At 37.6% G+C, this 66,794-nt stretch overlaps 3 protein-coding genes and 2 long non-coding RNA genes across 5 annotated transcripts; 3 read left to right on the top strand and 2 right to left on the bottom strand.

Moving 5' to 3' along the window:
• The first annotated feature begins 2,908 nt into the window (after positions 1-2,908).
• On the top strand, positions 2,909-4,018 carry LOC131020909 (uncharacterized). Its single transcript, XR_009100806.1, has 2 exons — positions 2,909-3,569; positions 3,758-4,018. It is a non-coding gene; the product is annotated as an uncharacterized LOC131020909 (long non-coding RNA).
• A 12,380-nt stretch (positions 4,019-16,398) lies between these two features.
• Positions 16,399-18,618, bottom strand: LOC131020437 (uncharacterized). Its single transcript, XM_057949235.1, has 2 exons — positions 17,719-18,618; positions 16,399-17,630 (listed from the first exon to the last, which is right to left on the bottom strand). Exons 1-2 carry the CDS (start codon positions 18,457-18,459, stop codon positions 16,992-16,994), a joined length of 1,380 nt encoding a protein of 459 aa, XP_057805218.1. The 5' UTR covers positions 18,460-18,618; the 3' UTR covers positions 16,399-16,991.
• A 7,847-nt stretch (positions 18,619-26,465) lies between these two features.
• On the top strand, positions 26,466-28,076 carry LOC131020876 (uncharacterized). The gene is made up of 2 exons (XR_009100792.1): positions 26,466-26,896; positions 27,857-28,076. It is a non-coding gene; the product is annotated as an uncharacterized LOC131020876 (long non-coding RNA).
• Positions 28,077-31,605: 3,529 nt separating this feature from the next.
• LOC131020358 (glucomannan 4-beta-mannosyltransferase 2-like) lies at positions 31,606-36,704 on the bottom strand. The gene is made up of 9 exons (XM_057949124.1): positions 36,023-36,704; positions 35,826-35,924; positions 35,070-35,322; positions 33,643-33,753; positions 33,139-33,275; positions 32,941-33,054; positions 32,627-32,826; positions 32,341-32,544; positions 31,606-32,246 (listed from the first exon to the last, which is right to left on the bottom strand). The coding sequence occupies exons 1-9, from the start codon at positions 36,350-36,352 to the stop codon at positions 32,093-32,095; spliced, it is 1,602 nt and encodes a 533-aa protein (XP_057805107.1). The 5' UTR covers positions 36,353-36,704; the 3' UTR covers positions 31,606-32,092.
• Positions 36,705-57,515: 20,811 nt separating this feature from the next.
• LOC131020699 (uncharacterized) lies at positions 57,516-59,831 on the top strand. The gene is made up of 3 exons (XM_057949690.1): positions 57,516-58,125; positions 58,195-58,252; positions 58,943-59,831. Exon 3 carries the CDS (start codon positions 58,954-58,956, stop codon positions 59,623-59,625), a length of 672 nt encoding a protein of 223 aa, XP_057805673.1. The 5' UTR covers positions 57,516-58,125; positions 58,195-58,252; positions 58,943-58,953; the 3' UTR covers positions 59,626-59,831.
• The last annotated feature ends 6,963 nt before the right edge of the window (positions 59,832-66,794 follow it).

The following is a 66,794-nucleotide window of genomic DNA, read 5'->3' as shown; positions in this document are numbered from 1 at the left end:
CCCTCCGACTTAACGGGGAGTTAACTCTGTTAACTATTTTATTTTTTTATTTTATTGGTTGTGGGACCCACACCTTCTTCTTCCTCAAGCTCACCGGATACTCGCTGGAAAATACGCCGCTCTGCCCCTGAGCTCGACGGCATCCCAATCTCCTCCGCCTACAACTAACAACACATCCCTCACCACCGCCCCTGAATGCTCTCCCCGGTGAGGCAAAACAGTAAAACATTCCCACACTAGAGCTGGTCGCCATCTCAAATATGGCTGCCGCAGCGGCTTTCACCACTCCTTTCAAATGCAGCTTTTCCAGTTCCTATAATGTTTTCGGGTCGACGCGGGGCCTCCAATGCCGGAAGAATGAGGTGGGTGCTTCCTTACTTTGCAATTTGAAGCTGATGGCTTAAACGCGGACCAGGTGTTTGATTAAATGACACAATGGGGTTGTGGCAAACTAGCTTCTCTTTTAACTACTTTATTGTGCTGAATTGATGTTGCTTGATTTCCTCGGTGTAGAGAAGCGTCAAGAGTGCTTATCGTGGTGTCATAACGGAGTGGATTGGGATGTCTCTGTTTCATTCAAACTGGATCAATGTATATTCAACATTAACCATAATGCTCCGATCAATTCTCTCATCTCCCTGCCACCGGAATCTCTCTACTGTCCGCCGCATTTCTACCACGCCGCATCTCAGCTTCTCATGGATGAACAAGGTCAAAGGAGTTCTTCTTTATCTACAGGATTTGCGGAGGAGATCTCACCTTTTACTTTGACCTATATTTGCATGTGAATGTACTAAGGGAGATAGGGTTACTTTCGGTTTTGAAGTGATGAAAAACATGCTCACTTAGTGGAAAATTGATTCTAACATCTATGATTCTTGCATGAGATGTAATTACCTGCTTCTATTGTGTAGTTGTGGCCTTGTGTGGCATCTGCTTGTTACCTTGTGTTGCTTATGTTTGCTGCCAGTTGTGCCTTATATTTGTGGCCCTGTGTGGCTTCTGATTGCTGCCTTGCGTTGCTTCTGCTTGCTGCCTAGTTGTGCCTTATATTATGGCCCTGTGTGGCTTCTATTTGTGGCCCTGTGTGGCTTGTGATTGCTGCCTTGTATTGCTTCTGCTTGCTTCCTAGTTGTGATAGTTTATTTATCTTTATTTTTCATCTTTTCATGCTTCTCAATCGTAGGAAGTTATTTGAAAGATAGAAACGGATTAGAGCATCCACATCAACTTATTCGATGAGTGACTCGAGTCAATCAAGTGGATGAGTCGACCGATGCGGGCTGCCTTGACTCGAGGCTTGACTCGATGAAATGAGTCAAGCTCGTTTTCACTTATAAATGACATGTAGCACGCGCTCATTAAAAAAAATGTTTAAAGTCGAATTGCAATTGCAATTTTAGTCGATTATTTTTTTCTTCTCCTCTCAATGGCTACTTCATTTTTTATTTTATTTTTTCTCTTTTCCTTCTATCTATCTATTCCTACATTATTTTCACACAAAAATCATCTGAAAAAAGACGCAAAAGCTATACACATCGGACAACAATGACGTTCCATTCAAGTGATGGAACGCGTGGAGAATTCTCCGAGCAAACCAGAAGTTCAAGTCCTTGTACCTCAAAGGCGACGTTCATTCTTCTAAGAGAACAAAGACGTTGGAGGGCGACAATTTCACTACCTCTACCTCAGGCAAAGAAATTTCTTCTTCCCGGCCAATAGATAACAAGGCGGCGAAGGTGAAGGCAAAGAGCAAAACATCAGAAGGCTCGATCCCTCCTCCCGAGTACGTGGAATTCATGGGCGAGTCGCGCACAAATCTCGCCAAACTCATACAAGACAAGGAATTGGCTCAAGCTAGAGATATAAGGCGACAAAATTTTATTCATGGATACGTCGAGAATGACACACGAGCAACGGGTGGCTGCGATCCTAGCGAGACAAAGAGTCAGGGATGTTTGATTTTCTTTTTTTAATTTCATGTATTTTAAATTTATGTAATTTAAATTTTCGTATTTTAATAATGTAATTTTAATTTTAAGAATTATGTTATTTAAATTTGTCATTTAAATTTATGTCATTTAAATTAAATGAAAAGGTCAAATATCAAAACTAATTCTATTGAGTCACGAGGATGAGTCAAGTCAATGCAACACTTGCTGATAAGTGGTCCCAAATCATGGATGAGTCAATGCTTGAGGCAACCAATGTGGATGCTCTTAGATATGACTTAATTTATGATATGGTGTTTATTTGGATCGATTTGATTTGATATATAATCTCCATATAATGTTGCATTGGATTAGTCTTGTCTAAGTCTTGACTTCTCATATGATAAAATAATTGAGTTAATTTAATTTAAAATAATCTCGTGTCTATTTAATCACGATGAACTGTACGCCCTACAAGAATATATCGTTCACCTTCTAAAACGTATTTCGTGAGCGTCAATCATGTTCAGTTTCACGTTAGCATTTTTTTTAGCATTTGCACCGTACAATGCATGATATATATATATATATATATATATATATATATATATATATAAATAAATTGATACCAACTTAATTGTTATATAAAAAGTTATAAATATAATAAAAACATGGTATAATTTATCTTAATATATTTCAGCTGAATATAAATAAATAATAAAAAGAAAAGAATATTTCACAATAATAAAAACTGATGTTATGAAAAAACAAAAAGAAAAAGTTAAAATAAAAGATAATTGAAAAATAGATTTATTCGGAAAAAAATAAAGAGATGACAATGAATTTGTTTAAGTTTTAATCTTTGAATAACTATAACTTTTAGAGTAAATATATAAAACTATCCACTTTCATATTGTAAAGATAAAAATTGTCCACTAAGATAAAAATAATAAAAACTGTCCACTTGTTAATTGAAAAGACGGAAATACCCTTAACATTAAAAACATAAAAATTAACAATTTTTCTCTCATTCTCTCTCTCCTTTTTCTCTCCCTACGTATTCTCTCCCTGCTTTCACATTCTCTTCTCTCTTTCATCTCTCTCTCCACTCTCAATTTCACCAGTCAACCGAGCGACGATCCGGCGCGGCGGCGGTTGTGGGAGGCTTCCGGGAGGGTCAGGCGGTGGTGATTATTAGTCAAGGGGTTGAAGAAGACGCGGCGATTGGAGGTTCCCCACGCTTCAATCGGAGATCCGACGATGAAGCATCGCGGGATCGCCGGAGAATTCTCGGACCCTGCCTTCCTCACTGATATATCGGAGCCGAGGAGTCCATCGCCGAACTGTTAGAAGACGAGAGAGATCTAGCTGGCGGCGGCGTACGCAGCGAATTTGTTAGAGGGCGTGAAGGCGGAGCTTGGCCTGGACGACGGTGGCAATGATTCCTCAATGATGAATGATAAGAAGGTAAATAAATGGTCGAACAGTTGGTGGACGCAGTTCTCAGTCTGTTGGTGAGAGGGATGAAGGAGCGACGACACGAGCATTTCCACCTTCCAAATAGCGCAGGTCGTCATCGTCGCCATCGTCGGCGGACACCTCTGGTGGAACACCAATATCACTCGCTTGCAAGACCAGGTTAATTACATATATATCTCATCCAAAACTAACATTTTATACTCAAAACATTTCAAATTAGTACACATATTACTATCGTTGTTAATAATTTTTCTCCACCGCTAAAAAGTAGTATACTTTCTTTTCTTGTCGCATCAAATTTGATTGATCAGTTGATTACTAGTTGTTGAAATTGATACCACGAGCAGAGCTCTGATACAAGCTTCAACGCCGACTTCTTCGCCGAAAAAAATGGATCCTCTCTTACATACTGAGATTTGGGCGAAATAGAAGTTGATCTACTGAGATTTGGGCGAATTGGGTGAATTGGTGATTTTAGTGAGGAGTTTTGTTGATTTGATGGATCCTCTTAGTGAGAAGCCATTGGGCGAATTGTTTGAAGCTGAACTATAAGTGTAATTGTTTAGTTAATTTGTTTGATTTTTTAAATGATTTTTTCATACTGTGAAGGAAGCGTATTTACATTCATATGTTGATGTTAATGTGTTGATTTTCTGAATAACTCCGATTTATTGGCAATTTCTTAAATTCACGACTAAATGTATGAATTCACATCTTGATGTTTTTGAATTCACAACTTGATGTTCTTAAATTCATAATCAGATTTATAAATTCATAACTTAATGTTCTTGAGTTCACGATCACATCTATTAATTCACAACTTAATATTCTTGAATTCACAACCAGATTTATGAATTCACAACTAAAATTCGAATTCACAACCAAAATAAATTCTAATTTTAGTTGTGAATTCAAATTTTAAAAACTCAAATTCACAACTACTTGAATTCACAACTAAAATAAATTCTGGTTGTGAATTCGACTGGTTGTTAATTCACATCCAAAATTTTTTGATTGTGAATTAAATTTTAGGGTTTAGGGTTCACAACTAGGGTTTAATGTTTCGGTTCAATTGTGAATTTACTGTTTCAGTTCAGTTGTGAATTCACAATCGTAATAATTCACAACTAGGGTTTAGGTTTAGGTTTAGGGTTTCAGTTCATTTCAGTTGTGAATTTACTGTTTCAGTTCAGTTTGTGAATTCACAATTGTAATAATTCACAATTAGGGTTTAGGTTTAGAGTTTAGTGTTTCAGTTCAGTTCAGTTGTGAATTCACAATCGTAATAATTCACAACTAGGGTTTATGGTTTAGGGTTTAGAGTTTAGGGTTTCAGTTCAGTTCAGTTGTGAATTTACTGATTAAGTTCATTGTGAATTTACTGTTTCAGTTCAGTTGTGAATTCACAACTAGGGTTTAGGTTTAGGGTTTCAGTTCAGTTCAGTTGTGAATTTACTATTTCAGTTCAGTTGTGAATTCACAATCGTAATAATTCACAACTAGGGTTTAGGGTTTCAGTTCAGTTCAATTGTGAATTTACTGTTTCAGTTCAGTTGTGAATTCACAATCGTAATAATTCACAACTAGGGTTTAGGGTTTCAATTCAGTTCAGTTCTGAATTTATTGTTTCAGTTCAGTTGTGAATTCACAATCGTAATAATTCACAACTAGGGTTTAGGGTTTCAGTTTAGTTCAGTTGTGAATTTACTGTTTCAGTTCACAACTAGGGTTTAGGTTTTATGGTTTAGGATTTAGGGTTTAGGTTTTAGGGTTTAGGGTTTAGAGTGGGTTTACGGTTTAGGGTTTAGGGTTTAGAGTGGATTTAGGGTTTAGGATTTAGAGTGAGCTTAGGCTTGTGAATTCACAATAAAAAAATTCTTGTTGTGAGTTCGATTGTTTAAGGTTCAGGGTTTAGGGTTTATGGTTTAGAGTCAGTTTAGGGTTTAGGGTTTAGATAGGTGGTGAGGAGCAATATATGCAGAGTAGGGAGAGAGTACAAATCAGAGGAATCACTCCCATCAGAGGAGCCGTATGGGTCGGAAGAACCATTTTTACCAGAAGGATTTCATCCATCAGAGGAATGACTCTAGCCAGAGGAGTCATCCGCACCAGAGAGGTCATTTTTGACAGAGGAGCCCTCTTCTCCAGAAGAGTCATCCGCACCAGAGAAGTCATTCTTGACAGAGGAGCCCTCTTCTTCAGAGGAGTCATCCGCGCCGGAAAAGTCACCATCGCCAGAGGAGACGCCTTTACCAGAGACGACGTGTTTACCAGAGGAGTCCTTCATGCCAGAGATGTCAACATCATCAGAGAAGACGCCTTCGCCAGAGAAGACATTTCCATCAGAGGAGCCAATAAACGCGCGGGAAGGTCTCCCGCGTATTATCGGAATTACCATTGTACCCTTCCATCACGCATGACGCATGCACCGAAGATGTTTTTACTATTTTACCCCTCTGCTTGTAAATCTATAAATAGGGCCCGAGCTCGTGTATTATTTTTTACGCTATCTCATATTTTCAAATACAATAGTTGTTTTCTCTCTCGTGCAAGGTTCCCGATCTGCTATTTTTACTCTTTCCAGCCTTCTCGACTAGGTAGAATTTTATGTTTCCTTTTATAGATTTAGGTGTTGGTTCCGTAAACACCAACTGGCGCTGTCTGTGGGAAAGCTACTGAATTAAGACGTGAGATTACGGTCGCCGGCGTACGCAGATCTGTGAATTCAATCGGATTTGCGGGCGTTGGCACCGATTGGTCCGAATAATCTGGATATCCAGCTATGTTTAATCGTTTAATTGCGTTTTCTGGTTTAATATGTGGTTAATCTGCTGAGCTCTGCGTTGATTTGTGCTTTGGGTGCATGGGGAAAGGTGGCGACGGGCGTAAAACATGAATCAGGGGAAATTTACGTTTGTTTACCGCTTGTGTGGGGTAGTTATCCGCGAATAAGGGGTTCTCTTGTAGAATTGAGGTTTTCCTCACCGATCTAATGTTTTGCATGAGGATATTGTAATTGGGTGCTCTGTTCCGATGGTGTTCGTCGTTTCCTTACGGATCCCCGATATTTTGGGTTTATGTTGCTTGTATGTGGTTGTTTTGCGTATTAGTGCGATAATTGTGGGCGATCTTCGTGTTTTATCTTGTTTTCGGTGAAGCGGGTGGTTATTACTGTTAATTCATGGGTTTGCATCGATAATACGCTGATTAATACTTTGCTTCTGTTGTGCTCGGGTTCGCGTTGCTAATCTGTGGGTATTCTTTGTTTGCAATTGATAATTACCGTTACTTCCTATGTTTTGGTGACTAATCCTCGCTTTATATCGCTGAATCGGGGGTGATAATCTGTTTTTGTTACGTTAGTTCTGTGCCGGGGGCTTATAGACGTTTTTCGTTTAAGGGAGGGGGTTTATGGGCGTTTTCCATGTTTTTCGTGGTTGATCTTCGATTTCGATGGTTGAATTGGAAGTTCTGTTCTGTTCCTGATATATTGAGGTTTCTTGCTGTGGATCTATGGGTTTTGTGGTTAGTCTTCGATCTCAAGAGTATTTATTGTCGTCGATGCAAGGGATTTACCTCAGTAATATGATAATTAAACGCTTTGTCTTAGTTATGGTGAGATTCATATTGTTGTTTTGTGGACGATCTTCATTTATGGGAAACTGTTATTCATGTTCTCCATGTTTTCCTTGACTAATCTTCATATTATGGTAGTATTTTACATAATTCTTTTTGTTATCATGTTTAATGAATCGGGCTAACATATCTTTTGGTGGTTGCTCTGTTTGTACTTATCTCTGGGTATCTTGCATCTGTTGAAGTTTTATTGAGGGCTCTGTTTTCTCAATCTATACTCTGGGTTTATTTCCCCGAGTGTAGAATTACTTGGAAGGGAATTTTTTAACGGTCTCTGCACCGGAAGCCGGGATTTCTTATTGGATTTCTTACATTGGGACTCCAATCGGTAATAAGGGGTTTATTCTTTCGTCGTTAGAATGGTTTCTCACTTTGTTTATGTGTAGGTACCATGGGATCATCAGATGCTCACCGCAACCTAGAAAGGGAGTTCGACTCCGCTGCTCTCACCACTGAGGTGCCACCTTCACTGTTCCCTGGCCTACAGGGCAATGCTACCTTCACTGCCCCACCAGGGTTTCAGGCTATCCCCGCCACTCCGTTGACAGGGTTGAATGCAAGCCTCCAGAGATCTGCTCTGGTAACTCCAGGATCTGACATGCCATGCTTAACTCCCGCGTCTGGAGCGGGACAGATCACGTTTGGGTCGATGGAACAGATGATGGCGCTGCTTCACTACTCCGCTGTGCGTCAGGCACTAGGAACTCCCATGTTGTCCACTGTTCCCACTGTAGCTCCACTGGTGGGAACGGCTACTTTGCAGGGCACTGAGGCCCCACCTCCCGCTGCTCAGGAGGTAAACGCTTTAGCAATCAACAAACAAGCTGCGATGCCTCTGGAAGTGCAAGGGGACCCTGCTGACAGGGAAGTGGAAAGAAGACCAGAGGGGAGCCGGGTCAGACTCAACAGTGTTGTGAGAAAGGAGAGGGTTGACGAGTCTGATAGTCAATCCGTCTCCTTGGTGTTCGAAGAAGAGAGACCGAGGGAGAAAGCTCGGCTAAAAAACCAAGTGTCTCAGCTGAAACATCAACTCCAGGATCTGGAGGAATCACTGAGGGAGAAATCCCGAAGGGAGGACAGGGAACAAAGGTCAGGAAAATCGCACCGGGTGGAGAAGTCCCATCGATCGGAAAAATCGCGCTACACAGAGAGGTCAGAGGAAAGAGAGCCGGAGTATTCCTCTGGCAGACATGAATATAGAGTCCACAAGCGCCACGCTCATGAAGTACCCAGGGACAGAAGGGAACAGGGGAGGCATAAGGAGGACAAGAGAGCTAAGACATCGAGGTTCCACCCGATCAACAACCGCAGTCCTTTCTCGGACGATATTTTGGCAGATGCCTTACCTAGAAGCTACAAGCCCATCTCACTGGATTACGATGGCACTACCGATCCGGAGGTACACCTCAATCGGTTTGAAGGGTTGGTTACGTTGCACATGTACACGGAGGGCATCAAGTGCCGGATCTTCTCCACTACCCTTACTGGACCAGCTCAGTTATGGTTTGGGACGCTGCCCCCAAATTCCATTCACTCTTTCGAAGAATTACAGACTCGTTTTTTGCGTCAGTTCGCGAGTTCACGGAGGGTAGGGAAGTCAGCCCTTTCGCTGATGGATATTAAGCAGGAGCAGGGAGAAACGCTTCGAGAGTACACAGCAAGGTTTAACCTTGCCGCTCTGGAGGTGCCAGAGGCAGATTCGCAAATTAAAAACTGCGCCTATGTCAGAGGACTCAGGCTAGGGATCTTTTTTGACGAATTACAAATTCGACCAGCAAGGGATTTTGATGACATCATGGCAAGGCTGCCGGGTTATCTACAGTTGGAGGACGCCAAAATGGCGAGGAAGGTGGAAAATGAGAAACACAGAGTCAAGAAAGCTGAGGAAGCACCCGAACGACAAAGACAGCAAGATAGGGCCCCATTCAGAGGGTTGCCTCCTAGGGTACTCCCACCCCAGGGAGGAATGCCATCTAATCAACAGCGCACAGTGAATGAAGTAACGCGGTTTACCGAATACACGCCCTTGATTAAACCACAAGAAGAAATTTTTCATCTGATAAAGGATCAGCCGTTCTTTAGGGCACCGGGGACCTACCGGACTGGGCCGCCGCAGGAAGGGCCTAACAATAAGTTGTGTGAATATCACAATTCCTTCGGGCATTACACGAAATATTGTGGACACCTTAAGCACCAATTGGAGTTATTGGTGCGCCAGGGATGTCTCGACCACTTCATTGACAGGGGAAATGAAGGTCAGAGGAGGACTGATCAGAGAGATCAGCGGGATCAGAGAGATCAGCGAGATCAGAGGGATCAAAGAAATAACCGGGATCAGCGACGAGAGCAGGGGAACAACAACAGAGATCGCAGGCTCGATGATAACCAGGATAATCGCAGAGAAGGGGCAGACAGACAAGCTCTTCCTCCCCCCCCCCCCGTATAGAAGGGAAGTTCACATGATTTGTGGGAAAAACGGGATGCCCACATCAAATAGGGCTAAAAAGCAAGTCGTCAGAGCAGTCAAAACAGGGTATTATCCTAAAAGGGTCATGGAAGTCACCAGCACGGCAGAGGAGCCGGCAATCACTTTTGGAGCAGAGGATATACGCACATTAATGTATCCGCATGATGATGCGCTGGTCATCACGGCGGACATTGCCGGCTGCATTATTCACCGTATTTTCGTGGATTCGGGCAGCGCTGTAAACATCTTGTACAAGGAATGTCTCCAAAATATGGGAATTAACGCTCATGTTGAGCCGACAAATGCTCCTCTGTTTGGGTTTGGAGGAGAGATGGTCATGCCCCTGGGGTATGTAGAGCTGCCGTTGATTCTTGGTAGTACAGTGGCGGGCAACAAAACAAGGATGGTACGTTTCTTAGTGGTGGATATGCCTAAACCCTCGTACAATGTCATACTCGGCCGGCCCGCCTTGACGGCGTTCAAGGCGGTTATCTCTTTGTTTCACCTAAAAATGAAGTTTCCAATCGAGGGTGGAAGAGTGGGAGAAGTTTGTGGCGATCAGACGACATCAAAAGCATGCCACGTGCAAATGCTCACACAGTCAGCGGGGCAGAAAAGGGAAAGATGGACAGAGGGGTCGAACGCCCGGAAGAGGGGGAAAGTGGGCGAGGTGCATGCCCCAGCAGAGGAGCGCCAAGAGTTGGCGGATTTATTAAAAGACAGAGACTCCACAGAGAAAACCGCGCTGGTGTCCACTAGCGATGTTTGCAATATGATAGAGTTATTTCCAGGGAAAGAGGGTTTCCAGACTAAGATTGGATCGGCCATGAGTGATCAAGTCAGAGAAGAGCTCATTGGTTGTCTCCGACGAAATGCGGATGTGTTCGCTTTCAGCACCGCAGATTTGAAGGGAATCGATAGAGGGTTGGCGGAGCATTGCCTCAACGTGGACCCTAAGGTCAAGCCGGTAAAGCAACGGACAAGGAATTTTGGGGCTGAAAAGGACGCTGCCATCAGAGAGCAGGTCTATGAACTATTGAAAGCTGGGCATATTGTGGAAGTGCAATACCCAGAGTGGATCTCAAACGCAGTGATGGTACCCAAGAAAACAAACACCTGGAGGATGTGTGTGGACTTCCGAGATTTAAACGCTGCTTGTCCGAAGGACCACTATCCTCTGCCGAGGATTGACCAATTGGTGGACTCCACTTCAGGATGTGCCTTATTATCCATGATGGATGCGTACCAAGGGTATCATCAGGTAAAGATGAACAGGGGAGACATCGCCAAAACGGCCTTTGCCGTCTGTTGTGGAGTATATGGGTGGAAGAGTATGCCGTTCGGTCTGAAGAATGCAGGAGCCACATATCAGCGGATGATGGAGAAAATTTTCAAAGAACAGCTTGCTAAGAATATCTCAGTATACGTAGACGATATGCTCGTACGGAGTAACAGGGCAGAGGACCATGTGTCGAATCTGGAAGAAATCTTCACAGTAGTCAGAGATCACAGACTCATGTTGAACCCAGCCAAGTGCACTTTTGGGGTCACCACAGGGAAATTCTTGGGGTATAAAGTCACGCCAGCAGGGATTGAGGTCAATGCCGACAAGGTCAAAGCTATTTTAGAAATGACACCGCCCAGAGGAATCAAGGAGGTGCAGACTCTGAATGGGCGTATCACTGCTTTGAGCAGGTTTATATCGCGATCGGCAGAGCGAAGCATGCCGTTTTTCAAAGTGTTGAGGAAGGGAACCAAGTTTCTGTGGACAGAGGAATGCCGAGCGGCGTTTGAGGATCTTAAAGTATACCTAGCAAAACTCCCAACTCTGACCAAGCCAGTTCCGGGAGAAACATTGTATCTATACATAGCTATGGGGGAGGAGTCAATCAGCTCTGTGCTAATCAGAGAGGAGGGAAGTCATCAGAGACCCATCTATTTTGTCAGCAGAATTATTCAGGGCCCTGAGCTCAACTACACAGAGATCGAAAAGGCTGCTCTGGCGGTCATGATCACGGCAAGAAAGCTGAGGCCTTATTTCCTTTCACATCGAGTGGTGGTACGCACGTCTTTACCTTTTAAACAAGTTTTGGGACGCGCGGATTTGTCGGGAAGAATGGTTAAATGGGCTGTGGAACTAGGGGAATATGACGTAGAGTACGAGCCACGAACGGCGATCAAGGCGCAAGCATTGGCAGACTTCATACAAGAAACAACTCGTCGTCCCATACCAGAGTTCTGGGTGGCTTGTGTGGATGGGTCAGTAACAAAAGAAGGGTGTGGAATTGGGGTTTATATTACTTCGCCGGGTTATGGGACATACCAGTTCGCCATCAAATTCACCTGTCGGTTATCTAACAATGAGGCGGAGTATGAGGCCGTGGTCAGAGGGGCTCATATCCTATCAGAGCTTAAAGCTGAGTGTGTCATTATAAAGACAGACTCCCAGTTGGTTGCACAACAATTCTCGGGAAGTTACAGTGTCAAGGATCAGAGGATGAAGGCGTACCATACCAAAATTAGCGAAATAAAAGAAAAATTCATGGAGTTTAAGCTCGAACAGATTTCTCGGGAGGAGAACACGAAAGCCGACCTACTGGCGCGCATGGCTAGCGCAGTAGAGCAAACTTGGAATGACGAGATTATTTTACTCTGTGATACCAGAGAGATGGAAACTTCGCAGGTGTTCTCGGTAGAAATCAGAGATGATTGGCGGGCTCCGATTATACACTTTCTGAAGACAGGGGAACGACTAAGCAGAGAATCCAACCAAAGGGCCCGCTATGAAAATTATTGCCTAATCAATGATCAACTCTTCAAAAGATCTTTTACTCAACCTCTGCTAAAATGTTTATCGCCAGAGGAAGCTAACTTTGCTCTGAAAGAGATTCATGCAGGTTGCTGCGGCGGGCACACCGGATTTCGAGACCTTGTACGCAAGATCATTCGGGCAGGTTTTTATTGGCCTCACATCAACCAGGAAGCCAGAGAGTTTGTCCGCAAGTGTGAAGCTTGCCAGCGGCATGCCGGGAAAATCAACATACCAGGGGAGCCCATGGGTGTAATGTACGCTGCTTGTCCGTTTGATAAATGGGGCATTGATATAGTTGGGAAGCTGCCTACAGCACCTGGAGGGAAATGCTTTCTCATTGTGGCAGTGGACTACTTTTCCAAATGGGTCGAAGCTGAGGCCGTGAGCAAGATCGATGAGGTTACAGTGGAACGTTTTATCTGGAGGAATATCTGTTGCAGATTCGGAGTGCCACGCATCATCGTGTCTGATAATGGGACTCAATTTACAGGGCAACGGGTTGCGGACTTCTGCGATCGAATGGATATCACACAGCGGTTTGTCTCGGTGGCTCATCCACAGGCAAATGGACAAGTGGAATTGGCTAATAGGACCATATGTGAGGGCATCAAGAAGAGGCTAAATCAGAGCAGAGGGAAGTGGGTGGAGGAGCTGGATACCGTTCTTTGGGCTTACCGAACTAGTCCAAAAACGGCGACAGGGGAGGCACCATTCACACTGGTGTATGGATCCAATGCGGTGATACCAGCAGAGGCACGACTAGAATCATACCGGATTACCACGTATGACACTGAGCACAATGAGGAGCTCCGCCGAGCAGAGCTGGACTTGGTGGAGGCACAGAGGGAGGAAGCCCGTGTCAGAGCGGCCAAGTACAAAGGCATTATCAAAGCGGGATATGACAAACGGGTCAGAGTGAGGAAATTGTCGAAGGGAGATTTGGTTCTCAAGCGAGCTGATGCATTAAAGGCGGTGGGTAAGTTCGAAGCCAATTGGGAAGGGCCATACATCGTCACAGAGGTTTTGGGAGGCGGTGCATACATATTGTCGGATTCAGACGGCAGAGCTCTACCCAGACCATGGAATATAAACACACTCAAAAAGTTCTATGTATAACTGCTTCTTAGCAGGAGTAATCACTTGTAGACCGGATACTCTTTTTCCCCACAGGGGTTTTAACGAGGTCCGGGGCCATAATATCAATAAAACAGATATGTGGTTCTAGGGAATTCCCTGGTGTTGTGTTTGTTTATTTCAATTCTTGTTTTCTTACATTACATATGCTACTTAACATGTTCGTGCAGAGCACTGCACATGTCACCAGAGGGGGGAGTAGGGTGTATACCCATAATCCTCAATTTTTAAATTCAAAATGCAAACTGCTTCTTAGCAGGACAAGGGAGAAACAAATACAAAAACTGCTTCTTAGCAGGTCAAAGGGAAAGCAAGCATCAGGGATGGACGTCTCTTCTTCCATGATCCAACACTCCGAATTCTTCTTTGTGGCTGGGACACGCTCACCTCTCAGATCTACTTCAACTCCACTTTGTGTCTGCATAATACCAAGAAAAACAACAAGTCAAAATGCCAAAAAGAAAGAATACAGAGGAGGAACAAACCAAAGGCCAGATCTGAGGAACCAACGCTCAGATCCGGAAACCCAACGCCCAGATCTGGGAAATCAACGTCTAGATCTGAGAAGCCTGGCTATAAAACACTCAAGCAAGGGAACTCCACTCGTTACAACCACAAAGTTAGAGATCTACACCAGAAGCACAGGGGAAAAGGCGGAGCCCTCAGGGATGTGAGTGTTTAGAGGGGAAATTCCCTTACTTGAGTGCCTTACAACCGATCTAGGGAGGCAAAACATCAACAGAATCCAGGGTTTGAAGGATCGGAAGAGGATATATATAGAGGCGATTCTGGGCTTAAGAAATGGGCTAAGGGGTAATGGGCCCGCATGAGCTTATGGGCCGGAGAAGGGAGTAAGAAATAATTGGGCCAACATGTTCATAACAGAGTATTGCACATGTCACCAGAGGGGGGAGTAGGGTGTATACCCGTAGGTCCCAATTTTTAAATTCAAAAATCGCTTCTCAGCAAGACTAGGGCAAATCAGAGGAATTACGCTCCACCAGAGCAGAAGGGTCACGCTCAACCAGAACAGAAGGGTTGCTGACAATCGTAAGCCGCGAAAGTTGGTTGTGCCACTCGGGCCCTCCATGCTCCGCGCAGAGGTTGCTGACAATCGTAAGCCGCGAAAGTTGGTTGTGCCACCCGGGCCCTCCATGCTCCGCGCAGAGGTTGCTGACAATCGTAAGCCGCGAAAGTTGGTTGTGCCACTCGGGCCCTCCATGCTCCGCGCAGAGGTTGCTGACAATCGTAAGCCGCGAAAGTTGGTTGTGCCACTCGGGCCCTCCATGCTCCGCGCAGAGGTTGCTGACAATCGTAAGCCGCGAAAGTTGGTCGTGCCATTCGGGCCTTCCATGCTCCGCGCAGAGATAGCACTTAATCGTAAGCCGCGAAAGTTGGTTGCACCCCCCGGGTTTTCCATGCTCCGCGCAGAGGTTGCTTTAACTGTAAGCCACGAAAGTTGGTCACACCCCCCGGGTTTTCCATGCTCCGTGCAGGGTGTTCCTGTCAATCGTAAGCCGCAAAAGTTGGTTGTGCCGCCCGGGCCCTCCATGCTCCGCGCAGAGATAGCACTTAATCATAAGCCGCGAAAGTTGGTTGCACCCCCCGGGTTTTCCATGCTCCGCGCAGAGGTTGCTTTAACCGTAAGCCACGAAAGCTGGTCGCACCCCCCGGGTTTCCCACGCTCCGTGCAGGGTGTTCTTTCAATCGTAAGCCGCGAAAGTTGGTCGTGCCATCCGGGCCCTCCATGCTCCGCGCAGAGATAGCACTTAATCATAAGCCGCGAAAGTTGGTTGCACCCCCCGGGTTTTCCATGCTCCGCGCAGAGGTTGCTTTAACCGTAAGCCACGAAAGCTGGTCGCACCCCCCGGGTTTTCCACGCTCCGTGCAGGGTGTTCTTTCAATCGTAAGCCGCGAAAGTTGGTCGTGCCATCCGGGCCTTCCATGCTCCGCGCAGAGGTGGCACATAATCGTAAGCCGCGAAAGTTGGTTACGCCCCCCGGGTCCTCCATGCTCCGCACAGAGGTTGTCCTTAACCGTAAGTCACGAAAGCTGGTCGCACCCCCCGGGTTTTCCATGCTCCGTGCAGGGGGTTACTATTTAATCGTAAGCCGTGAAAGTTGGTCGTGCCATCCGGGCCTTCCATGCTCCACGCAGAGGGTTACTATTTAATCGTAAGCCGTGAAAGTTGGTCGTGCCACCCGGGCCTTCCATGCTTCACGCAGAGGGTTACTATTTAATCGTAAGCCGCGAAAGTTGGTTGCACCCTCCGGGTCTTCCATGCTCCGCGCAGAGTGCTCAAGCTTGAATGGGAAGCAGCTTGGATGGGAAGCAGCGCGGATGGGAAGCAGCTTGGATGGGAAGCACGAAATCGCCAGCAAAGAAATCAACCAAATCCTCGTCAGAGGAGGCGGTGAAATCCTTTCCAGAGGAATCAACCAAATCCTCGTCAGAGGAGGCGGTGAAATCCTTTCCAGAGGAATCAACCAAATCCTCATCAGAGGAAGCGGTGAAATCCTTTCCAGAAGAATCAACCAAATCCTCGTCAGAGGAGCCGGTGAAATCCTTCCCAGAGGAGTCATCACTATCCTCGCCAGAGGAGTCATCACCGTCCTCGACAGAGGAATCATCACAATCCTCGACAGAGGAATCACCACAATCCTCGACAGAGGAGTCATCACGATCCTCGCCAGAGCAGTCATCACAATCCTCACCAGAGGGGTCATCAAAATTCTCGCTAGAAGAGTCAATGGAATCCTCATAGCAGAAATTAAAGCAACTCCACGGGAGGGGATCAGAGAAGCATCAACAACAATCATAACAAGTCAACTCAAATCAATAGGGGAAAGACGGAAATATAAGTCCCACCTCAACAAGCAGCGAAAACAACACAAATAACAGAGACGAAAGAAGCGGACATGGGAATGAAATTTCATTAAAGCATGCCCAAGAAGCAAAGATGTACATCAAAAACCGGCGGTAAGTGTTCAGTTGGTACAAATTAAAGAGTTACAAAATTTTCCTTTTGATAAAGTCAGGAGAAAAAGGGGGAACATCAAGAGGGGGGAACAGAAGCAGCTTGAGCGGCAGCAGAGGAGACAGGAGCAGAGGCAGATGAAATTGGGGGAGGAACACCACTGGCAGAAGCACGGCCAGAAACGGCTTTCTCTGTGAACACGGGCAACAGGCCAGTTTCCTTCACTTGAGGAAGACGAACTCCCAAATCCAACAACTTTGCAGCCTCTTGCACATACAGATCCTCATTTTGGTACAGGTCGAACAGCTGTCCCACCGCAGCGGGGGAAGAGGCAGAGTCGGTGAAGACAGAAGCCGCTAAGTCAGAGGGCAAGGGAGGCTCCAGGCCGAATTGGGAAAATGTTCGGGAGCTCTCGCCAGAAGGATCCCGCAGCCGGTTCACAAAGCGCGCCAAGGAAGCAGAGAACGCAGGTGCATACACGGGAGTAGAGGGCAGCGAGTCAGATCCAATCCCAAGAGAAAAATAGGGAATGGCTTTCTCTAGTACTGGGTACCACTACTCTGGCTTCTCTGGAGAATGCGCAGGGATCCCCATCCGCTTATTTATCTCCTCATCCTGGAGGTTATCCATCAGGGCTCTGAAATTCAAAGTGGCAAGTTGCTCTGGGGTGGCCCCCGCCATCTCCAATGCCTTGGAAGCTGTTTGCTCTATCACATAAGCAAAGAGGGGTCCAAAATCCTCCAAGTATTCGGGAGTCTTTTTGAAAGCCTCCAGAGTGCCTTCCAGCATCAACCCCAGGAAATGTTGACCCCGCGGAGACAAGAAATACTCCAGGCGTTGATCTCGAGCCCCCAGGACGAACGCGCGGTTCTGAGCTTCCACAAGTATCCTTTTCCAGCCCCGCCTGGCTTCCTCGTAGTCTCTTTCATAACCAGCTTTGAACCTGGCCAGGCATTCATGGCCCTCTTTTGTGGCCCTCGACAATTCGGAGGCCAAGGACGCCCTCTCCACCTCCACCTGAGCTAATTTAGCTTTCAACTCAACAACCTCCGCCTCAGCCTTGCTCAAGCGCTCCACAACTCCAGCAACAACATCATCGCGCTTGGCGACCTCTACCTGCTCTTTTTCTCTTTCCTTCTCTGCCATATCATAGTCATGGATGCACTTAACGGCACCCCATAACCGTGACTCTACCTGCAAGCAAACAGAAGGGGGCCCAACAGAACAATAGAGAGGTTAGTAACTCGAATTTTTTATGGCAAAGATATAATATGCAGGGTACCTGAAGAGCCAGCTGGCATAGCTGAGTAGCCAGAGACGCCCGAGACAAATTCTCCACTTTCTCCTGGTCCTCCGAGTGGACACGAGCTAGCAGCGCATTAACTAATTCCTTACCCGATAAACTCGAAATGGGCCCAGGAACAAGATCCTCTGACTCAGCAGCCGAGGGCACCACAGCTTTGCCCTTACCCTTTCCACCGGCAGAGGGGAGAACCTTGGAACCACCAGCTGACTTTTTCGCTGGCCCTTTGCCTTTGTCCCCAGCAGGAGGGAGAATCTTCACACCACCAGCAGACCTCCTCGCTGGCTCTGAGGACTTGCCAGCCCTTTTTAGGCCCTCCTGTCTCTCCTTCTCACCCACAGAGATCAGGGAACCTCTCTTCCTCTTCTTCGTAAGATCAGCAAGGGTGGCATCGGGAGCCGAATCAGGTGAAGGAACCTCATCGGTAATATCCACGACTTGGATATCTTCTTCACGGGTGCCAGCGGCGTCACCAGCACTGGAGTGCCTACCTCTGTGAACAAGAGCCCCCGCATCAACTTCCTCCGTATCAAAGGGGCGCGAGGCTTCCACATTCCCCTCTGGGATTTCAACTACAGGGGGAATGGGGATCAGTTCGGACCCAGCAGGCTGCTCCGAGGGACTTGTTCTGGAAGCAGAACCGCTTGGACCATGTGCTCCGCTGCCAGCAAGAGAAGGGGTGTCAGGCAAATTGTCCCCACATTTCGATCTCCAAGACATATCTGCAAACCAAAACTTCACATCATTAAAAGCAGGGTAACAAAAGCTAATGTGTTTTCTAATGTATATTTTTTACCTATTGATCTCTCTGGATACAGGGGAAACAGACCATTATATGCCAGAGAGGAATTGTTCTCGGCCAGGTACCTACAATCTAGAGGCTGGGCCTTATTCATAGCATTAAGCTCCGAAGCACCATAATCGCGCCAGTTGCCGAAAAGGGTGCGCACATAACAATAATATTCCAGGAAGCCCTTATCCAAGGAATTCAGGGAGGAAAGAAAAGTAGTAGGATATTTAGGGTGAGAGGCAAAACTATACAAGGGACTGCCCTGCATGCGAAGGGTCTGGGTCTGACAAAATAGCTTGGCGGTGTCCCCAACACCGTTAGCCCGGCACAAAACATGGAAGGCATATAACCTCCGGATAGCAGAAGGAGCGACTTGAAAAAAGGGGATGTGAAAGTAATTACAAACGTCAACTAGCAAGGTAGGGGGAGGGAGCCTTAAACCAGCCTCTATCTGGGCTTTCCAAACAACTATCAACTTGTGATGGTGAAGGCTCTCGGGAGGCGTTGAATCCTTAGAGAAGGCCTCGAACTTCAAACCTTCAGGACGCTTACATTTGCTTTTCAATTTTTCCACCTCCGCGACACTAAGGCGGGATGGAGGAACACTTTTGGGGGGTTGGCGGGGTTTTTTCCCTTTTTTCTTAGGTGGAGAAGGAGGGGGTGCAGTTTGAGATTCGTCAGAAACAGAGGGGGAAGGAAGATTTTCAAGATCTTGCCGCGATGGGGAGGAAGATGAAGGGTCTCGGGCAGAAGGAGAGGGCGAGCGAGAGGGTTGAGGGGCGAAGGTGCAGGCCATGATGGGAGATGCCAACCCTAGGGTTTCTAGCACGCTCAATCAGAGCACCAACAGTTATACCACTACACTACGATTAAACACAAAATTGCAGTGAAGAGGATACGCGAGTTACCTAGACCAGAGAAAGATGGACGGTAAAACCTGGAGCGGAAGGGTCGTGGGAGAATGCCGGAACAGTGAGGAAATCGCCGGAAAATGCAGAAAATTCGCTTGGAAAACTTGGAGAAGAAGAATAGTGAAAAAAGGGGAGTTCGAATCGGCTAAGTAAGATTGTACGCGGGTAACCACCAGCACGCGGGATGAACGGCACGTGGCATACGGAAGAAATCAACGGATGAGAATTTCTACGGAAAGGCGAAAGGACGCAAAGGTTAAAAAGTAACCTCGGGGTACGGGGAAAATACTGTAGACTGGGCAGACATTTAATGCGGATGACGTCATCCACGCGGGCGAGTCCTCTGACTAGTTGCACCTCTCCAGAGTGAACTAGCCAGACCAGGGGGCGGGAGTAACAAAAACGCCAGAGAACAATTTATAGGGCTTCTTTTTATTATCTCATAATGTCAAAATGCTTATGTCTTTATGATTTACAGGGGTCAAGGAAAACAACAAAGTGTTGATGCTGATAACACACCACTGGTTGAACACGAAGAATACCCGGTTCAACCAGACTAGAGGGGGGAGTGGTTGGTGAGGAGCAATATATGCAGAGTAGGGAGAGAGTACAAATCAGAGGAATCACTCCCATCAGAGGAGCCGTATGGGTCGGAAGAACCATTTTTACCAGAAGGATTTCATCCATCAGAGGAATGACTCTAGCCAGAGGAGTCATCCGCACCAGAGAGGTCATTTTTGACAGAGGAGCCCTCTTCTCCAGAAGAGTCATCCGCACCAGAGAAGTCATTCTTGACAGAGGAGCCCTCTTCTTCAGAGGAGTCATCCGCGCCGGAAAAGTCACCATCGCCAGAGGAGACGCCTTTACCAGAGACGACGTGTTTACCAGAGGAGTCCTTCATGCCAGAGATGTCAACATCATCAGAGAAGACGCCTTCGCCAGAGAAGACATTTCCATCAGAGGAGCCAATAAACGCGCGGGAAGGTCTCCCGCGTATTATCGGAATTACCATTGTACCCTTCCATCACGCATGACGCATGCACCGAAGATGTTTTTACTATTTTACCCCTCTGCTTGTAAATCTATAAATAGGGCCCGAGCTCGTGTATTATTTTTTACGCTATCTCATATTTTCAAATACAATAGTTGTTTTCTCTCTCGTGCAAGGTTCCCGATCAGCTATTTTTACTCTTTCCAGCCTTCTCGACTAGGTAGAATTTTATGTTTCCTTTTATAGATTTAGGTGTTGGTTCCGTAAACACCAATAGGGTTTAGGGTTTATGGTTGTGAATTAAATTTTCGTTGTGAATTCGACTGGTTTTGAATTCACAACCAAAAAATTCTTATTGTGAATTAAATTTATATTGTGAATTCGACTGGTTGTGAATTCACAAACAAAAAATTCTGGTTGTGATTTCGATTGGTTGTGAATTGCGGGATTTTTTAAAGGGGTGATGTAAAGTTGGCATTTTTTTAATTTTTAATGTGAAGGGTATTTTGGTAACAGTGGACATTTTTTAAGTTTTTTATTTTTGGTGGACATTTTTTATTTTTACAATATGAAAGTGGCCATTTTAAAAATCCACTCTAACTTTTACATTTTAAATCTAATATTTACATAAAATACATCAAATTAAAGCTTTTGCCATGTCTTTAATTTGATATGCATATTAAATATTTTATAATTAGCGAAAGTTCACAATTTAAAAAAATAAAAATTAAGATGATAAAGAAAAAATTATATATATATATACATATATATATATATATATATATATATACACCTTCAATTTGATTATATCACAAAATTACCCCTCCATTTTGATATTTATTTTAAATTGAAAATTACATTTGCAATATATTATAGATTTTGATTTTAATACTAAAGAATTTTTTTTTTGGTTTTTTTTTTTTTTTTGAGGAACAACTAAAGAATTTTTATTGATACCATTAACTTTACAGATTGAATCAAAAAACGATTAAATCTTTTTTTTCTTTAATTTCAAATAATTGAGATTTGATTTTTCTGTAAAGACATTCACTCCTCCATTTAATTATTTTATAGGGAAATTTATTGATGGGCTCATGACTCATTAATATATATGGGCCTTCATTATGAAATAGACGGCTTTTGCATCAAATAAAGCCCAAATCAGATCATTTTGCATTTAGTATTAAATTTTTAAAAACACCGTTAACATACACCCTGAAAAATACACAAGTTTTTAACGTTTAAAATTAGGGCAAATAAGTTCTTTTGTCTAATAGAGAATCAACAACAATTACACGAAGGGGCTTCTTTTTCAATTTATAAATGTTAGAGACCTATTTACTTTAATTTGTAAATGTTAAAAAACTTTATTTTTAGCAATAAACGTTAGAGAACTAATTATGTAAAATATAACGTTAGAAATCTTTTATTTTTCATTATAAATCTGAGGCGTATATTTACTACTTAACTCTTTCCTTAAAAATAAATGTTGGATGAATATTCTCTGTGATCTTATATTGGATTTTACTTGTGATTTTAAAAAAGAAAATATGCACTCATATAGTCATATTGAGCAATGAAATTCAATTTTTGGCCATCCATCAAAAAAACACAAATTATGATCATTTTTTATAATTTTGGTCCAAAATACCCTTGCTTGCGCTCTTTCTCTCCCTCGCCCACTGCTGACTGCTCCGCTGGGAGACCGCTGGCACAATTGACACTAATTGTGCCAAATGTACCTAATGAATGACACAATTGACACTAATTTTTCCACTAGTACCAACTGCCAGCGATCCACGCCCTTTCTCTTGGCACAATTGTCACTAATTGTGCCAAGTGTACCTAATTAATGGCACAATTAGCACTAATGGTCCGACTGTACCAATTGCTAGCGGCCGCGCCTTCTCTCCCTCGCCCGCTCTCTCGCTTACACCACGTTGCCCAGCGGCCGCGGGAAAGTCAACGGCCACGCCTCTCTCTGCGGCCTCTTGGCACAATTGGCACTAATTGTGCCAAGTGTACCTAATGAATAACACAATTGACACTAATTGTACCAACTGTACCATCATAACCCGCGAGCTCAAGCCTAATTCGAAGTCCATTCCGCGCGCGTAACCCTAACCCGGTTCGCCTAATTAAGGGCAAAATAATCCTAAAACATAAAAAAGGCCAAAATTTATATTTTTTAGATGAATAACTAAATATTAAGTTTTATTGCCATATGACTATCTCACAAGTTGACTCTTTAAAAAAATTATATAAAGCAAAATGAGGTAAATTGTTGCATGTATCACAATATTCATCTAAATATTCAATTAATTTTTGCACAATTTTTGGAAAATGGAAAGTGAACACATTTTAGTTTTAACCCATCTCAAAAAAAAAAAAAAAAAATTAGCTCCGAGTACAAAATGATTTTTAGCTCCCAAAAATTTAATTTTCTGCGCTGAAAACTATAATTTCACCTCTAAAATGGCAACATTTTATCAACCAAATTACATATTATTACTAATCTATCTATACATATATAAAAGCTGGTCCATCTAGCCAAAAAAAATTCCCGCCCTTTTACTCAATTTATTTTTGGAAAGTTGATCTATATTTGGAAAGTTAACTAATTTATAGGATAATATATATATATATATATATATATATATATTTATATTCTTAATTAAATGTAATTAAATCTACATTTAATTGAACGACAATTATTCCCATCATCTATATATGAAATTTATATGTAAAAATTTGTAGATCACTAATTTCAATTAAGTCTTTTGTGAGAAATATTCATCCAATAAATAAAATTCAAAATATAAATACATATAAATTGCATGGGATCTTGTAGTCATTTGCAAAAGTGAATATTCTTTTTGATTTACACACAATTTTAGGCTATAGATTGTTTTTGAATTCAAGAGAATAAAAAATTATTTACGAACTCGTAGCAATATCTCATATAAATTATTTTTTATTTACACGCTATCTCATAGATTGATTTCTAATTATTTTCAATTAAATCTTTTGGAGATAAACAAAAGAAGGGCTATATAAGGCTGCTGTTAATTTTTTGTTGTGATTTTTGCAAAGTATGACAAACAATAATAATAATAATAATAATAATAATAACTAGTATTTTACCCGTGCATACGCACGGGTACAGAATTCACAAATACATGAAATATAATATAAATATAAGAAGAAATATAATATAAAATAAAATATATATATAAGAAATAACAAAATATCTTATACAAATCAATTCCATAGAGTTTCATATAAACAATATTATCGATAATAAAAAAATTTCAAGTTTCAAATATTAATAATTAGTAATCATTGATATACGAACATGAATTCAACCTATGGAATAACTAATGTGCAAGGTAAAATCAATCCAACCTATAAAATAATCAATAATCAGTAACCCATGGCGGGAAAATATATCATTGTTTTAACCACTATATTTTAGTTTATCATAAGTCTCTTGTGTAATAGTCTTAATATTCAGAGGTTTATTGAATTTACCCTTAATTGCCTTGATAACCACGATTTGGGCAGTAAATGCAGCTAATTCAGTAAACTTAGGGCCCAAACATGGGGGCAAAATGTGTTAACTTTCTCATATCTTAATTTGTGTTAACTTTCGATTGAATTGTGTAGTTAAAGGTATTAGGAATTAGATAATATGTATTATGTAATTTATGTTAAATTGTTTTAATAAATTTAATTTATATTTCGTACAGAATGAAATTAATTATTAATTTTAAAGTTATATGATACCCAAATCTAACTAAAATTTAAATGAATATAAATAAATATTTAATGTGAAAATAATGAAATAAATATTTTATTTAAAATACTTTACTCAAAATAACATTGAATAAAACTATATATGAAAATATAATACTTAATTATATACATGATAAATATATCTATGTGTTGTGCATGAAAATATATATACTGACATGTGTGTGCGTGAGTTACCAATATTATTAGAATGTAAAAGTTGAGCCTTAGCCTGCATGAGTATAAGTAATAGTTGAGGTATCAAAATATATTGTCAAATCATTGTGTCTACTCGACAATCTTCTCTTTAGAACATGATGACGTAACTTTGTAATATTCAGTCTTGTTCCATTGCATAAACTCATTGAATGATATGTATTTCAAAAGCATAATTAGAGTCAGCTTTACCAATATATATTTTCAAATTACATATCATTCCATAGAACTTTTAAATTTTATTTAATGTACTTCATCCGTCCACAACAATAAGTTCTAAGGAAGGGCGACACAAGTATTAAGAAAAGTTAATTGTTTATTTAGTGAGTAGAGAAAAGTTATTAGTATTTTTTTTTTGTCTTATACAATAGAGGCTCACCTATCGGATAATTAAGTGAATAATGACTTGCATTAAAATTTTCTCCATTTTTTTATTATTAAAATTAGGTTAATATACTTTCATTAATAAAATTTGATATATATATTTTATTTGCATTCATAAGTGATGATTAAAAAGAATATTCTTTCTATATTCCTTATCATACCATTTTTTAGGGTAAATATCATTTTAAACCCCAAACTATTTTCGCACTATCAATTATATCCTGAAATATCGAAAATATTTTTTTAAACCTTGAACTATCAATTTTGTATCAATTGTACCATTCGTTCATTTTTTTAGCTTCAAAAATTTGACGTGGCTCACCGGATACCACAATGTATTTAGAATCATTCTTGTTTTGATCTATATTATATAAAACGACGTGATTATATGCATCACTCATTAAAAATTCAAAGGATGAAAAATGGATAAATGGTACAATTGATACAAAATCGATAGTTTAAGGTTTAAAAAATTATTTTCAATAGTTCAGGATATAATTGATAGTTTTTTTTTTTGGTCAGAAGGATATAATTGATAGTGAGAAAATAGTTTGGGGTTTAAAGTGATAGTTACCCCATTTTTTATAATTTTTCAATCATACCTATTATTTTTGTAAATTACATATTATTTCGTAAAACTTTTTAATTAAATAGTTTTAATTTTATTTAATGTATGTAGTTTTTTTTTTTATTGTTACACTTATCATTTTCAAACCATAGCTATTATAGATAAAGTTAGCTATAATATGTAATAAATAATATTGATAAAAGTATATCACTAATGCATAATATTTAATAACCCACACAATTTTTTTAAAAAGCAACAACCTATATTTATTATGATAATTTTGGACTCTTAATTAGATTAAATAGCCATGAAATAAAAGCTCAGATTCTTATTAAATCAACACGGCCCATATTTTATCGCCTAAAAAAAACATAGCCCATGTTTTATGAAGTTAATTTAATTTTAACAAATATAAATAAAACTAATTGAAAACAATATAAAAAGCAAAGTGTGAGCAACCCCTATTTTCATATCTGACAAAGCGCAACCGCTTCTTCAATTTCTTCACTTCGTCCACACCTTCTTCCTTCATCGATATCTTCTTCGTTAGACTATCTCCAACCCACAAAATCAAACTTAAATTCTATTTTCAATAAGTGTCACTCCAACCCACAAATTCAAACTCAAACTTAAACTCAAAAATATATTCTATATATATTCTTTCACATATTAGCTTTTATACTATTACAATCACACCTATATATTTTTTAACATTACACATGAGACTATCATAACTTTTTTAATTTGATGTTGTAGTATGTCATGTACTTGACATACTCTTTATATTATTGTCACAATTTTTGATTTAATATTGCAATATATAATATAATCTTTATATTGTAGTTATTGTTATTATTATTATTTTGATGTTGAGGTAGTGAAATTTTACGATGAACACTTTTATATAATTAAATGAACATTTTTTATAATCTACATTATCAATCTATATTTTATGTTTCATTGTATAATTAATAAAATAAACTAATCAAATCATTTTTTTGGCGGATGCGTAATTTTTGTATGATATAATTTTTTTTAGGGCTTTGTTGTATAGTGATAAAAACATATTAATAAAACTATCGTGAATTACTTAAAATAATTAAGCCCAACCCTAGCCCAAATTTGATTAGATTCACTCTCGTGCGCCGCTTATTTCTTGTTTCTCTCTTTCATTTTAGTCTCTCTGTCTCTCTCCCTCGCATTGTTCTACTCCGCGGCAGCGCCGCTCTCTGTGTCTCTCTTTCACGTGTCCTGCCTCTCCATGTTGCCGCCCTCGTCGGCTTGCCCCACCCCCTCGTCTCTCAGTCTCCCTCATCTCCTCTTTCGAAGCACCGCTGCCTTCGCCGACTCGCCCAGCCTTATGGGCGACTACTAAAATATTTAGCGGAAACTTCGTCTTCTTCACTTCCTATCGCCTCCTCTGCATACACACGGAACAGAGAAGAAGCATCCTCATTACCTTGGGCCAATTGCTCTTTTCTGCCTAATTTGGGCGAAAGATCTTAGTAAGTATAAAGTTTTGAGTTTTAGTTTTGCTTTTCTTCTAATCTAATCAAGCTTTGAGGGTTTGTTTTTGTATCCCTCTTTGTTTTCTCCTATTTTTATTTCTTCATCAGAAGAAGTCAAAGTAAATTAATAGGCAAATTAATTGGCCGTATGGTTCCTGACTATAAATTTTTGTCCTCCGTCATATATGCAATGTAAGGCCTTCTTTGCAACTACTGCAGTCTGGACATCTGCAACATGCAAAATACTTTATGAAGGAGAAAATACCAGGACACTTAAAACCAATCCTTCTTTTTGTGTATTTATTTCATTTACAATTGTTTATATTGTTGGAACACATAAAAATCCAAACAAATAAAACCCCCTATATCCTTCAATTTCTTTCTCATTTCTTCACGCGGCTTCTTCCTTCTCATCTTTTCTTCTTCAATTATCGCCGGCTTTGGGTGGTGTTGGTGATGGCAGTGGCGGATGGCAAGGCTTTTGGTAAATATGATTTCTATCATATTTATAGAGTAGGCAAACTTGGAAGCTACGTATACTTGCTCTCCAAAACAATCCAGTAGATAATAAAACTGAATATTAATAACTGGTTTCATCAATGCGTTTCAGATTATACATTGGATAATTGGTTGGGCTCAATTGGCGGGAAAATGGTCCATACATGGATGTATTGAGCTTTTATATATATATAGATAATAATAATAATAATAATAATAATGATAATAATAATAATAATAATAATAATATTCTTATTAATGCTAAACACGACACAATAGATCATCCAATCATATCTCCATAAATCATGACTCACATTGATTATGTTTCTATGTTTTGTCTAACAAATCAAAATACCAATATACCAATCAACTATCAACGAAATTATGAAATACATATTAAGTAGAGTAAGGTATTGATTGGTATGCATGATTAATGGGATTTTTGTATCATCTTTACAGCTAAACAAAGGAGACGGAGAAGAAGCCCTATCTCAGGCATGCATGACGTCAGATCTAAGAGAGAGAGTTGATAGTGTGAAATGTGTAATTTGGCAACATTCCATATATATCTCCAAAAAATGTAACAACTTTTTATTATCGTCAAACCAAAATCAACTCCATTATCAAAGCATCTCATTCAATATAATATATTAAATATATAAGTTTCATATATATCTCCCATCAAATGTGTATCCCCGTGGCCTATATAAACTAACTTTTGGTGTGAAATTTTTACTTATACTCACTTCTTCTTTTGATATTCATCATTTCTCTAATCACAAACATGCCGACTATATATGTGGTCTTTAGTAAAAAAATTGCAATCAAATAATGGCAGATCTGCAATGAATTAAATATGAGGCTATTTTATTTTGGAAGGGAAAGTTCTCACAGACCATAATGCAGGACATCAAGTATTGATACCAAGGATGACACTGATACCAGTTGATCCAAGACTACCGCTCAAGTTTCAACGGCAGCAGTTCCCTATTATTGTTTCTTATGCAATGACTATAAACAAAAGTCAAGGTCAATCACTCTCTCATGTGGGTTTATTTTTTAATAGGCATGTTTTTAGTCACAGTCAGTTTTATGTAACTATTTCTAGAGTTACAAGTCGAAGGAGTATGAAAATCTTGATATGTAATGAAGACAAAGTAGATTATTAATTCTACAAATGTTGTATATAAATTATAAAGAAGTGTTCCAAATTTTATAATAATAAGATGACAAGTTTGCAATTGTCTTTTCATGTATTATTATTTTCACCTTTATTTTTAAGTAATTTAAAATGTTAGTCTTAAATATATTTTAGCAGTAACATAGTTGGTATAACAATTGTATAATAAAATATTTTAAAATCATTTATTTTAGAGATTATACAAAAGTGTCTTTCAGAATGTTACAATAAAATGCTTATATTGTTCGATGTCTTACTTAATCAGGTATAGACATCCTATGAACTTTTACGTAAATGGATGAATTTTAAAATAAGTTATGATATTTTTTATTATTTTATATCTTTATTTTAATTTTAATAACTTTCAACAAAAATATATTCATATTTCTTTTAAAAAATTAGTTAAGCAAAACCAAATTTTAACAACATATGTAATCCCGTGCATCGCACGGGTAAAACACTAGTTAAAACTTGATAGTGGAACCACACTAATCACAATAGTAGAAGAGATTAAGTGGGAAAAAAAAATAGAATTGTAGAATATATAGATTTTAATTACATCCCTAGATCAATAATTTTTAACGACGGATATTAAGGAAGCGTTTTATACACTGTTGAATTTGAGTAAGGGTATTTCTGTCAATTTTAATTCAGGTTTTGCATACTACCGTTTTTATCTTTCGTGAGTTCACGGTTTCATTGTCTTTTTCCTTTTTTTGGCGTGATTCTTCATAGTTTTTACCTTACAATTCTTCCACGCGATTCATTTTTGCTTTTACCTACAATTCTTCGACGCAATTTATCCTCTGCAACTATTTTTCTTCTCCTTTCTCTGCATTTATTGTTTTTAGCTTGCGCGATTCATCATCTGCAATTATTGTTCTTCTTCTCTTTCTCATTTTTCCTCTGCGATTTACTTAGTATTATTTTTAGCTCTCGTGATTTATGCGCTACGATTTAGTGTGGTTCGTTCTCTGAAATTTATCGGTTTTAGCTTGTGCGATGAAAATTTGTCTATTGGTAATTTTCATGTGCGATTTTTACGTGATTTATAGTTTTATCTCATATTTTATTTGTGATTTCTTCTGTGATTGATCGTTGTTGATATGTGATTTCATTATTTGCAATTTTATTATGAATTTTATAATTATACTTCGATTTGTTTATAATGTTTTATTGTTATATTATGCATGTCTTATATTTGATAAATACATCTTTGTCATGCAGATGTTATTAATGATTTGTCCTACTTATGTCGAATTTTTGAAATTTTATCCTACAATTGCTAGCCCCAAAAAAATTGTCTTATATTTATAAAACAGCCAAAGTTACGGACCTAAAAAAAATTGGGCTCATTATTCTTGGTATGATTATTTGACATGATATTTTATTTGCAATGCCAATAACAAGGTGAGTAAGAAGTTACAACCAAAATTTATGTGCATGGACTCTATCATGAAATAAATAGAAGTTCTAATATCATGTTTTAGAAAGGATAAATTTGGTTTAAAACCATAATAAATTTCCAAATTTTGGTTTTTCCCACAAAATTTCATTCTTGTTTCAAAATACATAATAAATCATTTTTTTTGGAATTTCCCATAGTGTGACTTTCCAGCGAATTTTTTAAATGACGTGGCGCCGAACTTGAATGATGTGGCATATTTAAGGGTTAAGTACCACTTTCCCCCTCAACGTTGACACCCCTACCGCCTTTAATATCCTAACGTCACGGTTGGCGCTGTTTACTACCTCAACGTTTCAAACTGAAGCAAAACGCCCCCACGTTTTAACGGCCGCCCCAAGCGCATCTCTAACGGGATCAAGCACAGTTAAAACGCAAGGGGCAATTAGATTGACATGTCACATAATTTCCATGTAATTACATTGTATTGGCACGTTATTTAAATTTTTTATTGGAATCTGTCATCGTGGGAAATTCCAAAAAAAATAATTTATTATGAATTTTGAAACAAAAATGAAAGATTGTGGGAAAAACCAAAATTTGAAAATTTATTATGATTTTATACCAAATTTACCCTTTTAGAAAATATAGGAATGATGGTTTTGATACAAGTATGGTTATTGCCAAAGTCTTGCTTCTAAAATGAGTATAGAGCCATTTTTTTAATAAAATATTGTATTACTAGAAAAAATAATTTGATGAGGAAAAAAGTGTTGAAATTTCATTATCACATGAAGAGTCATTTAAAATTAAATATTGTGTAGTTGTCGTGTACATGACAATCGCTTTTATGTGAATTTGAACAAATGAAATTTTTTGAATATAAATTTGGTTTTATGTTTGATTCAAAAAATTTAAAAGCATTCGATAATGATGAATTAAGAAAACCATTGTGTTACTCTGAAATTCACTTTTACTCATGATAATTTGTTTGATATTGATTTATTTATGGAATTAAAAATATTACAAATAACTTTGCCAAATGAGATTATATCAGCTATTGATATTATTGAATTTGTGAAAAGTGCATATTGTTATCCAAATGTTGCAATTGCTTATAGGATCGTGTTGACTATGCCTGTTACCATTGCATCAGTTGATCGGAGTTTCTCAGAATTAAAATTATTGGAATAAAACATATATGAGATCATGAATATCACAAGAAAGATTGAATGATTTGACAATTTTATCAATTGAAAAAGATGTTCTAAAAATACTTGAAATAAATAACATTATAAATAAGCTTGCAAGTAAAGCATCTAGAAGAAATCACTTTTTATAATTGAATAGAATATTTTTTTAATTTTGATATAATTGTCATATAATATTTTTATTACGATAAATATAGGGCCATCCCATTACTTCGCCTCAGCCCCTATTTTTGTTTGGATCAGCCCTGCCTACAGAAGGAACACAAGACTGAGATGGAAACTGGATGGAACCTTGCCACTGTGTTTGATTGTCTCCTTCACAAATTTCAGGCCTAAATTGAAGTTGCTGATCGAGTTCTTGAAATTTCCGAAATTGACTTAAACAAAGGAATCTGTTTATCACAAAAATCACTAATAAATTCGACCTGTTTATTTATAAACATGCACATGTCAGCAATAATGTGTCTGAAAGAATCACAAGAGAATACTTGTAGTTCACTACAGCGATGCATCAAAAATCCCACCAAAAATTCATACAAATTCATCACAAAAATTTAACCGACTAAAATGAAATACAATGTCACACAACTACAACCACTATAAGCTAAAGAAAATCAAAAGGAAACAATATTATTCCTAGCCTAATATTTATGATACTTATGCTCCTTCAACCTTTGTTTCTTCAACTGTATAACATGCTCTCATGCTTATATTTTCTGTGCTTTTCTCTGTCAATATTTGCTGACAGAAATCGCGGGCGAATTCCAGCCCTTGTGATTCTCTTTTGATGCAACCAAAACAGAGCAAGCAATCTTGTGTACATTTTTTTTTTGTGTAGGGATACAAATACATAAATGTGAGGCAGAGAGATCATCATCATACTCTGCCAAGAAATGCCGTTAAACAATGGTGCCAACGTATCCGAGTCCCGCAATTGTGAAGGTGATGACTTGAAGGAATAGGTATATGAAGTAGCAGTTCTTCCCATACATGAAGTCGTAGCATCCACAGATAAATAGAAACACTGCAAATCCGAGCTCGTGTAGGTTGATCCTGACAGAAACAACAACACACAAAAACCGTTTTGTCACCATTTTTGTTCTTGCAAATCAAATGTTTGATTGCTTCAAATGACAAAGATTCTTACCTATCTCCTAGCAACTTTGATAGGGATATTTTAGATGCGATTTTGTTACTTATTTTGTTGTTCTTGAGTGTATCTCCGAGTTTCTCGGTCACCACCCATTCATTCACTCTCGCAGCCTCCAAGAGACCGATCAATGTGGCCTTTGTGCGATGGAACGACATCACATTCTCAAACAGCACCCAATAGAACAGCAGATGGAATGACCTAAAAGAATAGGTTTTAGTCATTTTGATCCTCAGTACAAGGTTGCCATACTGGTTAACTTGACTTGTATTAGAATGTGTACCTTGGAGTTCCGACTGAGTTGAGGGCTGTTATGATGCAGGGGACATAGATAGCTCCCCATTTAGGAACGTAGACTTCTGGGACGAGGATTGACAATGGCAGAACAACGCAGTAGAAGAAGAAGGTGAACATATGGGCTATGATCTTTCGGACAAAGAAGAAGCTGTAGATCACATAGAACTTCTTGTACAGAGTGACTTTCTGCACAAAGGAATGACAATAAGTTTTTCATTACATTCTCAAACAAACAGTTTCTTGTTATCTTTTAAAAGGCTAGGAAAATATGAAAAAGAGACATTGTTGAACTAAACTAACCTTGTTTGTTGCAATGTCCACCGCCATTTTCCTGAACAAATTGGCAGGGCCACAAGACCACCTATGCTGCTGGAATCTGAATGCTTTGAAAGTACTAGGGAGTTCACTCTTCACCTATTGTAAAAAAAAAAAAACACGAGTTTTAGGTAGCTCCAACATTAACCAAAAAAGGAGATATTATAAGTATAGAAAATGTACTTGGAGGTCTCCTAAGTAGAGAAATTTCCAGCCCTTGAGACCAGCCCTAACAGCAAGGTCCATGTCTTCCACAGTGGTCCTGTCCTTCCACCCCCCGGCCTCGTTTATGGCCGCGATCCTCCATATCCCTCCGGTTCCTGTGACATTGCCACATCATTAGCACGACCGTGATCTAGACACTTACTAGAACCATTTGCTATCAAAATCATCACGGGAAAGTGTTGTTTTTGTAGCAAATGATGTCACTTAGTAGCAAAGGAAGAGACCACATTTGTGATGGCATCATTTGTTATCATCATAATAAATCCTGTAGGCTGCATGTTTTCTCTTACATTACATGTATGTTTCTTTTTTAAATAACTCAACTAGTTGAGCAAGAATATTAAAATAAAAGGGGCTTAATTGCCAATTAGAAAAATCCCAACTTTAAATATTGTTAGTTAATAGAACAAGGAAAGGTAATTTGATGCTTCAATCACAATTCACAATTAAAGCAAAGCATACCATTGAAGCCAAAGAATGCATGAGTGGCTGATCCAACTTCTTGCTCTACTTTAAAATGGTAATCCAATGACATTTCTTGCATCCTCGTCAGCAAGCATTCGTTGGAATTCACTGCAAAAAATAAATTAAAAATTAATCAGCAAATTAGAACAAGTCAAAAGCCGTAGGTAAATAAATTATTCCACCAAATCGTTTATTTATGCTGTGTTTAATTATAAATAATAAAACAGGAACAGGAAAATAATCAGGGTACTTTAATTCTGACACCACGTGACACGACAGCTAATGGGATGCCACGTCAGACGTTGACAACTGTATGTGTAACTTAGGTTGTTTAACTTTGATTAATTTGTCGGTGTACTTACACAAACACACACTGTTGACAACTGGGATTAAAATAAAATTTAGCCAGTGCGGCTCCACCATTGGTCTCTGCGGCTCTTCACAGAGCATCACACCACGTGGGGTGATTGAATTCCCCATAATGCCCCTCATCTACTGTCGCAGAATTGACCCGTAATAGCTGCTTGTCGGTTTCTGCTGAAAGGACCAAACTGCCCCGGAGATCTACCACTCGACTTGCATGGAGGGAGGGGCGTTTGTTCATGCAAAACACCGGGATTATTCTGTCATTTTCTCAGGAGATACTATTTTTATTTCTTACTGCTCCATAAATCGAGAAAAGCGAATTTTGTTGAACTACTCTTGCCCAATAAAACAAAATACCCCCTTTCTTTTCTTACCTAGATTAACTATTTATTCAACTCAATAGCTCATGCTATTCTATTAAATCAAACTTTAGAGGTATGATTAATTTAATGTATCGTGCTAACCATTAAAATTATAACACAACATGTATGTCAAAAAATAATTAAGCGGCTTGTATATTTTAACAGTTTAAATAAAAAAAAAGAAGTTGAAGAAGCAAATCGGTTTATTTTACATCTGAATTATTGATTAAAAAACAAACTTTAGTATTTATTCGTAAAAAATTAGCACTCACAGCATCAAAACAATCCGAGGGGGAGAAACTAACGCCGTGAGTTGTGGTGATTAATAAAAACGAAAGCAGGCGTAAAACGGCCCCACGGCGTGGGGAAAACCCCGTCAAAATGGGGCCCGCCGCTTCGCAGCAGCAAATAATAACAGAATTTGTGCGCCCCTATTAACTATCTATACCCCAATAAATTAGGCTACTACTAACACCACCGACACTTTTGCATGTACACAATACTTTACCACCAAAAATAAAATGTCTTGTGACATTTTTATACCAACTGAATTACACAATTTCACCCTAAAAATGATCAATCAAGATAGTTCTATCCAATTTTACGATCAAAACAAGGCTTGCTACTCTTTATTGATATATAATTTTATTATTGATCTCTTAAAAAATAAACTATATGATAAGAAGGCTCGCTTACCAAACCTCCATCGGGCCTGAACGAGGGCAATGTCGGGGTTGTGGATGAGGAAGGGGACGGATCGTCGGAGAAAATCGGGGTCGGGCCGAAAATCGGCGTCGAAAATGACGACGTACTCGCACGCTTTGACGTAGTCGCGCTTGAGGCCTTCTTTAAGGGCTCCGGCCTTGTAGCCTCCTCTTGACTCTCTAATTTGGTACCTAATATTTATGCCTTTGCTTGCCCACCTTATACACTCCCTCTCAACCATATCCTACAACACAAATTAATTGCAGTTTTTTTGTTTTTAATTTCTTGAATAATTAATATCTTTGGTAATACAAGGATAGAGCAATCAATGACTTAACATTCGCTAATTATGGCTGCTGTCAGGGTTAGTTACAAACTAGTTGCACATCAATAAATGTGAAATCATGGCAAAACACAAGGGGGGAAATAAAAATGTTTTTTCTCCAAGTAGAAAATGCAAGTACGAAAAAGAGCTCCAATGGCGACGAGACAGGAATTGCAAGGCCACAGGTTTTGTGACTTTATCTGATTTTCAGAGTGTAATGATTGAATTTTAGGAAGGATTCATGTGAGGGATCAGCAATCCAACCGAGAACACGATTAAATTCCAAAACTGATAACTACAAAACAACTGAATTCTCAAATCAAAACTTTTCAGTTACTTGTTTCATCCAATTAACCAATTGGAATGACTCTAGTGTAGATTTCTTTCCCCTTTCTCTCTCTCTCATCACTGTCTACACATACCTTGACGACGAGGTCAGTGGAATCATCGAGAACTTGAATGACAAGCCTATCAGCGGGCCACGAGAGATTGCAAGCTGCGCCAATGGAGATCTTGTAAACCTGCCGACAAACCAAACAACAACAATTTGAGCCATTTTTTTCTCACACATACCCATGCGGTGTGTGTGTGTGAAATGAAGAAGAGAAGAGAGACAGACCTCTTTTTCGTTGAACATGGGGATCTGAACGAGCACGAGAGGGTAAGTGGCGTTCCCGCTCTCCAAATCGTCTTTCATGGGCTCGAATTTGTAGCGCTTCTCCGGCTTCCTCCAGAAGAGCTTGACCAGGATGATGACGACGCCCATGTAGAGCCTCTCCATGAACACCATTATCGACATAGCCAAGCAAATGTAGACGCAGATAGTGAGCAAGGGGACTATCAATGGCGCCTTGATTAGCTCCCACAGTAGGCCGATTTGCCCCGCGATGTCCGGCGTGTACCCTTGAAACGATTCCGGTATGAAATTTTTACCCGATATCTCCGCCATTTTCGGTTTTCCCCCTTTTCAGCTCAGAAAGGAAAAAACAGGGGAAATGCTCTGCTCTGCTCACCTATTCTCTCTCTAGATTTTTGAAACTCAATAGATCTCCATGAAATGGAAATGCGAGGCGAATTCGGAGGAGTGATTGATGAGTTTCAGATCCCTGCTTTTGCCGAGCAATGCTTCTTCGTCACAATAGAAGAGAGACGTCAAAGCATTGCGGCATTGTGAGGAGAGAGAGAGAGAGAGAGAGAGAGAGAGAGAGAAGAGGAGAGAGAGAGTACTGGGGAGTGAGGGAGTGACTGAGAAATGAGGAGGATTTATAGTCAGTATTTAAGTTTGGTTTAGGACTTCTGCCTCTCCTTTCTTTTTACGAATTGATTAAACAAAATCATAGAGATGGTGGGACACTATTTCTTTTATTTAAAATTTCAAGAAATTGCAAAAAAAAGAAGTTTAAAGTGAATTGGGCAAACGCCGACGAAAAGATAAATGTAACAAAAATGAGTTTAGGGTATGTAGTAGTATATTATTTTACTATAAAATTGATTTTTTTTTAATGATTAATCAAAAATGGGAAAATGTGATGTGGTGTTTGATAGCTTATGGGTGCTATGCCATGCCAAAAGATGGTGTGATCCAAGAAGGTGGCATTTCTATGATTGTAGATTGATGAATTGGAATAACATGTAAGTTTGAGTGGGGGCTTTTTGGCATGTTTCATGGTTGATATAAGTTAAATTTTTACACATGATTGATATTGAGCCAAGTTGTATTTTTAAGTACTAATAAAAAGGAAAAGGTAAATTGTGAATTTTGTAAAGTAAATAAGAATGGTTTGGGTGATGTGAATATGGTGAAGTATGGGTGAAGAAAAGTTGCAATTTTGCAAGATTCATGTGATAAAGTGTAGCAAGTTCATGTGGAGAGAGAGGGAGAGATGATCTATTATTAGTGTGATTAATTATTATATTTATATATCAAATATTTAATATATTGTACTTTTGTCTTATAAGTGATCACTATCGTACGCTATATAATTAAAGTAACATTGTGATTGTATAAATAAATTGTTATTTTAATTGATATGGGGGACATAATGTGATAGAAATCAACACATGTTAGTTATAAAGTATGAAGTGGTTGTAATTTTTATACTTTTTAGCTTGGATATTTGAGGTTGTGCTTGATTTTTTTTTTTTCCAACATTTTTTATTGTTTTTAATTGATTTGATAGTTTTGGAATGTATTATTCGATATGCCCTACTCAAAGCGATTTCCCAAAATAAAAATGTATGTAAATTTCATACTTTTGTTGAGAATGCATCCTTTTGACGGCAAAGGCAAGTAACGAAGAAATAAATTGAATAAGAAGGTTTTTATAAATTTTGAAAGATAAATTTAATTTGAATAATTACATATTCCACTTCGAAAATGGTGGGAAATTTTTTCGCACATTACATGGATTGAGGCAATTAAGTTGGCGGCACCTAAGGAAGCGGCCGCCTTACATTTTGCAAATAAGGGTTTGAATTATGCCATAATAGCACTTCACGCCCTCACTTTTTCCCAAATTCAAACGGCACCTAAGATAAGGAGCTGAATTATGACATTGTCATGGACCAAACTGCCCTTTGATGGCAACAAATGTATATTTGAATTTTGAAATATTTTTTTGCTGTTTACAATATACTTATAAGATATAATTGTTCAAAACTGCAATGATGACTTTCCATATTTATTCCTCTCAAACGGTAGTTTATGAAATATATCTGAATGATGAATAATCACTTTCTTAATAAATCTAGGTAAAGTATATAGTAATAACTAATAATGGATTGGTCACATAATTGTATGTGTTTGATTTGCAAACTCATTCTTGGTGTAATATGTAACATATGAACATTTGCCAAATAGTTTTTTTAATTATTATTGTTCTTTTGGTATATACAACTAATTGTTGTAACTCCCTCAAATGATTTTTTTAGCCTTTTTAACAATACATTTTTTAAAAAATATAAACAAAAATAATAATAATCTAATTCGAAAATAATAATTTCCACATTCATTCATGTTATTCCACATTGTCAACACAATTGTATGATCAAAGACACAAGTTGCGTATATAAAAACTGAAGAATTTCATTTAAATACTCACTGTGGTACAAACGTATAAGCTATCATGAAAATTATTTATTATGATTTTTAATTTATTATGTATGTAAAAACAAATACTCCCACTATGTATTACTTCATGTAGCACTATTATCATAACGCATCATATCTAGCTAATCTATTAATCCGCGAGTAGGTGATAAATTTCAATTTTTTTTGTTACATTCTGTTTAAGCGTTGAACTATAACATAAAAATGAGAATAATTTTACCAAGTCAAATAGAATATAGTGATATATGCAACAACAACAAAAAAGTCTAATTGATGACTTTTCTTTTTTGTTTAAAATGAATTATTTTTCGATAAATGAAAAAAGTAAGGGAATATTTGGCCTCTCAACTCTTTTTCTAAATCTAGGTTAGATTAGGTATCAACAACAAACAGGTTAACGCACAAAAAATTTGGGGTCATTTTCTTCTTTGTTTTGAAAATTATATGTAGGCCCTCTACTTATTTTTTATTATAGTTTTTGCCCGATTTAGTCAGAAATAAACAGGGCTGAAAGCAGCGCATGAAATTGCGAGATTTGCTATCCAAAACCCAAAACTCAACAAATGTCTCTTTTGTCGGTCGTCTTCGTCTCCTTAATTTACTCCATCTATTTGCTTTAATTATATTCATTAATTAATTCTTTTTAATCCACTTTTAATTGCATGGGTTTTGCATCGTTCCATCAAAAATAGTCTCAATTTATAACATTTCAATTACGATGTTGCGCATTGAATCAATTAATTCTGTATAAGGTTTTATAATTTCAATCATATTTGAATATAATAGTATTTCCTATATTAGTATAAGATAGTTATGGAGTGATGGTAATTATTTGTGTGGTGTGGGTGCGTAGTACAAGAAACATATCATGTTGATAATTAAAAATTAAACAATAGTTATAAATAAAGGCGTGAATCAAAATTATGCTCTTGATATAAATAACAAAAGGTAGTTACAACTAAATTGTCTTAGAAGACTCTCAATTAATTTTAAGTTTAGGTACATATGCTGGAACGACTTATTGATGCATCTTCTAGATTAAAAATTAAATACAAATCTGTTCTTCATATAGATTAGGTAGCCATTTGTTTTCTAGGAAATAGAATCCTATATCTCTATTAATTACTAGCCTTCTCTCAATACCCTTCCTTACTGTAATAAAGTATAAACTCTAGTTCTCATTCGTTTTGGTGGAGAGGATCACAATCACATCACTTGAGTATCAAAAAAGGGTCAAAAGACATGATCATCATAAGGGTGAATTATATATAGAATGAATTTTAGTTTATAGTTTCAATTTTAATTTATTCTTCGTATATAGTTTGAACTTTGATAAATTGTTTAATTATAGTTACAATTATGTTTAAATTATGCAATAGTTGTTCTTTGCCGAAATTATATATGAAGGGTTGAAATGATGATCAATCGCCACGAAATTAAAACATAATGTATTTTGCATTAAAGAATATTCTCAATGGTAGGTAGCACATCATCATCGGACCACCAATATAATCGAAACCGCGCCTGAAAGTTAGCTCATTTCGACCATACATACTAGTGGTCTGAAACGATGGGTTACCTACCATTGAAAATTCTCTTCAGTATATAATACACTAATATCTATGGTTTCATGGCAATTGGTAATCATTTCAAGTATAATTTCAACATAAAACAACTAATATCCTAGTTTAAGCATTATTATGTATATAATTAAATAATTTTTCAAAGTTCAATACATACAAAAAATAAATAAAAATTGAGACTATAAATTAAAATTCGTTGAAAGCTAAAACTATAATAATAATAATAATAATAATAATAATAATAATAATAATAATAATAATAATAATAATAATAATAATTGGCGAAGCCATATGAAGCTTAGGGTAGGGCTTATTGGCTCTTATTAACTATCTTTTTCTTATTAAAAATCATTAAATCATTGATATTTTGTAGTATTGATTAAGCAAAAGTTTTTATCACAAATCGAATCGCATAAATTATATTTCAAACTCTAGGACTCGAAATATAAACCGTCGATATTTTTTCATAGTCCTGCTAAAATAGGGCTAGGGGATGCCCCAGCTAAGTTTAGTTAAATCGAATTTGATTAATTCTAAAAAAAAAAAAAAAAAAAGCATTAGTACCATATTAAATTCGGGATAAGCATAAAGTTTCTCAATTAAATTTGTAAATAATTCAATTAAATAAATTTAAGATTCCACATTTTGTTAGAGATTTTAAAAATAATTAATGATAATGAGATTTAGAAAATTGTGAGACGTCATGGGGCCGTCGGTGGCTTCCTAACGTTAATAATGTGTGGAATCTAAATTGGATGGTTCCATTTTTTTTTTTTTGAGAGCAATTGGATGGTTCCATTAATGGCATGCTACGTGGCTGATTTGATTTCATGGGCCATCCAGATTTGGAGGAAAGGCCTAAAATGTAATTTGGTGTTAATAAACTAATTTATAAATACTCCCTCCGTCCCTAAAATAAGTTCATCTTTTTCCTTTTTGGGACGTCCCTCAAATAAGTTCCTTTTTTCTTTCTTTCCATTTTTGGACAACTACCCCACCACTAATAATACTTTATTTATTCTTATTTTTTCACGTTTTCACCACTCCCAATACTAATTATAACATTTTTTCACCTTTTCACCACTCCCAATACTAATTATAACATATTTTTCTCCACTATCAATACACTTAATCATTTTTTCTTAAAACCCGTGCCGTCCCCAAAGAGGAACTTATTTTGGGGACGGAGGGAGTATTTAATTTTTGGATGGATTCTGTTTCCATTTTCCGAACAAAATATCATAACAATCTCAACCATCTAAGTCAATAACCACAGCCCACCAACGCCAAAGGACTATTATGCCCTCAATGTTGCCACTAGAATTAGCCGACGGACATAAGAGGCCACGATGTGTTTTTTTTTTTGGTAAATAGAGGGGGTTTTATTACCCATGAGCAATGTCATAAAACTTTAAAAACTAACAAAACAAAGACTACTAACTGGGTCTAATTCTTCAAATATCTCATCACTTTTCTATCATTTGCTCCCATTGTAACTATGTGTAGTTGGCACTGTCTAACCGCTTGCTCAACCGTATACACATTATCCCCAAATTTCCTTACATTTCGTTCCTTCCATATACAATAAACCGCGGTAGATAGCACCAACCTATAGAGAAGTTGTCTTCCAGACTTGGTTCTGTATGGTGTCTCCATGAAGCTCAGCTCCCCTTGCCAATCTAACACCTGTTCATGAACTCCACTCCATTCAGCAAGTTGCTTCCAAATATTTGCAGAAAAAGAGCACTTGAAAAATAAGTGATCAATAGTTTCATTCTCAATCATGCACAGAGAACACTCCTTGTCACAATAAATTCTAATTTTCTCCAGCTTTTCCACAGTAGATAGTCTTCTTAAAATAGACAACCAATTTATAAATATAAACTTGGGTGGTGCAATATTCCTTATAAGCATCATTTGCCACTTCACCTTTGGGGCATCACCCATTCTTCGAATAGAGAATGTAGTCTGAGTTAGGCTACAATTACCTGAATTGAGTTGAGCGAAGTAGGTCATGGCTCCCAATATTTTTTGAATAATCCATGAAGCTTGGTTTGGAATGACACAAGTAATGCAGCTATGTCCTTTGAGGTAATACTCATGAACCCATTTTATCCAAAAATAATATTTTTTCTGAGCAACTTTCCAGAATTGCTTGCTAATTGCCGCCTTGTTCCACCATCTTATATCAGTGAGATTCCATCCTCTAGCTGTTTTAGGTTGACACTAGTGTTCCCACGCCACTAGAACTCTTTTAGTAGTACCAGATTTCCCTGGCCACAGAAAGTTCCTACAAGCTGCTCGTAATAGCTTGATGACTTTCTGAGGAAGTAGAAATATTTGACTCCAATAGGATTGAATGCTAGTCAAGACTGATTTGATGAGTTGTATTCTCCCTGCATAAGAAAGAAACTTTGCAGTTCAACAGTCTATTCTTCCTAGAATCTTCTGTATTAATGGCTGACATTGCTCAATTGACAGCTTCTTTGATGAGAGAGGCACTCCAAGATATTTAAAGGGAAGCTGACCCTTTGTCATACCATGGCTTCAAGAATAGTAGCTTGTGTAGTATCATTCACCCTTCCAAAATATATAGAACTCTTGGTTTCATTAGCTTTTAAACCAGATACCTCTGAAAACTTTCCAAAGGCATACAACAACTTCCTTATTGAGCTTTTCATCTCCGCTCGTAAACAAGAGCAGATCATCTGCAAAACATAAATGAATTAAGCTCAATCTCTTGCACCTAGGGGTGAAAGTGAAACATCTTGTCCTCATTTAGCTCCATTAGGCACCTGTTGAGATATTCCATAGCTATCACAAATAAATAAGGTGATACCGGATCACCTTGTCTAAGGGCTCTCTTAGCTTGGAATGGTTCTGTTACAACTCCATTCACATTAACTGCATAAGTAACTGACTGTAAATATGCTATTATCCAAGAGACAAACTGGTGTGGGAACCCCAACTCTAGCATGAGATGTTTCATAAATGGCCACTCCACTGAATCATAGGCTTTTTGTATGTCAATCTTAACCATATATCTTGGAGAAACATCCTTTCTACCATAACCTTTTATCATTTCATGGCTTAAAATAATGTTATCAAAAATCACCCTACCTTGTACAAATGCAAATTGGTTCTCACTGATGAGGGTAATCCAATACATTGCATTCTATTGGTTAAGGTCTTGGATATTATTTTATATAGCACATTACAGCAAGCTATAGGCCTAAAATCCTTAACTGAGGAAGTTGTACTTGTTTTTGGCAGTAAAGTAATCAGAGTAGTATTTAGAGCTCTAGGTAAAAAACCTATTGAGAAGAATTCTTGTACAGCTGCAATGATTTCAGCACAAATCCAATCCCATGTCTTTTGAAAGAAAAAGACATTGTATCCATCTAATCCAGGAGCTTTTTCTGGATTCATACTAAATAGCGCATTTTTGATTTCCTGGCTAGAGAAGGGAGCACATAGCTGCAACTGGTGGTTGTGATTGAGTATAGGGCCTCTTGCAATAATATTCCTATCCACCATAGGAAGACTAGGAGTTGCACTTCCCATCAAATTCATATAGAAACTTCTAATCTCTTCTTAGATTGCTCCTTGAGTTGCACATCTAGTATCATCTGCTCTGATCAATAACCACGATGTGCTTTACTTGGCATATTCATTGTTTTTTTTAGAGATACAAGATACTTGTATACTCCCTCCGTGCAAATATCGTTTTCATATTGTGAACGACATAAATTTCTCTTTGGCCTCCTATTTTATTGTTTAGTTTTTCATTTTGTTGCGCACGGTACTGCACTGATTTGGCGAGGCAGGGTGAGGAGAGCTGCTTTTGGTTCTGATCCGGCCAGGTTTTTTTCTGTTTTGGAGTTCTTTTGCCCTGAGTCTCTCGGGTTTTTCCTTATCTGCCTCGTCTCGTTTGGCCTTTTCGCTAGATGAGACTCTGCTGTTGTTTTTTGTATTGGTACTTCTGGCACCTTGTTTTTGAGTAATACATAACATAACCTCTTTTTCTAATAAAAAAAATATAGATAATAATTATTAATAGTGAATATTGGTGTGAATGGAGTTTGAGTCTCACTATAAATGTGTTGAAGAAGATAAAGTGTTATGTGAATCATACTGCTATAAATGTAAGTGGAAATAATATTATGAACAGATAAAAATGATAAAAATGAAAATAATATCGTAGACGAAAGGAGTATATTATATTGAATTAATCAAATAGCAATTATGCTGCTATAAAATTGATTAAATATCCAAAATAATTATTAATTAGACAAAATATTCAAATAAACACAATACAAATATTATCGATGGGATTTGAAGCAATAAATTCTTGGAAGAAAGAGTATTTAGTGCCTCAATTTTATCATTTGGGTTAAGCCTCCTCGACAACATGTTCATTGTTATGATAATAATATTATGAAATTATTTCAAATATATTTTCATGTAACAATAATTAGGTACACGCATTCGGTCTTCTTTACTAGCTATACGTCTTCATAATAATTATACCTTTTATTTTATTAAAAATAATTAATATTTTCATTCTTTTAATTTTAATTTATTAGAATGGTCATTCTTTTCTAACATATAATAAAGAAGATTTAATACAAGTTTTTGCAAATATGATTTTCTTTTGGTTCAATGAGATATGTGATTTTTACATGCATTATGCTATGATTCCGTTATCGGAAAAAAGAAAATTCGGGTGAATTGGGTCATTAAATATCATCTTATGTACTCCATCCGTCCCGCGAAATTTAAATAATATTTCTTTTCGGGTTGTCACGTGAAGCTTGAGCAGTTTCTTTATATAGTAAATTATTTTTCCTTTATTCACATTTTCACTTTTTCACCCACCACACTTAACAAACAAAATACTATCACCTTAAAATTCATGCCGAAAAGAAATTGCTCAAGTTTCGCGGAACGGGAAACAGAGGAAATAATTATTATCCTTGAGAAAATACATACAAGCTAACCCATATTAATTAAATAGATCAATTATAAAAAATAACTACGTTAATTAGATTTTTAAATACTAGTACATGACTTTTAAGACATTACAATTATAACACAACCTTTTGATAATTTTTAAGGGGTATTGGCAAGTAAATACATTAGCTTTCCCAATTTTCTAGAATATAACATCACCTTTAGTTTTTGCTCCATAATACACCACTTTTACTATTCTTCTGATATCTCCCATGAAAAATTTCTGAAAATTCAAAAACTACCCCCAGCATAATCAACATTGCAGAATAACCCCAACATCAATACACAACATCAATACAAAACAAGACAGAATACCCCATTTTGGTTTTTAAACAGTCTAACAAGTAATCAGGCCCAACATGCTTCCGTAACACTTCAAAATAAATCTTAAATTTAAACCAACATTATACCTTTGTCGACTGGTCTTCTTCAGGAGTAAGTCCGTTGCGTTTTACGGCTCGTCTGCCCACCCGGCACGCTCCAACCACGCACTCGCAAGAGATGGTTGCAACCTTTCTCCTTCACTAAGTGTCGACTCGATACTTTGTTGGGAAAAATAAAGAAAATATTTTTACTCAACCGGAATAGTTGGACAAAAACTAAGCGTTTATAGAGGAATTATATAATAATTAATTTATTTCATAAAATCATCCTCAGGGAGGAGACTAACTTGTTTAGCTACTCATAGTAGCTAATACTTGTGTACATAAAATAAAAGGAAACTAAAACTAAAACGAAAAACTTTGAAAACTGAAAAAATTACAAAGATAATTTGGAGAAAGAAAGTGCTTGTGAAAATGTGTTGTGATTTTCGGATCCCTTCTTCTCTCCAGAACTTGGGTTTATATAGAGGTTTGATCCCCTCTATAATTGCTCGGTTGTTGGCCCTGGATTCTTTCTTCGTGGCCAGCTTTCTTGAATGTGATATCCACCTTCTTTTGTCGGCCATGATTGCTGACATTTGTTAATGTCATCACATGATGCTGGACCCTTGCTTTATCGTTTTGTGATAATATTGGTAGGGGCCAGCTGCTTTTCCCTTCCACTCACTTTTGTCCTGGAACTTTTGGTGAGGGGTCCTCCTGTCATTCCACCCATCTTTGCTTTCTTTGTGGGTGCTATCCTTGCTGTGAATCACATGATTCACTTTGCTTTGTCGGCCACCTTACTTTTTTGGTGCCCGAGGGTTTTTTCCCTTTGGAGTCTGATGCTCATCATGTTCATCAGACCGGAACCTCCTTCTGTCAGGCTTTGGGAAGAATCCTTTTCCGAATTCCGGCTCTTTCTGCGTTGAACATTGATCGCAGACTTTCTCGATCCAATGGCGCAGATGAGCCATATTGCAAAATTTGCGACGAGTCTCCTTGCTCCCCGCTATCTTGTTTTCCCATAACATTTGCCGTTTGTTTTCGAAGGATTTTTCGGCAAAAGGGGTCGTAGTTCCTGTCATTGTGTTAACCAGGAACGTTCCCAGATCTGAACTTTGGTAGAACTTGAATCTGGACTTCATTTTATCCATCTCGGTGAGACAGACCCATAGACCCCATGCTCGTCTAGTGGAGATTTGATCCTCCTTGAATGTTGAGACGATTGCGGCCTGGAAATCGGGAACTTTAATCCGGTTCAGGGCTCCCGTGTCAGGTCTCCGAAGCTTGATGAAGTGGAAAGCTTCACGGATTTCTTTTCCAACTGGCTCTGGCGCTGCACTGAAAAAGTACAATTCCAGAACATCTCCCCGTTTGAGGGACTCGTTGTTCTCCCATGCATCAAACACCGTTTTTTGGATCCATTTGAGTAGACCATTGATCTCGGTGAAGGCTGGAGAGGTGGTATAGACTGAGGCTAACGCCCCGAACTCATACCATTCTTTGACGTCGTTTGAATTGGCTCCTGGAGTTGTCCAAACTCGAGGATATTTTCCTGCAACATCAACCCGGCAATTTCCCGGATTAATGCCCTTTCTTGTGAGAAGTTTCTCCCACCTGTCTTGATACATCTGCCAAGAAGGAGAAATATCAATAAAATCAGTATCAACCTTAACTTGGCCTGTCATTGGCCTAAGATTGATCTCTTCCTCTTTTACCCCAGAGGTGGAGGGTTGACATGTTGATTCAGGGTGTGACCCCTTAACAACATCTTTTCCTCGAGGGTCCGGCTGTGAAACCATCACCTCAGGACTTGGGCTAGGGGTACTTGAATCCCCTGCTACAGGTAATCCGCCCTGTACGGAAAGCATTGCTTTAATCCAATTTTCTCGGATAACGCGCAAGAGCGGCTTGTTGATTACTTCTTGAATATTGAACATCTTCATGAAGCATGCATCAATTTGGTTAGATACTTGAGCTTCGTCAACTGCTTGTATCTTCCCTGCTTGTTTGGTGTGTAGAACACACTTTTGCCATTCTTGTTGTAGCAACTCTAAACTTTCAAAGAGCTGCGCCTGTTTTGCTTCGATGGCCTCCACCTCAGGGAGCTCCATCCCTTGTTAGGAAATCTGCAAGATCATTTTGATCAGATTTCAATATGACAATATCATAATCATAATATTGGCATTCTGCTTGCCATCTAATCAATCTAGCCTTTTCAGGTTTAGATTCTATCTTTTTTGTTAAGAAAGCCTTAACATTAGTGTTATCAACTTTCAAAATGAATTTCTTAGCAAGTAAGAAAAGCGGCCATTTTTTAAACGCCTTTCGCACTGCAAAGAATTCTTTTTCATTGATGTGCCATCGCACAGCTTCGTTATCGGAGAAAAGACCGCTACAGTATCTGCAAGGTTCTTCTCCATAGGGGGTGATCTTTGTGAGCACCGCTGCCCACCAGAAATCACTTGCATCTGTATAGAGGACCAAGTCATCCTCATCTTGTGGTATTGAGAGTTTTGGGAGATTTTTGCAAATCTCTTTTAGCTTCTTCATACCCTCCCGATGCTCCTCTTTCCATATGAATAGAACATATTTCTTCAGTAACGGACTGAAGATTTTCCGGTGCTCTGCAAGATTTTTGATAAACATTCCTGCAAAGTTAACAACTCCGAGAAAACTTTGGAGCTGCTTCTTTTCTTTGAGATCCTCCGGGAAATTCTGGACCTTTTCCACAATATGGTCTTGTAGAATGATTCCAGATTCATCGATCTCAATTCCCAGAAACTCCATCTTCTGAGTGGCAATAACTGCCTTCTTTTCAGACAGCACTAGTCCTTCTTGTTGGCAAACATCCGCAAAGATCTCCAGATGTCTGACATGTTCATGATTGTTCTTTGATGCAATGAGAATATCATCAATATAAACAAACATAAACGAAGAATAATCTTTCAAGAGATTATCCATCTTTCTTTGGAATATCTGAGGCGCGTTAGCTAGCCCCATTGGCATGACATTCCAGACATAATGTCCTTGTGGGGTTGAGAAGGCTGTAAACTTCTTACTCCCTTCCTCCATGCGAATCTGGTAGAAACCTGATTTGCAATCGAACTTTGAGAATACCCTTGCACTTCTGATGCAGTTGATGAGGTGTTCTCTATTTGGGATGAAGTATCCGTCAAACTCAAGAATGTCATTAATCCCTTTATAATTAATGACTAATCTTGGTTTTCCTCGCTTGATCTCCCCATGATTTCTCACCAGAAAACCAGGACTGCTGTATGGTGATCTTGCTTCTTCGATCAATTTCAAATCAAGGTGTTCCTTGATTATACTCATCATATCCTGTTGATCTTGAGGGTTCATCAGGATAGGTCTGAACCTTACGAACTCATGCTCCTTTCCAGTTTTAACTTTTAAGGTAGCTTTGAGCTGGTTCTTATCCCACCATGCCAAAGGATTCTCATGGTAACACTTCTGAATCCTTCTTTTGACGTCGGCTATGGACACCTGTTCTTCTTCCTTGATATCTTTGTGTGATATCAGGGAGACTTTGAGGATTTGAATTTCTTCCTCGGAGAGATCTGGGAATCCCTCGATTCTGCATTTGAGCAGAACATCTCTGAATCTCCGTTGATCCTTCATTTGTGGTCGTCGGAGTCTGCCATCATCACCACGCTTGCTGCGAAATTTGAGTGGCATCGAGCGATTAAAAGCTCCGTTGAGCCTCTGCACAATGATCTTGTGGTCACAATTGGTTGTGAACACCAGTCTTCTTGCCTCATTGTCCTGTGTGTACCGCTTGAAAGTTTGCAGAAAATTATTACCAAATAATATATCTGCTCCGGTATCATGGAAATATATCGGTGGTGTCTTGACCTTGTACCAAGGTGTCTGTCCTGCTCCGCCGATCAATATTTCCGTCTGTTTTACTCCTTTTGATAGGAGTAAAATCTTTTTGGAGAAATCCCTTCCTGCGATTCGAGGTAGATCTTCTTCCACTTCTACTGGAAAAACTCCTCGTTTTGCTGTACAGATTCCTGCTCCTGAATCCACGTAAACAGCAAAATATTCTGCTTTGAATTTCTCATACAACATCCCTACAGAGATGTATATCGAGAATGGACTTGTCATTGGATTATCAATCTTTGTCGTCCGATTGTGATTTCCATTCCTCCTGATTTTCATGACCATGGTTTATATATGTCAAGGAAATCTCGTCCTAAGATCAGGACGTCCGCTTCTTGTCCGGCTTGGCCTTCGGTCTGGATTTCAAAACCTCCAACCTCTAGAGTTCCGATGTATCGATTGTCTCCTGGATTCGCCAAATAATACAACGAACTACAAGGAAACTTGTTCTCCCTGTTAGTTGTATCAAATCTTGTGGAAATCTGTCTCCATCCTTCGGGACATTTGAGCTTGACTCTTATGTCCAGAACTGGTGATTCCTGAATCGCCCTTCTCTCATAAGTCTGAGAGAAACTCCTTGTTATAGGCCCTGAAGTTAGCCTATTTCCTTGGAATGATAACCTTGGTGCTCCCAGTCTGAGACTCTGGGTATGACTAAGCACCTGCTTGTCTCCAACGTCGATGTCGATCTCTCCGATTTGGGGAATCTCCACTCGGTTTGGATTGACCGCCTTGGCTACCTCCTTGAATATTTCTGGAATTTCAATAAATTCTTTTCCCAGAAATAACTCCGTGTGATGAGAATTTGATAAGGCATACGAGACTTGATAAGTCAGCGAGTATGGCCTATTTTCTCCCGTCATAAGTTCCTTCTTCTTGTAGTCCTGATAGAGAGTTAGGGCTCGGCTAAAAGATGAATCCTGCAGATTATAAGCGATTTGTGGGTAGAACTCGGTTATAATCTTCTTGGCATAGAGATTGCCCAAAAAAGCTCCAAGAACTGATTCTCTGGCATCTCTGATTCTTTTGTCGCAAAGTGCAACGTCAATTGGTTGGTCTGTCCCTGGGAAGAGGGAAGATTTGATTACCAATTGAATTGCTCCAATATGAATCCATTTTATTGTACTTGCGACTTCTGGCTTCATTTTCTTAAGATCCTGCCTTATATCTTCGGCTGGGACCAGCTGGATTTCCACCTGATTACTTGTAATCTCAATTGGAAGCGCCATTTCTCGGTTTGTAACGCCAAAATAGACATGGTGCTTCCTTTTGGATGGAATCAAGCTATGTAAAACTCGATTCAATCTCCCATTGGAAAACCCTTGGTATGTCTGTACCTCTCCGGTTTCCTTCTTAAGTTTTTTCACGAGTTTTTTCACCACCTCCTCATGTGGAATTAGAAAATGACTAGAAAAACCACTCTGATCCTCTTTCTGGGTATGGTAGACCTCTTGTTCTTCTTTAGTCTGACTCGTCTCCGGTTGATCCATCAGTCATCTCCGAATCTTCAGAACTAAAGACTTCTTCTTGCTCGTATATACTCTCATCAGAGGATATATCTTCGAACTGATATACGGGTATTAATTCCTGGTGGTAGATGGCGTCTTCGATATCCGGTGTGGATTCGAATCTCCTTATCTTCATTTTCTCGTTGTCTGGGCAATTGGTTGAAATATGCCCCTTTGCATCGCATGTCCAGCAGTTGCAATCTTTGAAACTTTCATTTGCTTTGGCTTGAGTACGCCTGAAAGTTTTCCTTGCCGGGATTCTCTTTTGGGATGAGAATCGGTTCCTGGATGGTCCGCTCCGTTGGCCTGATTTGTAGGAGCGCGCCTTCTGTCTGGTCCACATCGTTTTTGGCTTCCAAGAACTTCTTCTAGACTTTCTTTCATAGGGTTGATACCTATGTTTTCTTTTCTTCCTCCGGTGATAGAGCAATTCTCCTCCAATCTCTGTTGGTAGGTCGAGATTGTCGCATATCAGAGGAGCATTCTTGTTGATTTTCCTCAATTTTTTGAGGTTTCTTTGATTTGTCGCCTGTTGGCACCATTCCAGTAGCTTTTTGTGGACATAGGATATTCTTCTGGAAGTGCTGTCAAGCGGATATGCCCCTGGTGACTTGTATTCCTTGAAGAGCATTTCCCTCCATGGACTTGGAAATTTAGTAAAAAAGAGGTCCATAGAGACCTGCTCTTCCACCATTCCCATATGACAATATAGGGCATATAGGCGTAGAAATTCATCAAGAGCTTTAGGCTCTAGCACTACCAATCTTAGATTGTAAAGTGCATGACGATATTTTTCCATCTTTTCATCATTTGCTCCCTCGAAGAATCCAGCCCCAAGGAAATGAACTTTTATCCTGTTTGTTGCGCTCTCAAGAATCTTGGTTGCTGAATCCAGGGAGAACAATTCATTCTTGTCTGTGGGATCCCAACAATCCCAATATTGTTTTGCCATTCCAGCCAAGCTTGCCTCGAAGACTTTGCTGAATTCCTCTTTGTTGTAATCTAATGTTGCGATTACAGCTTTTAATGCTGACACCCATTCATCGATCAGTGACTCCCAATCTCTGAATCTGGCTTCGTCAAGATTTAGAATCAATCCATATGGGTGGATTGGTTCCAAAGAAACTTTTCCTACTGGAGTATCCTGTAGGTTGGGTCTGCGCCTTCTTCTATCCCTCCTGGATATTTCTGCTTCGGCACGGGCCTCGCCTCGTCTGGAGGTTTCTTCTTCGGTCTTGATTCCTCCGTCTTCGTTCATCTTTAGATCCACCATGTTGAGGTTAGCAAAGGATTCTGTTAACTCTTGTAGATCTTCTAATCCCACTCGATCAAGGTTATTCATGACCTTTTCCTTTCATGAGTCGGATTATATCTTCTGGCTGCAGCTTCTTCGGTACTGCGGTCAATGGAAGTGGGTATGTCGGGTCTTTGGACCATGTATTCCGAATTTTTCCGGAACATGGTTTCCTTTTCTCGATCTTCTCCACCTTTTCTTTAAGGTCCTGCAAGAGCATTATTATTTTCTCTTGCTGGACTGATATCTGGGATATCTCTGCTGGTAGATGGTAGAGTTTGTTGCCGAAGTACTCCACCGTCTTTTGAATCTCCCGCAAGTTGACATTGTCGGAAGAGTCTGGCTCGATCTTATGGTAGCTTGGATAAGCTACTCTTGCCTTGTTTTTTGGTTCCATCAATCGTGTGACTGATGGACCTCGTCTCTGGTTCGTTCAATCGCCGTTCTTATCCCGACGATTCCCATGAGAGTCTCATGGTAAGATTGAATACCCGTGATGATATCACGAATAATTTCCGCATCTTCTCCTCGTCGAATGTTCGTCACGAGGGCTTGATTATTCCAGTTGAGATCGTCTATAAGACGAGTAGTTTCTCTCTCCAAATTTTGAAGAGAATTCCTGTATACAATACATCTCGGACACTCGTCCGGATCCATAAAATTCAATGGAGTCTCCTCCCACATAGATTAATTATAAAATAAATTAAAAATAATATAATTCCTCCATAAAAACCCGCTCTGATACCATTTTGAACACGGATCAATTAAACTGTTTTTGCTTAAAAGTACGTGGCATTGTCTCACAATCCAGACCCAGATTACAGAGTAATCTATCGGGCATGAGGAAAGTTTCCAGCCGATATACCATTCAAGCCCAATTTTAACATATTTTTGGGTATAAAAGTCTTTAAGTCCAAATTAAAAGTTTTAGGGGTCAAGGTGCAATAAATTTTATAATGGGGTTATTTTTTGAATATCCAAACTTTGGTCATGGGAAATTCTAGAAAAAGTTGAAAGGTGATGAATTATGGCGCAAAATCTAAAGGTGGTGTTATAAACTAGAATTTGGTCATAGTTCATGTATTTAGAAGCAATAACCCCAATTTTTAATGAAAATATACAGTCATATAGTCATTTTGAACAAACAAACATAAATTTTGATCACTGATTTGAAAAACACAAATTTTGGCCATATTTTACGTGTTCTGCCCAAACTACCCTTTTACTCGTCGGTTACGCTTATTTGTGCTGCACGAATGATACTAGTGACCATATTAGTGTCAATAGTGTCATATACTTCTGCTGATACATTTCATTGTCTTATATAGATGAGTGCAGTCATATAGCCATTTTGAACACTTTTCCGTAATGTTTAGATTCTCCATTTAGAATTTAGATTTTCTATTTATGGTTTAAATTCTCCATTTAGGGTTTACATTCTCCATTTAGGGTTTAGATTTCTCATTTAGAGTTTAATCATGGAATGATACTTTTGACACTAATATTATCATTTGTGCCAAAAATACCGATTTACTTTGTTTTTTTTTAATTTGTGTAGGTACTTTTGACACTAATATTGTAATTTGTGCCAAAAGTACTAATTTACTTTTTTTTTTAGGTTTTAATTTGTACTTTTGGCACTAATATTGTTATTTGTGTCAAAAGTACTAATTTACTTGATTTTTTGTTTCTGTTGGTACTATAGTGCCAAGTGTACCTAACCTGCACGCAAACCCGAATCCAGTCCGCTCTAATTAAGGGCAAAACAATGACCAAAATTTATATTTTTTAGATGAGTGACCAAATATTGAGTTTCATTGTTCAATATGGCTATCTCACAAGTTGGCGCTTTTTTAGTTACAACATCCCAAAAAAATTTAGCAAATTTTATTTGATGCATGATATAAAATGACGTCGTTTTACTAATTAAATTATATGATTTTATTACTTGAAAATTAGGGAATGTTACTTGTAAAAAAAATGAAAGATGCTGTTATAATTGCAATGAAAACTGCAAATTCGGATTAACATTGCCTTTTCCAAACTATTAACACTAACCAAACCAAGGTATAATTAAGGGCCTAATTATATAACTAGATAAAATTGAGGGCCTAACTATGAAACTCGGTTTATCAATAATTTATATTATTCTCTAAAACATCATTCAGTATTAATATTTTACACACATATATATATTTAGAAAATGACATACCAACGATATAAAATTAAATAATCACAGTGTTACACTGATATTTGCTAGTTTCTCTATATATATTAATTACATACAGTAAATCCTTTTTAAGTCTATTAATAGTATCCCTAAAAAAAAGTCTATCAGTACTTCAGTAGTATCCTACATTGTCCTTCAAAAAAAGATATAGTATCCTACATTTCAATCCAGAATGAAATTGTCTCAAAAGCAATAATAGTTCAAGACATGCTCATAAGAAAAATATAGTAATTAAAAAAAGTCACGTATATAAGATTTAAATTAAGGCAAAACACTCATGCGGCCATAATCATCTTTCGAGAGGAAAATTACTACTTTGAATTACTTAACATAACTAAATCCTATTTTTATTTTAAAAAATAAATTAAATAAATCAAGATTCCTTATTATATTAATGTGTGGGTGGCTACATAGATTTATCCTAAAATATAGGAGTACTAATTATTCATGATTACGCCATAATTATTTTGAGTTACATAAGCCCACAGTATTCAGCCGACAAGTCGACAACTTTATTTTCACGTCCCTACATCCTAGTCAAAATTTCATAATAGGTCCCTTGTTTTTCCCCAAATTAACAAACTTTATATGACTTAAAAACTCATGGTCATTGGTGTGTTGCTGGAGCAGTGTGACGTCGAAGCCAACTCATGCGATTTATATACATTAGCGGGAATGAACAATAGGACCTTTCATAAAAAAAAGATTATTGGATACCTCAATTTTGCCATTTAATTTAAACCTCATTGGCAATTATCGATAAAGATATTAACTTGTAAAAATTCTTTAGAAGCATATGCTTTTCTCGAAATGATCAAAAATGTTTTCTTTAAGGTGTGTTATCTTTGATGGATAAATTTATCATGAGAAAATAAGAGATAATAAAAATTTATGTTTTTAAATGGCTCATTTCCTACAAAAGGAAGTTCACCATTTTATCCCTCCTTGAAGTGAAAAGAAGGACTGAAAAATGGTGAACTTCCTTTTGTAGAAAATAAAGGAAAAAATGCATTTAAAGACATAAATTTTTGTTATCTGTCATTTTTCCATGATAATTTATCCATAAAAAAGAACCCACCTTAATATTAAATTTATAAAGTATTTTTGATAAATTATATAAAGAAATTTAAAGACAGTAACTCAATAGATTCAAACTCAGCACCTCAAATCTTACGCATTAACCACAAATTGTTAGGCCAACACGCGTGCACTAAATTTATGATTTCTTTGTAACTTGAGGTGTTGTGCCTAATTAAGTTCAATCTTCACGGATCACGTGTGTGGATTTGTTATTGGTTTTTTAATTTGGTTGTCAATTGGATTTCATATAATTCGATTAAAGTAATTTTGGTTGTAGTTCACATGAATTGTATTGATAATTTCTTCGTAAACAAAATATAAAATTTCTTCGTTCTACAGAAAATATACTAGTTCAAAATAGTCTAGCTCGCACTATTTTTTTTTTTTTAATTACAACAGATATCTATATTCGCATGGAGGTATGGAATATTCTATGTATGCTGTGGATCAAGGGACAACTCACACTTAGTCAAGCCATACTTATCTTGTAGGGCAGAAATTAATGAGACAATATAAAATAAGACATGGAGCAGTCGAAGAAATTAAAGACACACCCCTCATTAAACGGATTAATTAGTTCCAAGATTTTATAAAAAAAAATTATGAGTCAACACATGTTAGAATGCTTTGGAATGTGTAGCAAAAATTTCAACATTTGGGGATTTAATTTTCTGTTAAAAATAAGTATTGATAGTGTTTATAAATTTTCGTATATTTTAATATCGAGGAGACCTAAATTTATGTTTATTACCGGAGAATGCGGAAGATCTACCCATGTGTGAGAAAAAGTAACATATTGTTGTTTTAGTTGCGCCACGTTGACATATAAAGGTTTCAATTTTTTTGTTTTTTAATGTAGTATTCTTAAGGTAGAAAAGGAATTTAATTATAGTACTATTTAACTATAACAATTTTTGAGATCGGGTCACCTAAATCTTGTATTTTCAGTCAGTCACCTAACAGATATAAATTCATTCCTCCCATAATTAATTCGAATTCAACAGATTTATTTCACAATTTCAGAAGAAGAAGAAAAAAAAAAAGAATATCTTCGCATTACATCTGAATTTTTTTATGTAAACGTACATATAAATTCATTCCTCCCATAATTAATTTCGATGATTATATAATAATTTACAAAAATGCATGGTAGAGAGAGATTAAAGCCCCTCTAACAGAAAGATGGGAAAGTGGCTAAGCGCCCCCCCGTCCCCCATCGACCAAAAAAACAAAGAGATTTTTATTTTTATTAAATTATGGATTTTGTGTGAATCATTATGTGAAAAATCTCATCAACAAATTAAATCATAGGAAACTTATTATTATTGCAATCTTGAAATTAAAAATATGCATCCATTTTTTCCAGCTTCCGCCCTGCCTCTAATATTACCTCATCTAAAAATGGAAGTGGCATATTTTTTGTGGACGGACGAAAAAGGAAATTGTGGCATATTTTTGGTGGACGGAGGGAGTATTTGTTTACACAACATGTATATAGGTAGTTTGAGCTTAGATTTGTGATTGGATCAAAATGTGTGTTTTAGTGGCACCAATATTAGCATTTAGCCGTATATATATTTGGAGGAATTTGTCACGTGGCGACATCTAGCATGCATGTTAATATGCAGGTTCAGCATATGCCCACCACATGCCTTATCATAATTAACTGACAACAAATTCCAACTTATCGTATTATTCGATTATTGTCATCCTCTATGCTATCATGTTATTTCACATATGCACTCAATATATATGTATATGTACAGAAATTGGATTAAATAAATATAAATTACATATAAGGACGAAGCAAAGATAATGTGGGCCCTATCAAAGTTAAATATGCCCTTCTGTTGAATTGAATTTAATTATAAACATATTATTAATCGAAATATTAAGAGTGAGAACAAAGAAATCTTTGTATGATCGTAACGAAATGCCGATAAGTGAGGGATCCTATAAAAAAGGGAAATGTGGTGACGCAGCTTAAAAATAAAGAAGAACTCCATGAAAGTTGGAATGATGATGAGCTTTTTCTTCTTATATTGATTTCAATAGTATTTCGTTACAAAGTGAAGAGTGTGTATGTAATAATATAGGGAAAACAAGGCTTTTTATAGACTACAAGTGAAGGGGCAAACTCATCTTTTCAAGACTGTCTTGCCTCAAGGTGAGATGGTATTTTGTCATTTTAGATCTTTAAATCACTACAAAAAAGCGTCGGTTTACCGGAGGCAGCTCCGCCGCCGGCGATTACTGGCGGCTTTCCGACGGCGGAGCGGCCGACCCGTAAATTTTAAATATATGGCGTACATACCGGCGGCAAAATCGCCGCCGGTAAATATTAAGGCCGCCGGGAAATGTCTATTAATTTTTTTTAATGTTTAACAAATAGCGGCGGCATCTGCCGCCGATGATTAGCGGCGGTAAGATTGCCGCCGGTAAAAGGAGAATGCGGGTCGGGCTTTAGCGGCGGCAATGGGCCGCCGCTAATTTTTAAGCCCAAATTCGGGCTTCAAGCCCTAACCCTCTCCAGATCCAAAACACCCCCCCTCCCCTCCAGCCCCCCTGCCCTGCCGCTGCCCTGCTGCTGCCTGCCGCCTGTCGCCGTCGCCGTCGCCGGTCGCCTCCGTCAAGGTAAGCCCCTCCTTTCCTTCGCTCTCTCTCTCTCTCACCCTCTCTTCATCTTTCTCCTCCTAATTCCAGGCCAATCCTGCCGCCTCACCGCTCCTGCCACCGCACGGTTCCGCCGTCGACTCCCACGGTACACTCTCGTTTTTAATAGACTTTTATTTATTTGTTTATTTATTTATTATTTATTTGTTTGATTAAAATTAACTTAACTCTAATTAATTTATAGGATGTTTAAAGTATGATTAATTGAAATTAATTTGCTAATTAGATTAATTTTGAATTGATTTAACTATAATTACTTTATAGGATGTTTAAAGTATGATTAATTGAAATTAATTTGTTAATTAGATTATTTTAAATTGATTTACTGTTTCGGATGAAATGATATGTTATTTAGATTAATTTTAAATTGATTTATTGTTTCGGATGAAATTTGTTAATTAGATTAATTTTAAATTGATTTACTGTTTCGGATGAAATGATATGTTATTATATATTGTGGGATAGATTTAATCAATTTCTTAAGGATCTTTTCCCTTTGGGATAGAAATTGATTATTTCTTAAGGATCTTCTCCCAACAAATGATTGTGTTTGATTTTATTACCTTATTTTTTTTAGTTTTATATGTTATTTTATTATTGTTTCGACATTGGGGGGCCGGGTAGACCTAGTATAGGTTTAGTAAATTAGGACCACTATGGTCACTATAGTTGCTGGTAGAGTCGAACACTTGGTAGTTAGGATAGTGGGGTTATGCTGTCGAAATTTTCTTAGATTCAAGTAATTTATTGTATTTGATTTATTTTTATTTTCAATTAGAATTTGAAAGAATGAGTGATAATCGATCGTGGATGTACGCGAGATACAATGATCGTGCTGCATTTGAAACGGGACTTGAGAGTTTCCTTGAGTTTGCAATAAATCAAACAGCGTATACAGATGAAATTGGTAACATTAGGTGCCCGTGTAGGAAGTGTAAGAATAAAGTCTTTGCATCTGTACCTACAGTCAGAGAACATGTTACTAGGCGTGGATTTGTCCACAATTACACGAACTGGTGTTATCAAGGGGAAGCACCAGTGTATATGCCGGCAGAACATACTATAATGGATGAGGATGATGGGTCATACAGTAATTACCAAAGGATGGTGCATGATCATGCTGGACCTAGTAATTATCAAGATCCTCCAAATCTTGAGGAGCCGCCTAATCCTGACGCTCAACAAATTTATGACATGTTGAACGCAGCCGATAGTCCTCTATACCCTTCCTGTGACACTTACTCACAGTTATCCTGGATTACACAGATGATGAGCATAAAGGTTGAAAATCACATGTCAGAGAGATGTTTTAATCAGATATCTGAGATGGTTCAAAACGCTTTATCGAAGGATAACAACTGCCCTGACAGCTTTTACAGTACGAAGAGAAATCTGCGCGGGTTGGGTTTGCCGCACGTGAGACCGAACGAGCAGCACGTGAGGCCCTTGAGCAGCGGATGAGTCAGTTCGAGGAGATACTGAGGCGGTCGGGTCAGCTACCTTGAGCATCACTTTTATGTATCTATATCATGTTGAACTTTTTTTTTTTTTTTATGTTATGTTTCTGAACAAACACAATTACACTTGAACTTTGTTTAACATTTGTGTTTTGTTGAACAATTTAATTGTTTTATGTTTTCAAATCGTCCTATTTATTGTGAGTGAATTCAAGGTATGCAAATGAATTCAAAATACATTATAATTACAAAATGAAAATACTTATACTCTATAACGTAGATTGATAAAAAAAAAATTAATAACATATTGATTAATAAATAGATATATTGTTTCGACATAAAAATAAGGACATATATGCAAATGAATTCAAAAATACATTAAAACTATCAAATTAAAATACTTATGATTAATAAACTATATTGATAAAAAAAATTAAAAAATAAATATTTATTTGCCATAAAAATACGGGCGGCACGAGACTGGTCCGTAATTAACAACATTACTTGGATATTATCTCCTCATATTCAAATGTTATGAATATATGATATATATTGTATATTGAAATAGCCTTTACATGATTTAATAGGTAATAGATATATATCAATTATACGAGTGTTCTCTACTGGGGACAATTCAAAAGGAACTTCAAGGTTAAGCGTGCTTGACTTAGAGCATAACTAAGATGGGTGACCCACTGGGAAGTTCGCCTAAGGTTTGAAATATTGTATAAATACGAAAATATTAGTGGAGATAAATAAATAAATAAAATAAAATAAATAAAATAAATAATTTAAATAATTATATAATTAAAATAATTATTTAATTACCGGCGACATATTGCCACCAGTAATTAGCGGCGGCACGGGCCCGCCGGTAATCTCCCAACATCGACGACCATCGGTGTGGTGGTGGTGATCACCGGCGGCATCTCTACCGCCGCTGATTACCGGCGGCACATTGCCGTCGGTAATCAGCGGCTGCGAGAACCGCCGGTAAATGTTAGGGAAACCACCTGAGTTTTTCGAGAAAATATACCGGCGGTAGGGCCGCCGTCAATCTCCGGCGGCTGAGCTTCGCCGCCGGCAATCACATCTCCGACGAGATTATTACCGGCGGTAGAGGGCCGCCGGTAATGCCGCGGTAATGGAATCGCCGGCGGCCGCCCCTTTTTTACCGCCGGTAATCGCCGCCGGTAATCCCTTATTTTTTTGTAGTGAATGTAGTGCAATAGATGGTAATGTGGCCTGACATCATCATATCTTCGGAGATTTTGTCTAACAAAATTCATTTGGAAGATTTCGCCAAGAGCAAATTAGAATCAGTCATGTTGATGCTGAGAATAACCTCTTTGTCGTGCTGTGAATTGGGACCCTCTGAACTAATCTTGTCGATTCTGAAGTGGCTTCCCTAGTCAGAGCGTCAATGCCTTTTATTCTTTAGCGTTCTCCACCTTGTCGATGTCTTGAACCCTCTTATAACTCTCCTTTAGATCTCATTACTATGTTTTGTCTTTGAAGAGTTGCTCAGATTGTAAAATACTTTATGGGCTCCCTTATGTGCCTTCTCGTGGGCTTTTCTGATTTTTCCCTCTAGAAAGAGAGCTCTAATTCCATCCACTTTATAATCTTTCTTTCGTTAAGGCCGCAAAATTAACGACCGAAATTTTCGGTCGTTAATTTCGGTCGTTAAACGCGTGTTTTCTTGTAGTGAAATATCTCATGGAAGAGTTTCGAACTGATAACGATCAATAAAAGGATTAACACAGTATCAATTGCACTACAATACCTAATATTGAATGTTTTATGATATAGTATACACACACACATACACATTTTAGAGCCCTTATTTTTCAAAGACCTTGTGCGTTCGCCCGCCTCACACCTCTTCAAAATTGCCCCTGATTATGTACCATTTTAAGCTTTTAGATAGTAAAGATTTGCGGCAGATTAAAAACTTTGTTGAATGAATCAGAATCAATGGCCTTGCATTAAAGTAAATCCCATTTGGTAAAAATTTCAATATTTTTGAATTCGTCATTTTGTAATAGTTCTTAGTTTATACTAGGATGGTTTGTATAATTCTATACATACATACACATACTGACATACATAATCGAGTAAATATCACATTTTTTTCCTCACCTAAGGCGACTGTTATGTTTATGTCCTAACATTAGGGTCACTAATACAAGGGTTCATATTAATAGCCCGACTACCAGTCTGAATTTGTCTCCATGGCAGTCGAAAATCCATGCGAGCACCTACATGATAACTGAAAGCTTATATATAAACACGCAACATTTAAAAAAAATGTATAGAATTAAAATTATATGAGTACAAGTTTTTCTCTCTAATCACGATAAATCTCATTTTTTTCATCCAACATTCTATCTTTATTTTTCGATGAACACGAGTTGTCATTGAACAAAATATACCATAACTTCCACTCGAAGCCTGCAACTCTCACCCTACCATCAGATCACCCTAAAAAATCTCTGATCCCTCCAAAAAAGATCCACCGAATAGAGCATGAAAGATTGACACAACAAGATTTGCATTATGCAAGGGGTTCAAGATAGGAGGATGAGGCTCTCCCTTCAAGTGGAAAATAAATTCTTCAATCTCCAAGACATGTTGGGCTACGACAAAGTGAGCAAGATGATCAAGTGGTTGTTCAGCAAATCAAAGAATGATATTAAGGAGCTCGCCAAGAATGTCAGTGTATAAGAAAATAATGTTTCCATAGTGTGAGTAATGATAATAGCAAATCTTTCATGTCAGAATGTGAGGTCGTGTCAGGAATCAAGGAGAACTACTCGAACAAATGAGGTCAACAAATGTTTGGCCGCAGAGGAAGATGGCAATGAGAGCTCATTGGTAGAGAAATATGCGCGGGAGCAAGCCGCATAAACTAGCCTGCAAACCAAACATGAGAGAGTTGAGGGAGAAGGTGAGGGCCGTGGAATGATCGATGTAGAACAAAGGATAAGAAGATGGAAAACGTGTTGAATCAAACCCTAATTGTAATAATATTTTTGAGAAATTAGGGCAAGTATAAAAAACAATGTGAGAGCCAAAATATCAAGTGAGTACAAATGCCTCAAATCAATTGTAGGAAGAATCCAAAGAAGCGGCTAATGATCTTTGCAAAAAGACCAACATCATAATGTAGAGACAAGGCTGTTCAATTTGTGCCTCCTAGGATTATCGATTGAAAGATATGTTACCAATTGGCAAGGACCATGCTTACGTACACTAAGGTTTTGCATCAAAACTCCCTGAATTTTGAGATATTGTTCTTTGGCGAACAACAAGAAATGACCCTAAAATTGAAACGATAGAACCCTTAAATTCTAGGTGTGCGGCCGATTAGGGAGTGTTTTACAAACTTCGATAGATTAGGGCTAAAGATTGAAAATATTGACGCAATTGGTTACGACGTGTTTTTCAAATTTCGATAGATCTGAGTTGAAGACCGTGATTTTAATACAAATGACATGAGAAAATGACATAATTTGAAATTTAAATGTTTCTTTTTATTTTTGGTTCATCTATGTCAGCTATGTAACATGGCTCGAATTTGAAGTGGCACGTCAGGCCTAAATTCGATCATCATGACACCATTGTCATAAATTTGCAATGGCTATATATGATGACCCCGATATTGGCAACCCTAAAATATATAAGATCACAAATATAATATAGTTTATCTGTCGTAATTTAATAGGCCATAAGATTTGGACATAAATATTAAAAAATAAATAGTTCTTAATAAAATATAAGAGAATAATTTTTTTGAGGTTATATTTGTCAAATAGGTAGAAGAGATAATGAAGATCTTTTTTAAGTGAAAAGAATAATTATTTATGAGTTATAATGATATTTGGTCTAAATAATGAGTTAAGTGAGAGTATTTGTTATAGCATATTGTTTTCATTTAAAAAAAATGATTTATTGAATTAGGATGTTCAAATAAATAAATGTGACCTATTAAGTTAGAAATGTAATAGGATTTGAGGGATTACTTTTTTTTTTTTTGAGACGAAAGGCGTGTAATATTATTACTCGAGATCACTGCTTACAATATCCCTTAACCATCTAGGGTAATCTCTCATCCACACCTTTCTATGCTCAACGCTACGCGCAAACTGAGCTAAGCAATGCGCGGCTTTATTAGCCGTGCGAAACATGTGATACACACCAAGCATGCATGTCTCCCTAGCCACCATAAGAATCTCTTGTATATCTTGGGGGAGGAAATCACATCTGCCGGTCCAGCCATGATTCTCGCCGCCAACATGGAGTATTCGATATCTATATTGAAATAAAGTATTCGATATCTATATTGATCTTGAATTATTAGTCAAAAAGACTATTTAGCATTAGTGCGGAAAGAAAATGGATATCCATTCGAGAAATATAATGTTTTATTAGTAGTATAACATTTGATGTAACAACCATCAATTTATTTATATTTTTATGTGTGTTTCGTGAGTTGGCTATTTAATTCATTTGTCTGTGCACTTGTCTTTCTCTCGTATTTATTTTTTACCTTCTTGAGAGAGAAGTAGAGATTAGACGGGGTTAGGTAATGAGCTTATTCCGCATGCAAAACTATGACTAAATAAGCTATAATTAACGTTAATATATGTGAAATCATCGTACCCTTATTTTCTTTATGCATACTAATGTGTGATCATATAAAAAAGGTTGACCTAATTCTTACTTCTCAGGATGACGTCGTTCGTTGAGTAGATAAAATCTTGTGGTTTAATGTAATGAAATTTACCAAAACCCACCATACTAGAGGAAAGGGTTTTACTCCCTTCGTCCATAAAAAATAATTCATTTTTATTATTTTTAAATGTATATAAAAATTAGTTATTTTTTATTTTTGGAAATTATCTTTCACATGCATGATAAGACTTTATTCTCCATTTACAGTATAATTAATTATCATTATAAATACTATTTTGTAAGTGGAGCATTTCCTCCACTTACAATACAATAACCATTTTTATTAAAATTCGTGTCACCTCTTACTATAATTATTTTTTAATTGTGGATAAAAGGAGTACATATTATAACTTTTAATTATTGCGAGAAGGGAGAGTTATTTTCAACACTTCAACTGTTAAGAACATGGTGAATGCATTTTTTGATATGGAATTAATATGGTGAATGCATCTTTTAGCATAATTAATTTCACGAAAAAAAATGTAATTCTCAGTACATTAATCAATTCTATGAAAGATTTAAATGAGAATCCTTATTTAGAACGAGAATATAGAGAATCATTTACAACCCTTTAATTATGAAGATCTACAGTAGATACATCATTTTGATGGAGAAATGCAGTCTGAGTTTGAATCCTGAAGAAACGAAAAATTTCATTTTGCATTAAAATTAATAGTGAATGCAATAGTTTTATAGAAAAATGCATTGTTCATTTTCTCACCAAAAATATACTTAATACTATTTCTTAAAAGAATCCCCCCCCATGTATATATGATGTGGTTTCAATGAATTTTATATTTTTTGTGAAAAATAAAAATAAAAAATAAATTAATAAAATATACAAATAAATCAATGAAAACTTAATATTTTCCTTCTAGTTTCACGAGTATACTGAACAAACACTCATTCGAACTTAATATCTATGTTAGATTTACTTTCATAATTAACTATATATAAACATGTATATGAATATGATGTTTATGAAAGAAATAAATACGAGATAAAAGATCCGAGAATTGAAATGACACTGTCATCAAACACCTATATATATACAAAATAAAGCTTAAAAACGTGTTTAGAATATGTGAAAACAAATTTCTGAGCAACCCACAGAGACTAGTATTTCAAGGTGGTGTCCATAAATTAATATTTCTTGTTCCACAAAATAATAGTATAAGATGCTTTGTGCAGAGACATTGCTTGTTATAAGAGCTAAAGAATTTTACTTTTAACACTGTCGGCAAACATATAAATACGTATATTTTATTTAGGGTCCATTTACAGAGAATTTTGTCAGAGATTAGTGAAAATCACTCTTAATTTCACCTAGTAACAAAAACATGCATCAATATTTTTCAATACATATGGACATTGGATGGTACATTAGCCTTCTATTTCTGATTATTGCACTGTATGTACTTCATAAGAATAATTTAAAATACGTACTTACTTTAAACTGTATATCATTTAATATTTACGTGGGGGGTTTTTGCGAATTGTATAGTGACGATTGCAAATTTTCCTCTTGTAGAAAAAAGAAAAAAGAAAAAAGAAAAAAGAAAAACAAAACACTACAAATCATATATAAGGATCGATGCTTTCTAACATTGTAGTCGAAGCATCTTTTATTTATATAAATATAATATTACAATATATACAAAGACAGTGGTTTTAATGTGTGTGGCAAAGCCAACCCATTTTGAGGAATATCATAGCTGTTAGCTTAGTTATTATTGTTTACATTATTCTTTGGTTGTAACTATAAAAAGACAATTTTATTTTGTTAGGTGTCAGTTGAAAATCTTGATCCAAATTTTTACTTGTTCATCCATGTATGGTTTCATTTTTTTAGTTCTTCTTGGTAAATTGTACGAGATTTATTGATTTTTGTCGGCATTATAAAAATATTATGTATAACCCTATCTCCAAGGAATCATTAAACTTGCAACTTAATAATTTTAGATCATATTCATGTTGGTCCCGAAAATGCGGAGAGCATTGCATTCAAGTAATTTTTCTCCTAACATTTTTCATATAATTTTCTTGATTTTTTCCCCCAATTTAATTTCCTCGATTGATTGGGCTACCATTTGTACCTCATGCAATGCACGAGAAATATGTTTATATTTATATAAAATTCATATTAACTCAGTTAGCTCCTCTGTAGATGTCCAATTAAGTATGAGTCTATGACTCTACTTTTGCGCTCGATTACTAAAAATAAGAGTAGATAAAGGATAAAAGTGATGAAAAATGATGTAGCTCACAACCTTTTGTGAGTTAAAGTGAATAATTATTAATGAGATAGAAGGATTATCATATTTATAAATATAATAAAAAATATTTTTAATTGTATATATTTGAGCTTAATATTGAAGAAAAATATCAATAATAAAAATTGATATTATGAAAAGGAAAAAAGTTCAAAATTAAAAT

The sequence above is a fragment of the Salvia miltiorrhiza genome, chromosome 1, assembly GCF_028751815.1.
Source record: "Salvia miltiorrhiza cultivar Shanhuang (shh) chromosome 1, IMPLAD_Smil_shh, whole genome shotgun sequence".
NCBI classification, from domain to species: domain Eukaryota; kingdom Viridiplantae; phylum Streptophyta; class Magnoliopsida; order Lamiales; family Lamiaceae; genus Salvia; species Salvia miltiorrhiza.
This window is presented reverse-complemented; position numbering and strand designations above follow the sequence as displayed.

Coding starts and splice junctions, on each gene's coding strand:
- LOC131020437 (XM_057949235.1), bottom strand. CDS start 18,459: ATGTCTTGGAGATCGAAATGTGGGGACAATTTGCCTGACACCCCTTCT. Junction 17,631..17,718: donor TATGCCAGCTGGCTCTTCAG/GTACCCTGCATA, acceptor GTTTGCTTGCAG/GTAGAGTCACGGTTATGGGG.
- LOC131020358 (XM_057949124.1), bottom strand. CDS start 36,352: ATGGCGGAGATATCGGGTAAAAATTTCATACCGGAATCGTTTCAAGGG. Junction 33,055..33,138: donor TCTACTTAGGAGACCTCCAA/GTACATTTTCTA, acceptor TTTTTACAATAG/GTGAAGAGTGAACTCCCTAG. Junction 32,247..32,340: donor TCAAAGTTGCTAGGAGATAG/GTAAGAATCTTT, acceptor TGTTTCTGTCAG/GATCAACCTACACGAGCTCG.
- LOC131020699 (XM_057949690.1), top strand. CDS start 58,954: ATGAGTGATAATCGATCGTGGATGTACGCGAGATACAATGATCGTGCT.